The sequence below is a fragment of the Hordeum vulgare genome, chromosome 1H (genome assembly GCF_904849725.1).
Source record: "Hordeum vulgare subsp. vulgare chromosome 1H, MorexV3_pseudomolecules_assembly, whole genome shotgun sequence".
Classification (NCBI taxonomy): Eukaryota; Viridiplantae; Streptophyta; class Magnoliopsida; order Poales; family Poaceae; genus Hordeum; species Hordeum vulgare.
This window is the reverse complement of record NC_058518.1, coordinates 461,547,555-461,619,643: the sequence shown is the minus strand read 5'-3', so window position 1 is coordinate 461,619,643 and position 72,089 is coordinate 461,547,555. Positions and strand designations below refer to the sequence as shown.

Genomic DNA, 72,089 nt, shown 5'->3' with positions numbered 1-72,089 from the left:
CATCGCAGACTCAAAAGAGTCCCAGAACTTGGAAGTGAAGATACTTCCGCGATCCGAAGAAATTATCATAGGCATGCCGTGCAAAGATACTATCCTGGAAGTGTACAATTCTGCAAGCTGAGCTGCGGAAATGGATTCCTTGACTGGAAGAAAATGAGCCACTTTACTCAACTTGTCGATGACGACGAAGATGGCATCTTTACCCTTCTTGGACTTCGGAAACCCGGTGACGAAATCCATCTCAATATGATCGAACTTCCACTCGGGAATGGGCAAAGGATGCAAAAGACCTGCTGGACGTTGATGCTCTGCTTTCACCCTTCGACATAAATCACATTCATTTACGAACTGAGCAATCCCACAGTTTATGCGAGTCCACCAGAAGGTCTGTTTCAAGTCCTGATACATCTTGGAGCTTCCCGGATGTATAGAGAGCGGAGAGTTATGAGCTTCTTCCATGATTACCTTTCTGAGATCACCTTTCGGAACGACAAGACGATCCTCAAAGAACAACGTGTCTCTGGCATCAACACTGAAGCACTTATACTTGGGAAGACTCTTTGCCACGCCAATCTTGACTTTCTTCACAATTGCATCAAGAAGCTGTGCTGCTCGGACCTGATCTTCCAAGTTAGGAGATATATGAAGATTTGCTAGAAATCCCTGAGGTACTAACTGAAGGTTGAGCTTCCTGAAAGACTCACAAAGGTCAGGCTGGAGAGGTTTCAGAATGAGACTATTGCAGTACGCCTTCCTGCTCAAGGCATCTGCCACGACATTAGCTTTGCCTGGCGTGTACCCAACACTCGGATTAAAATCTTGGAGCATTTCCACCCAACGAGTTTGCCGAAGATTCAGGTTAGGTTGAGTGAAGATGTACTTGAGACTCTTGTGATCGGTTAACACTTCAACCTTTCGTTCCAACAAGAGGTGTCTCCAGTCATCAGAGCGTGTACCACAGCTGCTAGCTCAAGATCATGCACAGGATAATTCGTCTCCACTGACTTCAACTGCCTGGAGGTATAAGCAACCACTTTCTTCTCTTGCATTAGAACTGCACCAATACCCTGAAGAGAGGTGTCGTAGAACACCTGGTAAGGCTTGGAATCATCTGGAGGAACCAAGACTGGAGTAGAGGTGAGCTTCTCTTTGAGTGTGTCGAAGGCCAACTGACACTCTGGAGACTAAGAATACTTCACACCCTTCTGAAGAAGACTTGAGAGCGGCTTAGCAATCTTGGAGAAGTTCTCAACGAACCTTCCGCAATAGCTTGCGAGCCCGATAAAGCTTCGAAGCTGCTTCACATTCTGCGGAGGCTCCCATTCAACATTGGTCTGCACCTTCGACGGATCAACTTTGATGCCCTCGGCAGAGATAAAGTGCCCAAGATAGATGACTTCTTTCAACCAGAACTCACACTTGGAAAACTTTCCATACAATTTGTACCCCCTCAGCTTATCAAGCACCAATCTGAGATGTTCTTCATGTTCTTCCTCAGTTTCAGAAAAGACCAGAATGTCGTCGAGATAGAGCAAGACGAAGTCATTGTTGAACGGAGAGAATATGTAGTTCATCAATCGACAAAATATCGGAGGAGCATTTGCCAGACCAAAAGACATGACCGTATACTCATACGAGCCAAAACTAGTTCTGAAAGCAGTCTTCGGAATATCCTCTTCGCGAATGCGAATTTGTTGATAGCCCATTCTGAGATCGAGCTTGGAGAAAATCTTAGCCCCTTTCAACTGTTTGAACAACTCAGTTATGTTCGGAAGTGGATATTTGTTCCTGATTGACTTCTTGTTCAATGGACGGTAATCGACACACAACCGGTCTGTGCCATCCTTCTTCTTGACAAACAGAACTCCACAGCCCCATGGAGACGAGCTTGGTCTGATCAGACCCAAACGCTCCTACTCATCGAGTTGCCTCTTAAGTTCCTTCAACTCTTCTGGACCCAATTTGTACGGCCGTTTGCACACCGGCTCAATACCTGGTTCAAGCTCAATGACAAATTCAACTTCTCGATGCAGAGGCATACCCGGCAACTCTTCTGGAAACAAATCTTCATATTCGCAGACCACTGGGACTTGCGAAATAGGATTAATCTCACCCTTTTCATTCAACAGAACAAACGGATTGTATCATCGCGCGCCGCGAATATAATCACGTCCTCCGAAGAGTGAGTAAGCTTCACTTCTTTAGCTTCACAATCAATCGATGCCTAGTTCATGGCCAACCAGTCCATACCAAGGATCAAATCAATGTCGGAATTGCCCAAGACATACAGAGAAGCCAGAAAAGAATAACTTCCTATCTTGACATTGACATCAGGAACTCTAGAATTTGACCTCATCTGAGCACCCGGAGAAACAACACCCAAAGGTCTATGCAAACTTGTCGAGGGAAAATCATGCTTGATGAAAAATGACTTAGACATAAAGCAATGCGAAGCACCAGAATCAAACAAGACTTTAGCAGGAAAATCATTGACTAAAAGGTTACCCATGATCACATCAGAGGAGTTGTCTGCTTCAGCTGCATTCACCATGTTGACTCGAGCAGCCGTGGGGTTGAACTTTACAAGAGCATTGCTTGGAGGTTTGCCTGGAGGAGGAGGAGGCAGACGGAGCTAAGAAGTGCACTTGTTGGCATAATGACCCTTCTGCCCACACTTGTGACAAGTAACCTCTGCTGGCTGACACTACTGTGTCTGAGGAGGCCCTTGCTTCTGATGCTGGAATCTCTGCTCAAAGACTGGGTTGGGTGGGTGGAAGAACCACAGCCACCAGAATGCTTGAGCTCCTGCCAGTGCTGAGGAGGAGGAGGAGACACCCAATACTTCTATTGCTTCTGAACCACCTGAGTTGAGGAAGAGCTGGAATCTCTGAAACGCTTCTTAGAATTCTCCACCCTGAGCAAGGCTGCCTCTGCCCTGAGAGCAAAGTTGTAGAACTTATCGAACTCCTCAGGATCGTGCAAAGCGAGAGCTAACTGCAAATCTTCTTTCAAACCACCTCTGAACTGATAAATCTTGCTCTTCTGATCAGGGATATCCTGCAAGGCTTATCGGGCTAGCTCGTGGAACTCGACGTTGTACTTGTACACGGAGTTACCACCCTGCTTCAAGCGCCTGAACTTCTCACGCATTTCCTCCACGAAGCTGGACAGAATGTAGTGGGACCTGAAGTCACGGCAGAACTCATCCCAAGTGATCACTCTAGCGCCCCTGGAATCCTTCAACTGTTGCTACCAGATAGATGCTTGCCCCTTCAGCTGGAATGTAGCAAACTTGACGAAATCCTCAGGACGAACATTGCTGCATTCAAAATGCTTGTTCATCTCGTGGATCCAATCCTCAGCATCAAACGACTGGTCACAGGAAGTGAAAGTCTTCGGCTGATTCGACACGAACTGACTCGGATTAGCAAACTGATTGCCACCATGCTGGAAATTGCCTTTCTGCTGATTACCCCTCTCTTGCAACAACTGTAGCAGCATCTGAGTGTTTGCATTTGTAGCAGCCATCACCGCTTGCCAAGCCTCTGCAGGAGGAGGCGGCGGAGGAGGAGAATTCTCCGGAGGAGGAGGTGGTGGCGGCACATCCTCACGGCCTGGATTCTGACGAGTTGGTGGAGCCATCCTGAAGACGGACAACACATTAGCCCACAGAATAAATTGAAGATATAGCTGAATCAAAATGACAGGAATATCTGAACAGGAATATAGCAATTGTACTCGAACAAAATAGTAAGAATGCTTCCTCAAAGTGACGGTCGACAAAATTCTGATTAAGACCACTACAAACAAGTATGAGCTAGAACTGCTCGGAACAAACATATGATCGAGATTTCATTCGATATCTTCGTGGATAAGAACGCACGGGCTCGAATTTACAATAGCCATCCTATGCAAGGTAGTGCACACGACTTATGAAGTATCCCCGAGTCGTAGCGAGCTACAAAGACTCTTTAAGACACAACGAGAACCGTTGTAAGACGACCGTGAACAAACGTACCCACTGAACATCAAATCCCAACCTCACATCATACATCTGTAGGAAGATTGTCCTATAAGTTACTACTTGATATCCCACCTATGAATTCCCAAAATATCTGGTCATGCAATGTGGTACACGGATACAAGGAGTAATATCACACAACTCCTATACTAACTCGTCACCTGTATCACATCCGTCAACACATAACCAGAATCTCGGACCTTCATCTATAACAAACCCTCGTGATCACAACGATACAAAGGATGGCAGTACTCCCGAACAATCTGCACGAGTACTGGGGACATCGGGGTTATCTCGCCACTACTAGTATTGAAACAATAACGAACATCCTTCGTTCTTAGATACTCAGAAATCTGAATGGTGGCGATGTGCGCAAGAATCCCCTGGATCTCAACTTCCCGGAAGAAATCAAGGCAGACAGGAGGCACCAAGACAGAACTCCGTCACATCGAAATCATATAGATTTCAAAAATACCCGCGTGATCCTAAAAAACAAAGTGTGCGAGAAGAGGAGTAGAATCAAGATTTCCTAAGTCGGGAACCTCACCAGGGCATGGAAGAGGAGAAAAAAGAATCCTACTCTCCGATAAAACTAAGACTCAAAACATTTTACTAGACTCGACTCGGCCAAGTACAATCACACAAAGGCTCCTATGGTCGTAAGGCTCTGATTACCAACTTGTAACGACTAAGACGCGGTCCTTTCCGATTTAGGGAACGAGGCCCCGAATTGGAAAGAAGCTCATCTAAGCATTTCGCAAGCACGGTAACATAGCACATACATAATAATAGTAGAATGACAATAAGGGATTCAACTGCCATCTCATAAATATATCAGAGTTACATCATGCATCCAAACAAGGTAGTTCCGCTACGGACTACAAAACATGAGAAATGGCTATGCTACCCTACATGCTTGCCCACGATCACGACCACGCCTCAGTCTTCTGGATAGTTCACGTACAGGTGGTTGTTCTCCTCATCGTACTGCCACTCCAGCTGCATGTCGTCGGGATCACCTGTCTTGGGGGTACCTGAACCTGTTGGCGTTGTGAAGGAATCTGTGAGCCACGGGGACTCAGCAATCTATGACCTCGGTGCCAGAGCTAGTCAAGCTAATAGGTAAGGAAGGTGGAGTATTTAGGTTGCAGCATCCTAAGCATACATGGTGGCTAACTTACGTAGAACAAGTATTGAAGGTGGTCTATACTAGCGATCAATGATTAACTAATCACTAAGTGATCCTGAACACCTACTTACGTCAATCATAACCCCACCGTGTTCCCGATCGAAGAGAGGTCTTCGAAGGGGACATCCACGGTTACGCACACAATTGGCAATTTTATTAGAGTTATGTTTAATTATCTATAACCGGATGTTAACAAATATTCCAAGTTGCCACATAACCGCGGGCACGGCTTTCCGAAAGATTAAAACCCTGCAGGGGTGCTCCAACTAGTCCATCACAAACGGTCACGGGCCGCAAAGTAATCCTCTATCATGAATCTCGTGATATCGTCGGATTCCTTAGAGGAAAACCTTAACTCTAGGTAGAACAAAAGCTTCACCGGGATTCCTATACGCAAGATATATCGCTAAGGTAAGACAAGACTAGCAGGACCTCCCGACGTGTCGAAGACCCTGATAAGAGCCACGTATCTCAGTCTCAGGACACGTCGGATAAGTGAAGCGTACAGTGGCCAGAGAAATCTCTCGAGTTTCCCCGGGATGGCCCCTCACGGTGCTCTAGTTTGGACCAACACTCATGAGGAGCACCGGCCGGGTTTGTTGATTAAATTCCTCGGGTAGGCCATTCCCTATGCAGATTATTAAGTGATTAGCAAATTAACACCAATGTTGGGTCCTGTCGGACAAGTCTTAGCACTACGCGATTTATCGAGGGGGTCCCCATAACAACCCCGAACGTGTTAGGAGCGATCATTATGGAATCAAACACCGGTAGCCGGTAACTGTGGCGGCAATAACGAAACAAGACACCCAGCAAAAGGCTAGGCCTTCTGTTATTTACCAAGTATATAGGTGTATTAATTAAATAACAGATTTAACATAATGATATCAAGCTCATGTTATCACATGAGACAAAGCACCTACAACTAGCAACGCTAACATTAGAAGCTTAGCAAAGCCTACTTAGCCATTCAAGATTTGCTAGGAAGGGATAAGTGTTTGGGTTTCATGGCAATATCAGGAGGCAATTATTTCAGTGGTAGGCAGCGAGCATTATGACGAAGAACGTGAATCTAGCATAACAAGTCTAGAGATGGAATCAAGGTCATATCATCTTGCATGTGATGTCCTCAGCTTGGAACTGCTCTTGTTCGTCCTGCACGTACCCTCCCGGATCCACGTACTCGTTCTCCGATCCTGGTGCAACCCAACATAAACATAGCATCCAATGAACAACATCACCACAATATGCAACAAGCACATGATGCATGAGATGAAAATGAACATGCATCTCTATTCTACTCACTTGCACATGCATGAGAAGTAAATACAAGTTCTTGGACCGAACTGCACTCTAAGCTATCCTGACATGCATGACGATGACATGAACAGCTGCGTCATGTGAAAAAGATGCAAAAAACATATAAAGAACGTAATGATCGGAGCTACGGATCAACGGGAAACAACGAAACAAGAAATGACGTCCTACGTATCAAAATCATCACAACACACACCAATGGCATACTTCTAGTATTTCCAGGCTGCCAAGACATAAAACAAACCAACATGGATGGGGTGGTGCAGGGAACATCACCACACCATCATCTATGCACTCACAAGCATCAAAATATCAAAACTTTACAATCTCCCATAAACAGCATCATAGCAGTTTGAGGGCTACATGGAAAGCACCTACAACCACCCAAACATGCCAAATAAGATATGTGGCAGAAGCTATCCAAGATTACTACAAGCACAAGCAAAAAGATAATGCGAAGGAGTTTCGCACAGAAAGTTACACAGCTGCTAACTTGGCCAAAAATATCAGTTTTCACGGACTTGGTGAAAATTCCAGATTCTCACTAGTTGTTTATGCTCTGAAGCATTTTGACAGCACCCAAAACAATATCTACAGGACTCAAAATGGAATGAAAATTTACAGAGAGCTAGACAAACACAAAAGCTACAATTTTCTAGTTGATAGCAAAGGCTAATTCCCAACACATGGACCTCTACAAGCATAACAACATGAGAAGAAAATAAAAGCAGATTCTCAGGCTTAGTGAAAATCACAAATTTTCACTAAACTGGAATTTCAGCCACATGCCTACTTTGCCTAGGCAGAGCTTGCACATATGAGTTCCTAAGCATGAAACAAAAGCAACAGGTGGTAGAGGGGGTCACCCTCTAATGCCACAACAAGGAATCAACCTCTTGGGCTCATCACATCTCATGGAACCAAGCTCCAAACATTAAACAAATCTGAAATATGACATTTCCAGAAAGTGTTCCAAAGGCAAAACTGACTTCATCAATGGATTCATGGGATGATTCTACCCCCAAAAACATATATAATAACAATGCACTTGCATAGAACAATTGGGCACAAACTAGAAAAGAAAACCTACAAGGAATCACATGGAGTGAATAGTGCATCATCACATGTGTTATTCACTAGAACAACACCTACACAGGCACTTGCACACTCTCACAAGTCCAATGGTGTCATGAGGGTTTAGACCTCATGTATGTGTGCCATAGCACATCACCATTCCCACACACATACAACAAGCACAAGCCTAAAAGTCACCTACACATGCTAAATGGAATTCGCTACTAACTTGCACTCACATAAGCACTTCTACACCTACACATATAATCTTGCACATGTGCTAACAAGGCACAAGAAAGCCTTGGCATATGTGAAACACACACACACAAGCACACACAACAACCATAGGCACAAGCACATCACGTATGCACAAGGCTACCACCTCATCACTTCACTACACCACTTATAAACTAGCAAACATATGTATACATGCACCCAATCCTATACATGCATTCCTAAGCATATATATCTACACATGCACTCCTAGTGCAAACACACACACAACATATGATCTAGAACAACATATGCATATATGCTCCAAATCCCACACATGCATCCATCTCAAACTAGCAACAAATGCTAAGAACACCTACTGTTGAGAGCAAGAAAAATAATTACTACAAGGGATGTAGCCTAGCACAGCAAGGGTGCAAGTAAGAAATGCAAAACAGGAAGAAAAAGCAACAAAAATATAAAAGGTTTTGGGGGGGATCGAACCCCAGAGCCCCTGATCCACCAACAGACAAGCCACCACTCTGCTAACAAACACTAGCTCGACAAAGAAGGGGATCTCTACAAGGTAAGTCTATCCTACTGCGCTACTGCTACTGATCCGAGAGAAAACACAAATTAAAAAGGGGGCAAATCTGGTACCCGAACCCACGCCCTCACCATGACAGACACACGGACCTACCACTACGCTATGCACAGGATATCGACAGAGAAGAGAGATCTATCCAGTTAACCCACCAATACAACATGATGCTCTGCTCTGAACACAGAGATGTCGACGGTGACGAACACCGACGCACGCCTTCTACTGCTACTGCTGCTTGAGGGGGAGTACAACTACGCTGCTACTCGAGCCTGATGGACGCCCCTGCTCGCTATGCACCTACCGAGCACCTGCACAACAACTACACATGCGCATCACACGAACTGCCCTGCTCATCTCTGAACAGAGAGGCCGGCCTCGATCTATTGCGTGTCTATCAAGGGGAAGGGAGTAGGAGGCAAGCTCTCACCCAGGGGAAGGAGAGGAGGACTGATCCGCTCGAAGGAGAAGCTTGGAGACTATTGAAGATGCCGTGAAGAAGACCGGAGGTGCTCTGTCGCTGAACCGAAAAAGAGGAAGGAGATCGCCGGGAACGAGTTGTAGACGTGGAGCTGGCCGTCGTTGTGGTCGCTTCCGGACCTCAGCGACGACGGGAATGGAGCGCGGGGTCCTGCCCCGAGCCCCTGGACATGGTGGCCGGCGTCGGAGATGACGGCAGCATGGGATCTACGTCAGTGCTCTTCTCTCACTCTCTCTGCTAGATACTACAGAGGGCTTACCTGATGGGGAAGGAGAGATGGAGGGAGATGGAGGGAGGAGTGGCGGCGCAAAGAGGGAAGCGCGGAACCCTAGGGGGAAGGGGGCACGGACACCGAGGTTATAAGAGGGCCTATGATGGGATGGACGGTGTTACCTCTCTCGCTCTCTCTCTCTCTCTCTCTCGGAGCACTGACGGAAAGCACGCGCTGAGAGGGACGCCGTCTGAAGAAGAAGAGGGACGCGCGCCTGGGATGCCGAAGGAAAAGAGAGGAGGGGTGATGGGCCTGCTAGTGGGAGGAAGCCCACTAGTGGCGCCAGATAAGAAAGAATAATTCCTCGGGGCTTTCTATTTACAACCAACAATAGAAAAACAAATAAAAGCACAGGCTAAACTATAGATGCTAAAAATAAAACATGCACACCCCTGGTCATAAGAAATTATGACCTAATAGAATAAAATGAAAAGGGGATTTTAGGAGCAAGTAAATATTTACAAAACAGAATATGTTTGATCTGTTTTGTGAATATTTGCACCTTTAAAACTTATTTTCAAATCAGCAAAACACCTCCTCACAAACACCACAAATCAACGCTAACACATGGGCATTTTTAAAACAAGGATGGGACTAGTGAAATTGTCCTTGAGATAAATAAAGAGGAAAAGGGTTTTCAAGCCTAAGCAAACCACATAGTTCCTACTAGCAATTGCACCACTCCATCACCCACATACACTATCATCACATGGCATATTCACCACACCACATACACACATGGATTCACAAAGGCACAAACACAAGACAAGGATGAAATGAAAGTGATGCATGCATGCAAAGGAACACAAGCAAGGTGACACATGAAATCATATCACATAGGATAGCTCTCATATCAATGACAAGGTGGATCCACATAGAGAAGGTTCCAAATAGGAAAAGATACACACTTGGGGCATTACACCTTTATAGCGTTGGGTGCAAGCTCTTTTGTGTTTGCGCAGGTACTCTGGACTTGACGAGATTCTCCTACTGGATTGATACATTGGTTCTCAAACTGAGGGAAATACTTACTGCTCTTGTGCTGCATCACCCTTTCCTCTTCAAGGGAAAAAATCAACGCAAGCAAGTCTCTGTCAACGTGTCAAATTCTGGCACTGTTGTTTGAGAAGTAGCAGAAGGATTTCTGGCGCCGTTGCCGGGGAGGATCAAGTCAAGAACTCATCCAAGTAACTGTCGCAAATTCATCTCTTGCATTTACTTTTTTGCCTCTCGTTTTCCTCTCCCCCACTTCTGAAAAACAAAAATTTACAAAAAAATATTTTCCTTTTTCTTTTGCCTTTTTCGTTTGCCTTTTTCATTCGCCCTTTTCTCTCGCTTGCGCTTTGTTCGTTTGTGTGCTTGCTTGCTTGTCGAAGTCACCATGACTGAAAACACCAAACTTTGTGACTTCTCGAATACTAATAATAATGATTTTATTAGTACTCCGATTGCTCCCGCCACTAGTGCGGAGTCTTACGAAATCAATGCCGATTTGCTGAATCTTGTTATGAAAGAGTAATTTCCCGGCATTCCTAGTGAAGCTGTCGCATCCCATCTTAATACCTTCATAGAGCTTTGCGATATGCAAAAGAAGAAAGATGTGGATAATGATGTGATTAAATTGAAGCTTTTTTTCTTTCTCGTTGCGAGATCGAGCAAAAACTTGGTTTTCATCTTTGCCCAAAAATAGTATCGATTCTTGGGATAAGTGCAAAGATGCTTATATATCCAAGTATTTTCCGCTGGCTAAGGTTATCTCTCTCTGTAATGATATCATGAATTTTAAGCAACTTGATCATGAACATGTTGCACAATCTTGGGAGAGAATGAAATTGATGATTAGAAATTGTCCCGCTCATGGATTGAGTCTTTGGATGATTATACAAATCTTCTACGTTGGCTTGAATTTCGCTTCTAGAAATATCTTGGACTCGCCTTGATACGTCTCCAACGTATCTATAATTTTTTATGGTTTCATGCTCTTATCTTGTCAAACTTTGGATGTTTTGTATGCCTTTTATATATTTTTTGGGACTAACTTATTAACTCAGTGCCAAGTGCTAGTTCCTGTTTTTTCCATGTTTTTTACCCCTTTTAGAGGAGGATTTTAAACGGTTTCCAAACGGAACGAAACTGCCAAAAAGATTCTTTCTGAAACAGAAAAAGATCGGGAAGCGTGAGAATCAGGCCAGGAGGTCACCAGGGACCCCACAAGCCCCCTAGCCGTGGCCAGGGGGCCGTGCCTCCCAGGCTTGTGGGCTCCCTCGGCCTCCTCTACCCTAGGTCTTTCGCCTATAAATTCCCTAAAATCCCAGAAAAAATCAGGAGATCATCAAAAAGTACTTTTCCGCTGCCGCAAGCTTCTGTCTCCGCAAGATCCTATCTGGGGCACGTTCTGGTGCCCTCCGGGAGGGGGGGATTCGGATACGGAGGGCTTCTTCATCAACACCATGACCTCTCCGATGATGCGTGAGTAGTTCACCATAGACCTACGGGTCCATAGCTAGTAGCTAGATGGCTTCTTCTCTCTCTTGGATCTTCAATACAAAGTTCTCCATGATCTTCATGGAGATCTATCCGATGTAATCTTCTTTTGCGGTGTGTTTGTCGAGATCCGATGAATTGTGGATTTATGATCAGATTATCTATGAATCCTAATTGAGTTTCTTCTGATCTCTCTTATGCATGATTTCATATCCTTGTAATTCTCTTCGAGTTCTGGGTTTTGTTTGGCCAACTAGATCTATGATTCTTGCAATGGGAGAAGTGCTTGGTTTTGGGTTCATACCGTGCGGTGACCTCACCCAGTGACAGAAGGGGTTACGAGGCAAGCATCATGTTGTTGCCATCAAGGGTAAAAAGATGGGGTTTTCATCATTGGTTTGAGATTATTCATACGTCTCCATCGTATCTACTTTTCCAAACTCTTTTGCCCTTGTTTTGGACCAAATAACAGCAGTAGTAGCAACAGTAGCAAGCAACAGTAGTAGCAACAGTAGCAAGCGAGAGTAGTAGCAATAGTAGCAGCAGAGCAAGACAAGTAACAGCAGTAGCAACAGTAGTAACAGCAGCAGCAGAGCAAGACAAGTAACAGCAGTAGGAACACTAGTAGCAGCAGTAGCAGAGCAAGACAAGTAACAGCAGTAGGACAAACTCGTAGGCAATGGGTCGGTGATTTGTTTGGATGATATTCATCATGCAACAGCTATAAGACGGAGAGATATGTGGCTAGCTCCCGTTCGTCAATGTGATGTAGGCATGCATTCTGTGTGTCGTCATACGTGCTTAGGGAAAAGAACTTGCATGACATCTATTGTCCATCCCTCCCATGGCAGTGGGGTCCAAAAGGAAACTACGGGATATTAAGGTTCTCCTTTTAATAAAGAACCGGACCAACGCATTAGCACTTGGTGAACACATGAACTCCTCAAACTATGGTCATCACCGGGAGTGGTTCCGGTTATTGTCACTCCGGGGTTGCCGGATCATAAAACATAGTAGGTAACTACAACTTGCAAGATCGGATCTAAGACACACATATATTGGTGACAACATAATAATTTCAGATCTGAAATCATGGCACTCGGGCCCTAGTGACTACCATTTCTGTAGCGACCCGACTCAAGACGAGTCAAGCCTCTGTGTTTCTGTGCCATCCCTGGATCAGTATGCTGGCACACACAGTACATCAATGTATATATCAAAGTGCAATCACATGTAAATAGCGTAAAACTGATATATACCTTAAATATCTCAGCGGAAGCAGTCAAGGGAGTGGAGTCCCAATAAACACCAACGGCAAGTTGAGTGTAGACCGTAACCCTGAATCGTACTCTTACTCGTCGAAGAAAAATATCTGCAACATAAGACGTTGCAGCCGTGTAGGTCAACATATTGAATATGCCGGCAAGTCACATAAGAGAGGGGTGAAAAGTAATCATCTATACTATATGCATATATGGCAGGTGGGGCTATAAGTTTTTAGCGAAAAGCAAGTTTTCTCCTACATCAAGAGAGGGCTAAAAGCAAAATATTACTACATTGTTGGTTGTTAACGAGATGGTTCCACCAACCAATTCTCGTACCCATGTTGTCAATAATACCCACATCAATATTATTATTTGTGTTGAGAATTTCAGATAACTTCAGTTCCTTTGGCTCAAGTTGTCCATGACCGTGGACACGGCTAATCGATTAGTATTGAGTACTCTGCAGAGTTTTGCACACGTTCCCCACAAGATTTGATCGCCTCCGTGTATGTCCTCGCACTTCAGGGTGTTTGAAGACCGGATGATCAAAACATGGTCTTTCAACGGGTCCCTCTGAATCCCTGTCGGTGCCCATCCAATCCTACCGTTCTTCTACATCTGCTAGCACCGCCTGACCAGAGTCGCCGTGTTGTCCAACCAAGCCAGAGCCCATAATGACTTGTGGCTGTACAGGTAAGCCTTGAGTCTTGAAGTCTCTGTCCGTCTCTTCGAGCCTGGGTGAAGCTTTCCGCAGGATGTCATGGCCTCTCCAGCATCCCGGGCATCCACTGGGTTCTCCAGGGAGCCGATCAACCATCTTTCACCCAGAGTTGCATTGCGTCCGAGGTCTTGGAAATCTTGTCTTAACCGTTCTTGATTATTTAATCAACCTCGTATCACTCATGTTATGCACTCAACCGAAATCCCGTCTACTCAAGCATAGCAATATGAAATTTGTCGTCCCGGGGCCAAGTATCAGGGTTGTTGTGTGCCTACCACATGATACTACAATCTATACTACAATTTCCAAGTACCTAAGCAGCATGCAATTGGGCATAGGATGGTAGAACTACGATGCATAAAACATAGGTGATAGTATGATCAAAGTGACTTGCCTGGTATTACTTGATGAAGATACTCGCTCTCAAAATCCTGATAATTCTACTCGCCACACTCCGAGCAATCTATCGTAAACGAATAGCATTCAATAAACATTCATGCCAAAAAGAAAGAACCAAAAGAACATAAGAACAAAACATGTCTTTGTGCAAAATAACAACATACTAAGGTTTAATAAAAAAAATAGGTTCTAAGTGTGTTGTAAAGTGAAGGTGCATGAATGAGATCAAAAGAGTTAATGGACGAGGAACCATTGCTATATAAGCTCGACTTTCATACACTATGGGAGATGATCAAAAATATTGGGACAACAACATGAATGTTGTTTGACAAGTAGTATAAGGCATAAGAATTTATTTGTAGAAAGAATTTCTTGAAATGGAGCACTACAACGCAAGTTATAGCGAATTGAAGTATGAATTGAATTTGCATTCCAAAGGTCAAGAGAAGTTGAACTGAAGTACGATGGTTACGTACAGAAATATATGACATGATTGTTTAGGGGTAAGAGGAATCAATTGAAAAGGTGGTACGATTTGCAAGATAAGATCAAATGAATGTTCGAATACAAATTTGAATCGCTCAAATTTGTAAGGTTCAAAGGTCGAAACTAATGATGCTACTAGATATAGGAGATCAATATGAGCGTGTAGAAAAAAGAATTACTAGATTTGAAATAGCGGATCAAAAGATACAAATACTTCAATATAACATTTAATCGGCTTAGAACGATGTGAATACTTTTGGGCACTAATAGATAAATCTGATTTGATCAAAATTATAAGTTGAAAAGTTAAAACTAATGATACAAACGGGAAGATTACTTTGATACGAATCCGACGCAATTGGATTCATCTAAAACGGAGCTACGGATAAAAAGATATGATCAAAAGAAGTTTGAATATGAATATGAACAAATTTCGAAATTTGTAAATTTCAAAAAGTTGATATGATAGGTTCACAGGATAGGTGGGATCAAGATGAAACTCTAGGCGTTGGTTTCATCTAATTCGGATAAACGAGTAAAAAGTTATGGCTATTTGAAAAATCAGGGCCAAGCTGTTTTACGGAAGAAAAGTGCTATGTCTAAAAGAATTCTAGTACTAATGTGTAAACACGAAGACTAATTACTCTACCGTATACTAGTGTAGGAATACTAGTCTAGAAATAATAAACTATGGGAGTATAAAAAAATACGAAGAGAAATACCTTTAGAATGCAGAGTAAGAATTAATTCCAACGAGGAGACGACTTCGAGAAATCCCGCCAAAGAGAAAACAATATTTTTATTTAATAAATCTAGTTAAACCAAAAGATTGATTTAACCCGAAATAGATGATTTTTGGATGCTCCTATGGGTCTATATTTATAGGTGGAAGGGAGGTCTAATGGTCCATAGGTAGGCGATGTGGGACTAAACATATACGTAATGTAGGGAAACTAAAAAAAGAAGTAAAAAGGTGCCTCATGGGCCAAAGGAATCGGCCGGCCGCGCACACAGCGCACGCACACGTGCTGGCTGGATCATGAGCTTTTTTTTCAAATTTGTTTTTTTTTTTTGCGAACGAACAAATTTTTTTTAAAGAAAAACGTATAAATGAAAAAGAGAGAACATTTTATATAGACATATTATATATCAAAATTTTCAGAATAAAATTTTCTAAAACATTAACATATTTTCAAAACCAAATAAAATAATTTTTTTAAAAAAAATATTTTTTTCCAATAACTTTAAAATGAAAAGGAATTTGAATTTCAAATAAATTGCAAATTACTTAAAATTTGAATCAAGACATTGTCTCTGATTTTGGAGTGTCATTTTCCTCCTCTTATTTGATTTTTTTTATCAAAGGGTTTTGAAAATATTCAAACTCAAAATTGAAAAGGGATTCAAAATAGAAAATTTTGGGAAAGTCATTTTATTCCCTCTCATTTTTTGAGAAATTTCAAATTCCACTCAAGTTTCAATCACTCAAACAAACAAACAATCAATCTAATAATTATATTAACATTCCAAAATTTATAATTTTGGGATGTTACAAACTACCACACTTAAAATGAATCTCGTCCTCGAGATTCGAAGAGGCTAGAAAGAAAAGGTTATGGTTTGGGGGGTCTTCTAACAAATCTAGTCTCCTGCAAAGTGGGGTGCTACCACACTTAAAATGAGAGTTACTAGTCGCTCAATTTTTTAACAATTCTCTGGGGTCTTGGCATCTCGCTCGTCACATTCTTCATGGTAACTTCTTTGGTGAAGTTCTTCCATTATATTCATAATGTTTCCATCAAAATCGAGGGTTCTTCTATTGATATAAGATTCTTCCGTCACTGGGTCTTCTTAACTGACAAGTCTCGTGACCATTCTAAATAACCTATCGATGATTCTCATGGTGGTCTACCATTTGTGGTTATCCTGCAGAGAGAAGGGTCTTGGCTTCATCCTCACCGTAAAATTTCCTACGCGTGACAACAAGTGCCATGTACATGGGCTTTCATTATACCATTCTAAGGCTCAAACAAAAGCTTCAAAGGACGTCGTCTCTCACTATGGGTAAGTCTCTTAGATTTACCATTCCGAATAGCAAGAGAATGACAATAGTAAGTCGTCATGGTGGCCAAGCCATGTCGCACTGAAATCATTACCTTGTATAAGGCTTAGTGAATCTCATATTCTAACACTTGGACATCCTCACAAGCGTTGCAGAGTTTCTCTTGTCCACGAACGAAGTTCGCATAAACCATTGGTTCTGCAAGCTGAACAAAACATCTATCGTTTCTTCACCATAGAGTAACATCCCAAAATTATAAATTTTGGAATGTTAATATAATTATTAGATTGATTGTTTGTTTGTTTGTTTGAGTGATTGAAACTTGAGTGGAATTTGAAACTTTTCAAAAACTTTTGAATGAGAGGGAATAAAATGACTTTCCCCATCTCCGGTGAATTCAAATTCAATCTTTTAAAAGCAAAGAGAGAAGATGACATGACTTCTTCAACTATAAATAATTTGAACGGAGATATTTGCATTTGAATTCTTTTGCATTTCCATTTGTTTTCTTCGTGCAAGAAATGCCGGGAAATACATTCTAGAGAGGAGGAACATGACCCTCAAACCCACGGGCATTTTGAAAGTTATTTGAACCCTAAAACTTAGAGGGTCTTTTGAAAATTATTTGCAAAAGAAAATAAACCTTTTAGGCAATTTTGTGAAAATAATTTTTTCTGAAGTTTTTATTTTTGCCGTGGAAAAATGCCCATCATCTATATTTTATTTTTCTGATGATTTTAGTATATAGAAACTCTTTATTTCGAATTGATTTGATTTCCTTTTTATCGTTTTAGTTTCCTAGTTTTAAAAATAGGAAGGAAATCACTTTTATTAGGAAATACATGCTGGCCCATTAAGACTTTCCTATTTTTGGCCCAACAGGAGATCTTCTCCTACCTCCCCTCTCCTTCACGTCACAGGAAGTTTTCCTTCCATGGAGAGGAGATCCCCACCTCCGGTATTCGCGAAGCTCTTCCCTTCCCAGCGCCTCCCGTCGCCTCTATAAGAACCCCGTGCACCTCCTTGTTCCATTCCTGTTGAAAACTTCCCCTCTCCTCGCCTCTAACTCGCGCCCCACCTCGCCGGAGTCGTCATCGGAAACTCACCAGAGAACTCGGAGTGCTTCCCACCTCGCCCTACTGGCACCCCTGCCGAGCCCTCCCCACCCCTTCGGCCACCCCTCCTCCACCACTTCGCCCCCCCCTCCACCGCCGCCCCACCCCACCCCGCCTCCCTCCACCTCGCCCCCTCCCTAGAACCAGCGACCAGGAGGCCAGCGGCTCCTCCACCTCGCCCCCCCTGCAGCCCTCACTTCCCCTCGCCTCCCTCCCCTCCCAGGAGCGCCCCACCCCTTCGCCCCCCTGCCACCCCACTCCTCCCGTCGGCCCCTCCCCCACCCCACCGGCACCCCACCCCTACCTCGGCCACCATTGCCAGCCACGGGGGCAACCTCCCAGCCACGGTAACTCCCTCCTCTTCTCTGTTTTTTTTTTATTTTGTTTTGTTAGCCCTTAGATCCATATCCTACGGGTTAGATTAGTTCTTAGAATACCCCTTTGGTCTTTAGATAAAACCGATCGGTTTTTCTTTCACTTAAGTTTAGCCGAAGTGAATTAGTTAAATAGCGGCCGTTTGTTAGTTATCCCCGCAGCACTCACCCCCTTAGCCAATTAGAAAATGCCACGTGGACCCCTGTCCACAAATCAGTTTTTTCCCTTTTTCTGTTTTAATTCCAAAACAGAGAAAGTTTCAATTTTCTTTTGATCATAACTTTTGATCCCGAAGTCCAATGATAGTGATTCTTTTTCCAGTAGCTCACAAATTTCCTGTAGTTTTTAAAAACATATAATTTGTCTATGCAAAGTAGTAGCAACATCAATCTCAGAACATAGTGGATACTAGGGATCAATCCCCATCAAAACTAACTCGATTACATGATAGATCTCATCCTACTCATCACCGCCCAGTGAGCCTACGAATAGATTACTCACGAACGACGAAGAGCTTCATGGAATTCGAGAGGGAAGAAGGTTGATGATGACGATGGCGACGATTTCCCCTCTCCGGAGCCCAAGACGGGCTCCAGATCTGCCCTCCAGATGAAGAACGGGTGGTGGCGGCGCCTCCGTATCGAAAACGCGACGAAAACTTCTCTTTTTTATTTTTTCTGGGACGAAAGGGATCTTATAGACCTGAGATTGGGGGCGGCAGAGCCGTGTGGGCCCCACAGGCCTGCCCACCGCCACCAGGGGGTGGTGGCGGAGCCAGGGCTTGTGGCCCACTGGCCCACCCCCTGAGGTGGAACTTGGCGCAGATATTTTTCTTATTTTCCAAAACTGCTCCCCGTAAATTTTTAGGACGTTTGGAGAACTTTGATTTCTGCACAAAAATAACAGCAAGGCAATTCTGCTGAAAACAGTGTCAGTCCAGGTTAGTTCCATTCAAATCATGCAAATTAGAGTCCAAAACAAGGGCAAAAGATTTAACGCAATCAAACTGGAAATTCATACCTGACTCCTTACCATCTTCAAGCTCCCAATCTTCAGAGTTACGTTTGATTCTTTCCAATAAATTCCACTTGTGATCAATATCCTTCTTCATAAAAGAACCGGTACAAGAAGTGTCAAGCATGGTACAATCTTCATGAGAAAGCCGAGCATAAAAGTTTTGAGTGATAATTTCTCTCGAGAGCTCATGATTGGGGCATGAATATAGCATTGACTTAAGCCTCCCCCAAGCTTGAGCTATGCTTTCCCTGTAACGAGGCCAAAAGTTATAAATATAATTCCGATCATGATGTACTAAATGCATAGGATAAAACTTTTGATGAAATTCCAATTTCAACCGATTGTAGTCCCATGATCCAGTATCATCGCATAGCCTATACCATGTCAACGCCTTATCCTTCAAAGATAAAGGAAAGACTTTCTTCTTTACCTCATCCTCGGGCAAACCTGCATGCTTAAATAAACCACAAACTTCATCTACATAGATTACATGCAACTCTGGATGTGAAGATCCATCTCCTATAAAAGGATTAGCCAGCAGTTTCTCAAGCATACCCGAAGGAATTTCATAAAAGATATTTTCAGTAGGTACCTCAGGTTGAGGAACAACTCCTCGTGCTTCCGTTCGTGGTGAAGATACCCCGAACAAACTCCTCAAAGGAACAGTTTCCATAGTGACAAGTGACAATAAATTTCAGCACAGTATATAAATGTTTCCTTACCAAAGGCGCTTCCCTCCCCGGCAACGGCGCCACAAAAGAGTCTTGATGACCCACAAGTATAGGGTATCAATCGTAGTCCTTTCGATAAGTAAGAGTGTCGAACCCAACAAGGAGGAGAAGGCTCTGATAAACGGTTTTTAGCCAGGTAATAACTGCAAGCACTGAAAGTAGCGGTAACAAGTGATGGTGTAGTGAGGTGAAACGTAGCAAGCGAAAAGTGACAAGTAACAAGTAGTAGCAACGGTGCAGCAAGTGGCCCAATCCCTTTTGTAGCAAGGGACAAGCCTGAACAAAGTCTTATAAGAGGAAAAAGGCTCCCGAGGACACACGGGAATTTCTGTCATGCTAGTTTCATCACGTTCATATGATTCGCGTTCGTTACTTTGATAGTTTGATATGTGGGTTGACCGGCGCTTGGGTACTGGCCTTACTTGGACAAGCATCCCACTTATGATTAACCCCTCTCGCAAGCATCCGCAACTACGAAAGAAGAATTAAGACAACGTCTAACCATAGAATTAAACTAGTGGATCCAAATCAGCCCCTTGCGAAGCAACCCATAGACTGGGGTTTAAGCTTCTGTCACTCCAACAACCCATCATCTACTTACTACTCCCCAATGCCTTCCTCTAGGCCCAAATATGGTGAAGTGTTATGTAGTCGACATTCACATAACACCACTAGAGGAAAAACAACATACAACATATCAAAATACCGAACGAATACCAAATTCACATGACTATTATTAGCATGACTTATCCCATGTCCTCAGGAACAAAAGGAACTACTCACAAAGCATAATCATAATCATGATCAGAGGTGTAATGAATAGCATCAAGGATCTGAACATAAACTCTTCCACCAAGTAATCCAACTAGCATCAACTACAAAGAGTAATCAACACTACTAGCAACCTTACAAGTACCAATCGGAGTCGCGAGACGGAGATTGGTTACAAGAGATGAACTAGGGTTTGGAGAGGAGATGGTGTTGATGAAGATGTTGATGGAGATGCCTCCCCTCCGACGAGAGGAGTGTTGTCGATGATGATGGCGACGATTTCCCCCTCCGGTAGGGAAGTTTCCCCGGCAGGATCGTCCAGCCAGAGCTCTAGATTGGATCTGCTCAAGTTTCGCCTCGTGGCGGCGGAGAATCCACGAAAAATCTTGATGGCAATCTTTGGCAATGGCTAGACGAATGCTATTCTCGATTGCTCAACAATTAGAAATTGTCTTGCAATGACCCTTACGAAGCAACGCATAAACTAGGGTTTAAGCTTCTGTCACTCTAGCAACCCATCATCTACTTACTACTTACCAATGCCTTCCTCTAGGCCCAAACAATGGTGAAGTGTTATGTAGTCGACGTTCACATAACACCACTAGAGGAAAAACAACATACAACACATCAAAATATCGAACGAATACCAAATTCACATGACTAATATTAGCATGACTTATCCCATGTCCTCAGGAACAAAAGTAACTACTCACAAAGCATAATCGTATTCATGACCAGAGAGGTAATGAGTAGCATCAAGGATCTGAACATAAACTCTTCCACCAAGTAATCCAACTAGCATCAACTACAAAGAGTAATTAACACTACTAGCAACCTTACAAGTACCAATCGGAGTCGCGAGATGGAGATTGGTTACAAGAGATGAACTAGGGTTTGGAGATGAGATGGTGTTGATGAAGATGTTGATGGTGATGAGTCCCCTCTGACGAGAGGAGCGTTGGTGATGACGATGGCGACGATTTCCCCCTCCGGGAGGGAAGTTTCCCCGGCAGGATCGTCCTACCAGAGCTCTAGATTGGATCTGCTCAAGTTCCACCTCGTGGTGGCGAAGAATCCACGAAAAAGCTTGATGGCAATCTGTGGCAATGGCTAGACGAATGGTATTCTCGATTTCTCAACAATTAGAAATTGTCTTGCAATGACCCACCGGCGCGTGGGATCGAGGCAGTTTTCGACGGTAGAGTATTCAACCCAAATTTGTTGATTCGCCAATAGGAAGTGAGAGGATACTCTCAAGTATTAGCAGCTGAATGTGTCAGATTCAACCACACATGAAAGATGAATATCTGCAAGCAAAGTATCAACGGCAAAGTAGTATGATAGCAACGGTGTCAGAAACGATCTGTTGACGGCAGACTATTCCTAACTGTCGTATCAATGGCGCCAGAAGTTGCCCGTTGAAGGAAATTGTCTTTTCCCGTCAATGCCAAGCGGGTCAGAATTGTAGCAGGTAGCAGCAGTGTAACGAGTAGCAGCAGTGGCAAGGAACAGCAGTAGTCACAGCAGTAACAAGTAGCAGAGCAAAACAAGTAATAACAGCAGTGGGACAAACTCGTAGGCAATGGTTCGGTGATTTGTTTGGATGATATTCATCATGCAACAGTCATAACACGGAGAGATATGTGGCTAGCTCCCGTTCGTCAATGTGATGTAGGCATGCATTCCGTGTGTCGTCATACGTGCTTAGGGAAAAGAACTTGCATGACATCTATTGTCCATCCCTTCCGTGGCAGCGGGGTCCAAAAGGAAACTACGGGATATTAAGGTTCTCCTTTTAATAAAGAACCGGACCAACGCATTAGCACTTGGTGAACATATGAACTCCTCAAACAATGGTCATCACCGGGAGTGGTTCCGGTTATTGTCACTGCGGGGTTGTCGGGTCATAACACATAGTAGGTAACTACAACTTGGAAGATCGGATCTAAAACACACATATATTGGTGACAACATAATAATTTCAGATCTGAAATCATGGCACTCGGGCCCTAGTGACAAGCATTAAGCATGGCAAAGTAGTAGCAACATCAATCTCAGAACATAGTGGATACTAGGGATCAATCCCCATCAAAACTAACTTGATTACATGATAGATCTCATCCTACTCATCACCGCCCAGCGAGCCTATGAATAGATTGCTCACGAACGATGAAGAGCTTCATGGAATTGGAGAGGGAAGAAGGTTGGTGATGACGATGGCGACGATTTCCCCTCTCCGGAGCCCAAAACGGACTCCAGATCTGCCCTCGAGATGAAGAACAGGATGTGGCGGTGCCTCCGTATCGCAAACGCGACGAAATCTTCTCTCTTGATTTTTTCTGGGACGAAAGTGAATTTATAGAGCTGAGTTTGGGGGCGGCAGAGCCACATGGGCCCCACAAGCTTGCTAGCCGCCACCAAGGGGTGGCGGCTACAGGGCTTGTGGACCACTGGCCCATCTCCTCCGGTGGATCTTTGTGCAGGTATTTTTCATATTTTCCGGAAATATTCTCCATAAATTTTCAGGACGTTCTGAGAACTTTCATTTCTGCACAGAAACAACACCAAGGCAATTCTGCTGAAAACAGCGTCAGTCCAGGTTAGTTCCATTCAAATCATGCAAATTAGAGTCCAAAACAAGGGCAAAAGAGTTTGGAAAAGTAGATACGATGGAGACGTATCAACTCCCCCAAGCTTAAAACCTTGCTTTTCCTCAAGCAACTCAGTTGACAAACTGAGAGAGAAATAAAAACTTTGACAAACTCGGTTTGATCTTGTTGTTGCAACTATGTCTAACTCATAACCAGAATTTTCAGCAAGATCACAAGTTAACCACATAAGCAAGTGACTCAAAGATCTCACGGTAAACTAATATCAATGGCATAATCAGCTAACGAGCAAATAATAATGAGTTTCAAATACCAACAATTCAATCAAAACAAGCATGAAGCAATATGAATAGGTGGTATCTCGCTAGCTCTTTCTGAGACCGCAAAACATAAATGCAGAGCACTTTCAAAGATCAAGGGCTGACTAAACATTGTAATTCATAGCAACGAAGATCCAGTCATAGTCATACTCAATATCAATAAAAAGCAAAGCATAAAAATGATAGAGGTGCTCTCTAATTGGTGCTTATAAAAGAAGAGGATGACTCAACAGGAAAATAAATAGACAGACCCTTCGCAGAGGGAAGCATTGATGTGCACAGGTGCCAGAGCTCAAGCTTTGAAAACAGAGATAATAATTTTGGGTAGCATGCTTTCATTGTCAACGCAATGACCAATAGTTCTCAATATCTTCCATGCTACTCATGCTATAGGCGGTTCCCAAACAGAAAAGTAAAGTTTTAACTCCCCCACCACCAATCAATCACACTCCATGGCTAGTCGAATCCTCGGGTACCGTCTATACTAACATCAATCCGGGGGGAGTCTTGTTTTACAGTTATGTTTTTGATTTAAGCGTGGAACTGGGCATTCCAATTATCGGCCCCTTTCTCGTGAATGACAGTGAATAAACACATGTCGAGGATAACACTCCTAGCATGGATGATACCAATAGCCCCATGTCACCACATGAGCGGTTCGGGCATGCAAAACAGATTATTTCTTGAAAGTTTAGAGAGTGGCACATGCAAATTTACTTGGAACGGCAGGTAGATACCGCAAATAGGTAGCTATGGTGGACTCTCATGGAAAAACTTTTGGGTTTATGGAAGTGGATGCACAAGCAGTATTCCACTTAGTACAAGTGAAGGCTAGCAAAAGACTGGGAAGCGACCAACTAGAGAGCGACAACAGTCATCAAGATGCAATGAGTTTGACTAACATTGAATGCAAGCATGAACAAGATATAAATCACCATGAACACGAACATCCTAGAGGCTATGTTGATTTTGTTTCAACTGCATGCATGAACATGCGCCAAGTAAAGCCACTTGAATCATTCAAAGGAGAATACCATCCTATCATACTACATCATAGTCATCTCAAAATCTATGTTGGCATTCAAGACAAACCATTATAAGCTCCTAGCTAATTAAGCATGGCATCGGAAACTATGATCTCTAAGTTGTCATTGCAAACATGGTTCTCTCACAACAAAGCTGAATCAGGCATGACAAGCTAGTCATATTTACAAAAACAAAATAGATAGTGTTCATACCAGCTTTTCCAGTCTCAGTCACTTCATCATGTATCATCATTATTGCCTTTCACTTGCACGATCGAACGATGTGAACAATAATAAGAGCGCTCATGCATTGGAGTAAGCTGAATCTGCAGGAAAACACAAAGGAGAAGACAAAGTAATATAGCTCTTTGAAAGCTAAACAGGTATGCATGCAAGAACCACTAAACATTGTAACCAATATCTTCTACCTTGACCCAAAGAAAAAGAAAACTATTTACACGGGAAAGCTCCCAACAAGCAAAAGAACAAAGAAAAATCTTTTTGGGTTTTCTCAAAAGGACACAAAACAAGAAAACAAAAATAAACTAGCATGGATAATATAGTGGCAAAGTGTAAACACCGTCTAACAAAGTGAAAGCATAAGCAGGAATGTAAGGTCGGTGAGAACACGTACTCCCCCAAGCTTAGGCTTTTGGCCTAGCTTGGTCTACTCCCAAGGATGGTCCTGGCGAAACCCAAAATCATAATGGGTGTTATACGGGAGTGCTGCAGCCACTGCCTGAATAGATGCCTCACGAAGTCGAGCAGCCGTCGCCTCCCTCTCATACTCCTCTGCCTCTCCTATGGTTATGTAGTATCTTCGTTTTACCTGAAAGTCAAAGAAAGCAGGAGCAGGAAGGGTAATATGGAAAACACGTTGCCGGTTAAATATCAAGTGGTATAGGAGGGATCCATGATCCCTCTCAAGGAACTGGTAGCGTGTTAGAGCGACACGATCAAGGTAGGTTGTCCAGAGAGGAGGTTCTTCTGAACGGATGGATACTCCAAGAAAATTTGCTAAGCGTGTAGCATAAATTCCACCAAATAAATCCCCCTCAATGGCATTATTATTCAGCCTCCTTGCTATTATAGCTCCCATATTGAAGCTCATGTCACCTGTTACTGCGCTCTTAAGGATACTAAGGTCGGAAGCGCATAGGTGACAATGTGCACCCTTGCCGTTAATGCACCTACCTATGAAGAGGGAAAAGTAGCGTAAGGCAGGGAAATGGATGCTTCCTATGGTGGCTTGCTTGATATCTATGGTTTATCCAACAGTTATACTGGAGACAAAGTCTCTCACCGAAGGCTTAGAAGGATCATTAATACTACCCCCATCGGGTATCTTGCAAATCCTATTGAAATCCTCCAAATCCATGGCGTAGGATTTATCATACAGATCAAACAGTATGGATGAGTCACGGCCAACAGGAAATTTAAATCTACGCACGAAAGAGGCAGTGAGCATAGCATACTGTTCACATTTATCTGAGAGGAATTCTTCTAACCCGGCATTGCGGACAAGTGTATCAAACTCATCCTTGAAACCTTCTTCGATCATGAACTCATCGGAAGGCCATTCACATGGTTGTACCGGTGCATCCCTTAGTTGATAAGGTTCGGCTCCCGAAAAGAAAGACGGGGACCCTTCTTACTTGAGGAACCACCATGAAATTTCCTCCTGAACATAATTTCCTTTTGCTAAAAATTTTGAAGTTCAAGAGAAAAGTGAATGAAGACCAACCACACCTTGTAGCAACTACTCCTACTAGTGTCTAGAGACCGTATCACGCGCTTAAACTACTTGGGACCAGCTAAATCAACATTTCTAGCTCAAGAGGAGGGTCACCAAGGTAGCAAGAATACGCGAAGGATAAAGCACTAGAGCAAAAACTAATTGGACCAATGGAGGAGTCACTTACCAAGGAGTAATTTCCCCAAAACAGTTCGGAGAATGGTGCTTTGAGCAAGGAGATCGAAAATCACAGCCAAATGAGCAAGAACACGGGTTTGAGCTGTGAAACAATTTTTTCTGGAGGTGGAAGAAGAGGATGGGAGCTGGAATGAGTGGAGGGGGTCCCTGTGGGCCCCACAAGCTTGCTAGCCGCCACCAGGGGGTGGCGGCTGCAGGGCTTGTGGCCCACTGGTCTGGCCCCAGGCCAGCTCTCAGGCCCAGTATTTTTCAAATATTCCAGAAAAAATCATACTAGATTTTCAGGACCACCGGAGAACTTTTATTTTCGGGGTATTTTTCTTCGGGACGCTAAAACAGAAAACAGGAAAAGCTAAACTAAATCTATCATTTTTCTTCTAAGCAACAGAAAATGAAAGCTCAAAACAGAGGTATGTGACTCTTTGATTGATCCATTTCATGGTCATCGAAAGAAATCCGTCAATGGGGTTGATCAAGTCCTCATGACAAAGCCTTCTCGAATCGCAAGAGAGAACGGAGAATTTTCTAATAGCCACTAAGTTACCTCAATGGGTATATTTATCTCCCCAACAAGCAAATCATACTTCATCTTGACATGAGGAATAGGGCATTCAAAGATCCCAATAAGAATCGATGAAGTCTTTTCGATAGCATTGATGCAATGTACTTGATATCGTTTCTTCGGAAAGTGCACTGTGTGCTCATTACCGTTGACATGGAAAGTGACATTGCCTTTGTTGCAATCTATAACAGCCCCTTTCGTGTTTAAAAAGGGTCTTCCGAGGATGACAGCCATGGCATCGTCCTCGGGAATATCCAAGATAACAAAGTATGTTAAGATAGTGGTGTTAGCAACCACAACAGGCACATCCTCGCAAATGCCGATAGAGAAAGCAGTTGATTTTTCGGCCATTTGCAGAGAAATTTCAGTGGGTGTCAACTTATCCAGTTCAAGTCTACGATAAAGAGAGAGCGACATAACACTAACACCGGCTCCAAGGTCACATAAGGCAGTTCTTACGTAGTTTCCTTTAATGGAACAAGGTATAGTGGGCACTCCGGGATCACCAAGTTTCTTAGGAGTTCCACCTTTGAAAGTGTAATTGGCAAGCATGGTGGAGATCTCAAGATCTGATATCTTCTGTTTATTAGTCACGATATCTTTCATGTACTTGGCATACGGAGACATTTTGAGCATATCAGTTAACCGCATCTGCAGAAAGATGGGTCTTATCATCTCAACGAAGCGCTCAAAATCCTCATCATCCTTTTTCTTGGATGTCTTAGGAGGAAAGGGCATAGATCTCTGAACCCATGGCTCCATTTCTTTACCATGCTTCCTAGCAGTGAAGTCATTCTTATCGTATCTCTTAGGTTGTGGGTTATCAGGATTAACCGTAGGTTCAATCTCCACATCCTCATCATTGCTAGGTTGAGCATTATTATGAACATCACTGCCCATATTGTCACCAGGTTCATGTTCATCACGAGATTGTGTTTCTGCATCAGACGCAGAAATATCATTAGGTTCTTCAGGTGTGACAGTATTTGGTGAACTGGCATGTAGGTTTCTATCATCCTTCTTCTTCTCCTTAGGATGACTGGGTGTATCAACATTAATTCCTTGAGAATCTTGATCAATTCTCTTAGGATGACCTTCAGGATACAAAGGTTCCTGAGTCGTTTTGCCTCCTCTAGTAATGACTCTGACAGAGTTGTCATTTAATTCACTGAGCAAGTCATTCTAAGCTTTAAGTACTTGTTCTACCTGAGTAGTAATCATACAGGCATGTTTACTCAGAAGCTTCAGATCATTGACATTTCTGTCTACACAAGCACTTAAATGGCTAAGCATACGAGTACTTTGTTCCAAATGTCTGCTAACATAATCATTGAAACTCTGTTGTTTGGCAACAAAGTTGTCAAATTCATCAAAGCATAGGTTAGCAGGTTTGTCAAAAGGAATATCACTCTCATCAAACCTACGCAGAGAATTCACTTCTACTACTTGTATCGGGTTATCGAGACCATGGATCTCTTCGATAGGTGGTAGCTTTTTGACATCTTCAGATCTAATGCCTTTCTCTTGCATAGATTTCTTGGCTTCTTGCATATCTTCGGGACTGAGGAATAGAATACCTCTTTTCTTAGAAGTTGGCTTAGGAGGTGGTTCGGGAATAGTCCAAGCATTATCGTTGATCAAGATGTTATTCAGAAGGATCTCAGCTTGTTCGATAGTTCGTTCCCTAAAAACACAACCAGCACAACTATCTAGGTGGTCTCTAGAGGCATAGGTAAGTCCGCTATAGAAGATATCAAGTATCTCGTTCTTCTTAAGAGGGTGATCAGGCAAAGCATTTTGTAGCTGGACGAGCTTCCCCCAAGCTTGTGGGAGACTCTCTTCTTGGAGTTGAGCAAAGTTGTATATTTCCTGCAAGACAGCTTGCTTCTTATGGGCAGGGAAATATTTCTCACATAAGTAATAGACCATATCCTGGGGACTACTCACACATCCAGGAGCAAGAGAGGTGAGCCAGGCTTTAGCGTCATCCTTTAAAGAGAAAGGAAACAGCTTAAGGATGTAGTAGTGGCGGATTTTCTCCTCACTAGTGAAAAGGGTGGCTATATCATGTAGTTTGGTAAGATGGGCTATGACCGTCTCAGACTCATAACGGTGGAAAGGATCAGATTCGACTAGAGAGATTATCTCAGGATCGACAGAGAATTCATAATCCTTATCGGTGATAAAGATAGGTGAAGTGGCAAACTTCGGGTCATATTTCATCCTAGCTTTCAGAGATTTTTCCTTCCACTTGAGAAGTAATTTCTCAGCGTCATAGGCATCCTTACACGCAAGAAAATCCTCAGCTATCTCTCCCTCCATAACGTAACCCTCAGGTATATCAGGAAATTCATATCTAGGAGAGCTAGATCTAGCAGGAGCAAAAGCAGGTTCTATCTCAATAGTATCGGCAGTTTCAGAAGCATCACGAGCAATGGGAGTAACTCTAGCAATATGAGCATCAAGGAACACCCCTAGTGGAACATCAGGCAAAGCAGCATCATAAGCATCATCAAGCACAGGCGACATATCAAGATTTCTAGCAGGAGGTGATGTCGGATACTTACTCATAACTGAAGGTGAATCAAGTGCAGAGCTAGATGGCAGTTCCTTACCTCCCCTCGTAGTTGAGGGCAAGACTTTGGTTTTCGGATCCTTCAGATTCTTCATAGTGATTAGCAGATATAAATCCCAAGTAACTTAGAGAATATAGCAATCACTTCCTGGCAACGGCGCCAGAAAAATGCTGATGGCAATCTCTGGCAATGGCTAGACGAATGCTATTCTTGATTGCTCAACAATTAGAAATTGTCTTGCAATGACCCACCAGGTGTGGTTGAATTTGACACATTCAATTAGAAATCCTCTCACTTCCTATTGGCGAATCAATAAATTTGGGTATCAATAAATTAGAGGATACTCTCAAGTATTAGCAGCTGAATGTGTCAAATTCAACCACACCTGAAAGATTAATATCTGCAAGCAAAGTATCAATAGCAAAGTAGTATGATAGCAATGGTGTCAGAAACGATCTGTTGACGGCAGACTATTCCTAACTGTCGTATCAATGGCGCCAGAAGTTGCTCGTTGACGGAAATTGTCTTTACCGTCAATGCCGAGCGAATCAGAATTGTAGCAGGTAGCAGCAGTGTAACGAGTAGCAGCAGTGGCAAGGAACAGTAGTAGTGACAGCAGTAGCAATTAGCAGAGCAAAACAAGTAACAACAGCAGTGGGACAAACTCGTAGGCAATGGGTCGGTGATTTGTTTGGATGATATTCATCATGCAACAGTCATAACACGGAGAGATATGTGGCTAGCTCCCGTTCGTCAATGTGATGTAGGCATGCATTCCGTGTGTCGTCATACGTGCTTAGGGAAAAGAACTTGCATGACATCTATTGTCCATCCCTCCCGTGGCAGCGGGGTCCAAAAGGAAACTACGGGATATTAAGGTTCTCCTTTTAATAAAGAACCGGACCAACGCATTAGCACTTGGTGAACACATGAACTCCTCAAACTATGGTCATCACCGGGAGTGGTTCCGGTTATTGTCACTCCGGGGTTGCCGGGTCATAACACATAGTAGGTAACTACAACTTGCAAGATCGGATCTAAAACACACATATATTGGTGACAACATAATAATTTCAGATCTGAAATCATGGCACTCGCGCCCTAGTAACAAGCATTAAGCATGACAAAGTAGTAGCAACATCAATCTCAGAACATAGTGGATAGTATGGATCAATCCCCGTCAAAACTAACTCGATTACATGATAGATCTCATCCTACTCATCACCGCCCAGCGAGCCTACGAATAGATTACTCACGAACGATGAAGAGCTTCATGGAATTGGAGAGGGAAGAAGGTTGATGATGACGATGGCGACGATTCCCCTCTCCGGAGCCCAAAACGGACTCCAGATCTGCCCTCGAGATGAAGAACAGGATGTGGCGGCGCCTCCGTATCGCAAACGCGACGAAATCTTCTCTCTTGATTTTTTCTGGGACGAAAGTGAATTTATAGAGCTGAGTTTGGGGGCGGCAGAGCCACGTGGGCCCCACAAGCTTGCTAGCCGCCACCAGGGGGTGGCGGCTACAGGGCTTGTGGCCAACTAGCCCATCTCCTCCGGTGGATCTTTGCGCAGGTATTTTTCATATATCCAGAAATATTCTCCGTAAATTTTCAGGACGTTCTGAGAACTTCCATTTCTGCACAAAAACAACACCAAAGCAATTCTGCTGAAAATAGCGTCACTCCAGGTTAGTTCCATTCAAGTCATGCAAATTAGAGTCCAAAAGAAGGGCAAAAGAGTTTGGAAAAGTAGATACGATGGAGACGTATCAAAGCTCCACCTTGATTTTTTTTCCGGACGAAACCCTTCATATGGCAAAAGAGGGGGGCCAGTGGGCCACCAGGGTGCCCACAAGCCCTGTTGCCGCGGCAACCAGACTTGTGGGCCCCTGGTTGCTCCACTCTGACACTTCTTTCGCCCAGTATTTTTTATAAATTCCAAAAAAATCCATGTTGATTTTTAGGGCATTTGGAGTTGCGCAGAATAGAGGACTCAGACTTGCTCCTTTTTCAGTCCAGAATTCCAGCTACCGGTATTCTCCCTCTTCAAATAAACCTTGCAAAATAAGAGAGAAAAGACATAAGTAAGGTTCCACAAAGTATAATAACAGTCCATAAAGCGATAAATATCAACATGAAAGCATGATGCAAAATGGACGTATCACTTATGCACACGGAACTTGGTAGATTTCTGGAGTTGGCACTTTGAGCGCCATGGAAACTTCTCAGTTAAAACGGCATACAATATGTTGGTGGCAACCAAGTTGAGGCGAGAAGCATGGCTGCATGAGGAGGCGGGTTCTTCAAGTTCCAATATTGAGCAAAAATCATGGAAGCTTCTGTGGAAAACAGTCGTACCGGGGAAGGTGAGAATGTTCCTCTGGCGACTGTCGAAGCACTCGCTGCCGACAGAAGACGTGGGGGCCCATAGACACATGTCAACCATAGCCTCGTGCGGTCTCTGCGGAGTGCCGGACTCATGGAGACATTCGCTTTTGGACTGTACCATGTCGAGGTGCACTTGGGCTCTCGCCGACGATGCGCTACTTTATAAACTTTCAACCAACATTGAGCCGAGCTCAAAGACGTCACTATTCAATCTGATGGAAGTGTTGTCCCATGATCAGTATGTGCAGCTGTCAGTAACGCTTTGGGAGCTTTGGTCGGCCCGCCGCCAAGCTATCCACGAAGGAGTCTTCCAGAGTCCTCAGTCCATACATGCATTCATTCACAGATTCATCAGCGAGCTAAACATGATCAGGTATAATCAACCTACACATATGCACTCAGGTGGATCAAGGGCCACCCATCCTCTACGACCCAAAGCACCACCAGTTGGTTTTGCGAAAATCCACGTTGATGTCGCAGTTCTAAAAGGAAGAGGGGGCTCCGCAGCGGCTGTTTGTCGAGACAGCCAAGGCAATCTCCTGGGAAGCTCGTCATTGGTTATAGAGGGAGTTGATGATCCCTCTACTCTGGAGACCATAGCCTCCAGAGACTCACTCGCATTGGCACAAGACCTCCACATACAACATATGATCATAGCATCAGATGCCAAGCATGCATGTTGTTCAAGACATAAATACCAGATCCAGAGGCGGAAATGGAGCAATTATTAGTGAGATCAACTCATATTCCAGTTTGTTTCAATGTACATTTACTTTTGAAAGTCGTAGGGTGAATGTAGAAGCTCATAAACTAGCCAAGCACTCTTTGTCTTTAGGTCTGGGACGCCACGTTTGGCTTGACCAACCCATGATCTTGCTTGTATCCCACAATCTGTGGTATTCGATTAATAAAGCTTGGTAATCCTCGAAAAAAAAATACTAAGAGGACAAAGAATGCTTCTGCTTATCACTCCCTCCGTTGAATCAGATGTATATAAACATGTTTTAGTGTGTTTCTTCATTCATTTCAGTCCCTACATTGTTAATATTAAAATATCTAAAAGATTTTATATTTATGAAGGGAGGAAATATTATTTACTTATCTTTGTTATTTTAAAGAAGTCATTAGGGACAAACATGGTAATCAGCAGCGGATATTACATGGTGAGATGGAGATTGGACGGAGGAGAGATCACTTGATGCTCGTTGTCGGCACCAAATTCAGCCGGGCGCCTAGGAGAACGTGTTCTGGACTTCTGGTGACATCAGTATACGACAACAGCAACTCGCTCGTCACAAATCATTGGCAGAGATTTTAGATTCTAGACGAACTCAAATGGTAATGGCCATGGAACATGAAAAGCACGTACGTAGTACATAAGTACACTCTACTTTATTTATCTTTGAATTGATGAAAACAGAACGTGACCTTTCTTCCACGATGAATGGCAATAAGATGGATCCAGTAGACACCAAATTCAGATTGCATGAACGCGTCTACACGAGAAGGTTGAGCAGAGGAGGGTCTGATGCGGCGGAGCACCCGTCTCGATCGTCGCCGCGATGATCCTCCAGCGGGGGCGGGCAGTTCAAGTCCAGCGCCTCATCCTCCTGCCGGTGCCGGTGCTCATCCTGCACGGGCGGCGCCTGTGCCTCGGCTTGCTCGTGCCGGTGCTCATCCTGCACGGGCGGCGCCTGTGCCTCGGCTTGCTCGTGCCGGCGCATGAGGCCGCCCAGCGCCTCCTCCTCCTCGACGGGCGCCCGTGCGTCGGCCAGCTTGTGCCGGCGCATGACACCACCCAGCGCCTCCTCCTCCTCCTCCTCCACGCGCGCATGAGGCTCGGCCTGCTTGTGGCCGCCCAGCGCGTCGTGCTCCTCCTCCACGCGCGCCTGTGCATCGGCCTGCTTGTGCCGGCGCATGTGCCCGCCGAGCGCCTGGCCCATGGCGAACTCGAGCCCGCACACGGCGCACTCGTGGTGCGGCCGAGGCTTGCGAGGGGCGGGCCGCTGCTGGCGCGCCTGCAGCCGCGTGTGTCCCGTCCGGTGCCCGCCCAGCGCCTGGAACGTCGGGAACCGCCTGCTGCACGTCCTGCACGCGAACGCGCCCCCGTCGCCGTCGCCCCCGCCGCCGCCTCCGGGTGGCCGCCTGCGAGAGCCCGTCGCGGCACGATCGTCCGCGCCGGGGGTGGCGGGCGGCGTGGGCTGCTGCGCGTCGGCCCCGGCGGCGGCCACGTCCCACCGCGGCACCTTCATGGTGTCCCGCGGGAAAGGTTTCCCCCGGACGATCCTTTTAACGACGCCGTGCGTGCGTGCGTGCGTGCCCGGCCCGCACCAGCACCAGCAGCTGCACACGCGTTGCTTTCCGATTAGCTAGGATGGAGCACGTAGAGAGCAGGGCACGTAGTACTCCTCTAGCTAGCTAGGAAACGAAAAGCGATCTGGGCGGGCGAAGTCGGCTGGGATCCGAACGACTGGGCGCCGCGCATGTAGGGGATGGGATGGGATCTTTGGTGCCCGGCCGATCGACGTCGTCGGTTCGATCCTGACTCGTGAGAGTGGTGGAGACTGTGGCCCGGGCGAGCGATCGACAAGGCGTCGCTGTCGCGCCACAGCGCAGCGTGCGCGCGTGTCGCCCGGTCCTTCGCCCGCGTTCGTGTAGGGCTGGTGGTCTGGTGACGACGCCAGATATTAGGAAGCGTGCGCTGGGACTGGGAGTGACTTTTCGCTGCCTTTTCCCATGGGTTCGCCGAGACGGAGGAGCTAGCGTGGCATGGTGCTTTGGCCATGGTTAACGAACAAACCGAAGCTGGCGTGGCTGTCGCGGCGAGGGGTGTCGGACGGTGGTCGTTGGCGGCAAAATCGTGGTTGTTGCTTGCTCGCTCGCTCGCTCGTGGAGAAGTCATGGGAGAGACGATGACGCTTGTGTATGTGTGGTTATATGTTGTGTGTCAGGTCGGCCGATTGTACCTTCGACGCATGCTACTATCATGGGAGTAGCATGTTCCATGACATGTTGTGTGGGCGGTTGAATTAATTATAAGCTGGACTTGCATAATTAAACAGCCAGTTCTCTTCTTGATTGTTTTGAATTAATTGTCTTAGATTTGTTTAAATACAAATGTATCTAAAAGCATCTACAGCCTTACGTTCCAAAAACGTTCGGACGGACAGCCCGGTCTCTGATCGGTTGCCAAAAAGCAACTCAGACTCGTTCCTCAAAAAGACCTCGAACGTCCGGGCTAACCGGCACCTCTTTATGATATGGACGTGTTCACCACGTCGGACTGACGATGGCGTCACACATGGAATCGCTCGGAAATCCGGCGTTCCGACGTACGTCTCCTTTGATGGGGTGTGAACGTCACATGAGCTGCTCCGGCTCGTCGCTCGGGGCCAAATTCGCCCATTTAAGCCGGCCGGCTTCCCCCAATCCTACCCACATCCAACTCCTCCCTCTCTACGCTGCCAGCCCGTGTCCATCCACCACCTCTCTCTCGTTCCTCCATTCGTCCCACGCCGTCCGGCTTCGCCATGGCCCGACATAAGAAGACAACCGACGGTATGCTCACGTCGGAGCGCCGCTTCCAAATCAAGGAGCAGATCCAGGTGAGACACGCCGCCTGAATCGGAGTCGGTCTGCCACCGGAATCGAGGAACCGAAGGAGTAGCCAGATGAGGAGGATCAACATTCGGTTTCGATGGAGGAGGGGGAGGAGCGGCCAGAGGAGGGGATGAGGAGTTGGATCCTGCTTCGGTCAACAACATGGAGGAGGTGGAAGCGGAGTTTGCAGTCGTCCAATCGACCGAGATGGCGAAGCAAGAGGCCATCCTAAAGTCCATCCAGGATGAGGCCTGTGTGGAAGCCAATTGGCAGCTCATTCGACACAAGCGGGCGACGACTAACGCGCTTTTCGCTGAATTTGACGCGGAGGCGGAGCACCAGAGTTGCGGCTGCTTCCCATACCCGGAGCCAAGCACGAAGATAATAGATATCTCCCACGAGAATTAGGGTAATATAGGTTAGAGCATCTATAGCGGACTTAGCAAATATGACCCTTTATACGCCCGCGGGTGCGTCCAGTCAATGACCGGGCGTGTCTGTTTTGAGCCCTTACTTTTTCATCTGCACTGCCGCACTTTTCATATTTTTTTCTCATATGTCCTATCACTTGCGCGTGATTGATGGAGAAAAAGAGAAAGAAAAAAAAAAGAATGAATAAGGAAAAAGAAAAGGTGGTCAGAGGTGGGGTCAGGTCCTACATGGCGGACTAACGGGGCGTGCCTGGGCGTGTCCGCGAGCCCTCATATCGTCCTCATATTTGAGATGGATATGCGGGATGTCGGTCGGCCCGGACGTTTGAGACGGGTATGAGGGGTCCGATTGGGTCGCATTTTTGTGATCGAACGGCCTGTCCGGACGTTTGAGACCGATATTAGTGCTTTGATTGTAGATGCTCTTAGTTGATCTATGTAGTACATTGAATTCGTCGATTGCGTGCTTTTGTATGAATCTAAGGTTTATTAGGCATCCGGATGCACAGGAGCAAATTTGAGGCATCTACGAGGTCAAATTTTGATTTGCTTAGATACTCTAACACTACCTATTTAAACAAATCTAAGACAAGTAATTGACTGAGGCGTTGGATTTGCTGTCCGCATATATGTACTCCCTTCATTCCTTTATGTTAGATATATTATTTTTGACACGGTGATCAAGGCATATAATTATACACATGTTAAAAAAAATAACCTTGCCTACATAATTAATTAGCAGCAACTAAATCATTTAGGCTAGAAAAGTAAAAGATACACGCAATCCGGAGAGATACTTTTCTTTCTCTCTTTACAAGAAGATGCATGCAATTAGGGGAGAGATATTTTTATTTTTTAAGGATAGCAATGTAATTATGAGGAATTAGATGAAATGCACCTTACATTGTGAAATTTTATCAAAAAAACAAATACTCCCTCCGTTTAGAAATACTTGTTCTAAAGATGAATGTACTAGACTTATTTTAGTTATAGATACATTCATTATATCCAATTTTTAGGACAAGTATTTCCGGACGGAGGTAGTACATCTTAGTAAAGAAACGGAGGGAGTATTGTTTAAGACAAGTAACATGGGGTGGAGGTAGTAGTACATCGATTGAGTTCAAAAAAGCAACGGAACAAAGGTAGCTTTAACCAAGGATCTTCATCTGCTGCGTGATCGCAACGGTAGCTTTAACCAAGGATCTTCTTCATCTGCTGCGTGATCGCAACGGGCTACCTTCAGGCTGGAGGCTAAACGAGACACGAGCGGACAATAGACAAGATACAAGTGCACAAGCTTTCATAAGGGAATTTCGGCAAACGTTGGTATTGTTGCTTTCAGCGGAACATTTACTACTTTGAAGCTAGAAGGGGGCGACGGCTTATTAACCTCCGTAAGAATTGTATTGATACAGCAAGTATAGTAAAACAACACGAAAGTCAACTGAACCAAGTAAAATTGAGACAATCACATTTCACAACCTTGTCTACACAAATTTTGAAGACTTGTAAAACTGAACAATCATATAACGTCAACGAAAACGCGTAATTTTACACCCACAGATCCGGACATTTCCCCTCCTTCCTTTTCCTTTGCTTATGAAATGAACACATTGATTAATGCCATCTTCATCTCCGAGATCATAACACGTCACATTAGCAGAGATTTGGCAAAGTGCTCTCTTGCTGTTGTTAGGGCCTGAACTATAGTCTGCACACAGAAAACATTAACTTACAAGTTCAGTTAAAGCAAACATTAACTTACAAGTACAACATAGCAACCAGTTTCATAAGTAGAAAGAGATTATGTCTGCAACCTACCTGCTCGGCGATTGACGTGGCACCCTCTGCTCCATGAGCTAGTACCTTTTCAGCTATCACACTTCCTTCTGTTTCTAGGACAATCCTGGGAAACCATTCAAGAAAATAAGGTACAGTTTAAGCAAAGGAATAAATCTTGGAACACTAGTCATATATGGAAGCCTGGCAAAAACCTGTGAATCAACGGTATTTAATATATCAATAAAACTTCGAAATGAGAAGTTTGTAATTCTAGATCCAGTCATCTTCTCATTTATCAAATCTTTGCAACCAAGGGCCATATTTGAGGTATAAAAAAACATGCTTCATTAACTAATGGTGTGTGCCTTTTCTTTTGTGCTGGTACCAATAAAATTCATTTTTCATGCCACCATTCCCAAAGACCGATTTTATCATGAGCAGGTAGATGAGCAAGGTCAAGTGTTATAAAGAAGATGAAGAAATATAATTGTATGATAAAAGGTAGTGAGATTAGGACTTACCCTCCATCAACAATTTCATCAAGGCATAATAGGATTAGATCCAGATTTTCAAGAGCTGTTCTTTTGTCAACATTATTTCTGAAACCAATGAGATGGGAAACAAATTCGTATGCAATCAGATGTTGAAGTAACAATATGTGACAACTAAATGGGTTGAAAGTGTGACTATATTGAGCACCTAAGAATAATGTCAATGGCATCAGCGAATCCCTGAAGAACTGATGCTAAAATAAGTTCATTCTCCTCATCTCCTCCAGAAACAAAAAAATGGAGGTCTTGGACGAACTTATACACAACAATGTGACCATCAAACATTACAATCTCAGCTGTAAATGAGGAAAGCAATAAATTAAACTTAGTAACTTGAATAAGGTGAATAGTCTTGAAGTAAGAATCACACACAGATCAACAGAAAGTTTCAGACAGACACGTCTCATGTTAAAGTAGAACAATCAACTCAAGTTAAGTGCAATACTACACGAAAACATCTTCCAACTGGTGAGTATGGTGGAAGAAAGTGCAAACCACAATTTCAGCCAAAGCTAACAAATGTATTCTAAATTACTTTTCACAATCCCTCATGAAGGATACTAGTTTTTCTACAAGTATATGACAGAATATGTGACTGAACTTATTTTCATTTTTGTTAGACAAACTTATTTTGTGGCCTCATGAAAATGCTTGTGCGTTGCCTACTTTGCATCGCAAAGCCTTGCCAAAAATTTGGCAACTATCGTATTTTACACTGAATTTTCCGCCCCAATAAATGGTAGCAGAACGAATGCTTGACATGTTTTGCACACATTTCCAGTATTTTGGTAAAGCAAATACTGGCTGCAATTAGAGTCCATCCAGTGTGCAAGTTCCGTGCATCCATAGAGGCACAGGGTTGCTAACCCACCAACTCAGATTTGAGCATCACTGAAGCATCAATTATTGTCGGATGTTAATATGCAATAAAGCTCAACTTGATGCATACTATTTTAAGGATATATGACCTAAGAGGATGCTACATTAGGTGTTAATTTTAGAGAGATAGAAAATATATGAAGGCAAAACCTTATAAAAGAGAAGGATGAGGTATTGAGGACACAACAGAACAACATAGATAATCATATTATTGGTCGTATATAAACAAATTAACCTTTTTTCATCCGAATAATCATAATTTACAAGGAAGTGATTAGAACCAAAGGAAGATCAATAGGAGGTATGGTTATGCACACATTACTCACAGCCTTACAAGCACATTGGCGTATTTCAATTTAGTAACTAACTAACTAGTGTAGAAGAAACTATAGTTTGATTATAAGGAGCTTTCCCCGAGAGCACCCTCTTTTAGGAGCATATGAAAAGCAGACAATTCTGTCAGCTACAAATCGAAGCAAGATATCAAATGCGTGAATTTGTCGTTTGAGAAGGACGGCAATATGGACTACCACAGGACCGGCGATCATCACACATGTTCACATACAAAATCAGCTTCCATGTTCTTAAAAATAGAATAAGGCAGAGTATAAGTTACCCTCCGCGCCAGAACTTGCTTTCTGGGTCTTGACAAAGACCGACTTCTCGAAGGCCAGCTTCGCCGAGAGCACCGGCCAATCATCCGTGTAGTACTTGACGGCGACGCGCTTCCCCTCGGAGTCCAGCAGCAGAATGTTCTTCACCGAAGGGCAGGTCTCCTGCGCGAACATAAGCCAAGGGTCAAACGAACAGCAACAGCAAGCGCAAACTGGCTCAGGCCACCATACAGCAGATCCCGATTTGCACCCGCCTGAAAACACAGCCTACCAGCCCAGGCTGACAAGAAACATCCGATAGAGGATGAACTGTGCCTCAAGAACTGAATCGTCGTGAAAGTTATCATACGATGCGGCGGACCGACCGCGACGGATCGGGGCAACTCAGGAAATCTAGTGTACGGCGAGCCGCTGAGCGAACGGGGGAGAAGAGGAGCGTCGGGGGGAGGCACGTTTGCTTACCATTGGGGGGAAGCCGAGCGGATTCGCCGGGGGAGCGGAGGAGCGGGACGGTGGACGAGATCTCCGGCGGTTGCGCAGCGCAGGCCGACGAAGGAAACGGGACCGGGGGGGACAACGCACCGCACCGCACGACGAGTGAGGTAAACGAAACGAGCACGAGGTGGACTACACGCTCCTTGTTGGGCCTTTACAGCTCCGGCCCGAAGCGTTGGCGTGTTTAGGGCCGGGCCGTTGTCAAGGTTAGGCCACAGCTTTGCCAAACTTTTTGGCAATATTTCTGTTTCTAAAAAAAATGTGTCTGCAAACAAACGAATTCCTTTTTTTGGGATAAAATAATGTAATTCATGGTGCTCATTTTCTTAGTTAGGTTAATCTGAAATCTGAGTTGGATCGCTTGAGGAATAAAGTTTAAATAGTCGACCGAGACAGGTGAGAATTAAAGATAAATAAAAATTGATGGAGCTCCACCACCGGAAGGAGATAATGTGAAGACAAAGGGCACGTAGTCGGTGGCTTTCAGTGGGCAACAAAAATATCTTGTTTCTCCACGAGCGTGCAAACAAGAGAAGAAGAACAAATCTCATTAAGAGTTTGGCGACAACAAATGTCGTTCTGATTGATGACGTGGCTCAAATGGAGGCAATTGTAACATTTTTCTACAAAACCCTGTTCTGCTCTAAAGGGGTTGCAGATCTGCAACGGGTGCTTGACAATGTCCCCATCAAGGACTGTTTCAAATGTTCCCCCTGAAATCCCCGGGACCATATGGCTTTCTAGCACAATTCTTTCAACATTATAGGGATGTTTGGGGGTGTTACACCAGCCGTAGTACTACACATAGTTCGGGGTTTGAAGAGTCTAGGGACAACAAATAATACAATTTTGGTTCTTATACTAAAGGTATCCAACCATTGCTCTTTATCACAGTTTCGTCTGATAAGCTTATGTAATGTACTTTATAAGATTCCTTCCAAGGTTGTTGTTAACCATTTGAAAAAAGTTTGACCGAACATCATATCAGAAGAGTAGTCCGCTTTTGTGCCAGGAAGGTTAATCAGAGATAACATAATTTCAACTTATGGGCGCTTACATTTTATGAAGCCGAACAAAACTAAGAGGATAGATTCTTTGCTCTGAAACTGGATAAAGGCCTATGATCGAGTGGAGTGGTCATACCTTAAGGGAATTATGGAGAAATAGGGTTTCCACAGCCAGTGGATCAAAGTAGAGATGGATATGGTGAGCACGGTATCTTTCTCGGTAATGTTCAATGGTAAATGACTTCATGATTTTAAACCTTCTAGAGGTACCCGTCAAGGATATCCTCTTTCACCCTACCTTCTCCTACTAGCAGCAGAGGGCCTTTCATGCCTATTAAAAGCAAATATTCGGTCATCTAACCTTGGTGGAATTAAAGTGGCGGAGACGCCCTGACAGTCAAGCACTTATTATTTGGTGATGACATACCGTTGTTTTTAAAGCGACTAGGTAAGGGGTGGAAGAAATATCACACCTTTTGGATATTTAATGTAAGGCTTCTGGTCAGAAGGTCAACCTGGACAAAATCTTCGGTTTTCTTGGGTAAGGGATGTTCTGAAGCAGTGATGAAGGAGGTAGAAGCATCACCTAATGATACCAATGAGTCTTTGACTAATAAATATATTGGCATGCCCTCAGAAGTGGGAAGATAAAAGAATGGAACGTTTAAGTACTTAAAAGACATAATTTGGAAAAAAGGTACAAGGTTGGCTTGAAAAGATTTTATCTTGTGGGGGAGGCTCTAATTAAGTCTGTAGTTCAAACCATTATAGTTTATTTGATGGCTTATTTTAAACTCTCAAGAGGTCTATGTGAGCACATAAATTCTATATTTCGCAAGTTTTGGTGGGGTAGCAAGTACGGTAATAGGAAGGTTGCCTAGGTTTCTTAGGAAGTGATGACTCACACAAAATTCAAGGGTGTTCTCTGTTTTCGTGATCTTAAATTATTCAATCTTGCATTGTTGGTCAGGCAAGCATGGAGGTTACTCATGGAGCCAAAAGCTGTGAGTGCTCATATTCTTAAGTGTCTACTATCCACACATGGGCATTCTGGATGCTTCCCTCAGGAATCACCCCCATAGATTTGGAGAGCAGTTTTAGAAGAGCGAGGTGTTCTTGCATAGGGACTCATTAGGAGAGTGGGAGATGGAGCATCAACAAATATATGGAGACATAATTGGCTTCCATGGGAGTGCTCTGTCAAACCTATCTCCGTTCCCCCCTGAATGGGCCTATTTTTGTTCAAGAACTTACTAATGAGACATAAGCTACTTAGAAGGTTGACTTGGTGCCCCAACAGTTTGTGCGAGTGGATGCCGAGCCTATCGTATCTGTCCCTTTGTGCACACGTCGAGTTAATGATTTTTTGTCTTGGAGTAAACAAAAGAATGGTGTCTTCAGTGTTCGATCTGCCTACAAGATGTTAGTTCGCACAATGTTTAACACAAGAGACTGGTTAGAGGAGACTTTGGGGTCCTCAAGTAAAGATAAATTGTAGAAGGATTGGGTTTCTCTTTGGCACACTCAAGTCCCAACAAACATATGACTCTTGTTGTGGCGATTACCCCAATAGTCATTGCCTATGTATGATGTTATTGCCCAAGAAAATATGAGGATGCACCAAATTGTAGCCTCTATGGTATAGTTTATTCATGGAGACACTCTCTCCTGGAGTGTTCGATGTCAAGATGCATTTCGGTGACAAACAATGAAGGCCTAGTTGAACATATGATATGCACAAATGAAGCAAGCACAAGCAATCGGTTGTTCGAGCTACTGAGTTCAATATAACATACTAACTTTATATAGGTAGTTGTCTTTCTATGGGCGATTTGGTCCTCGAGGAGGAACCAATCCATGAATCTGAATTCAAATCCCATCTATTGACCCATTTATCTATAAAGAGGTTTATCGAAGAGCTGAGCAACTTAGACACAAAGCTGCAAACACCGCAAATTTGAATCACCAAGAATACACGGGTACTGTGATTAGCACCATTGATAGACTTGATCACATTCAATGTTGATGGTGCAGCTTCGAGAAATGGTGGTGCGAGTTCAGTTTGAGTGTTTTCTGTAGTAAAACACGAGAGATCTTGGGCTCTTCAGCTATTGTTTTTTCACATATCGTTGATCCTTTGATTTTGGAGACTTTGTCGTGCATGGAAGTGCAAGCTTTGGCTAATGATATTCTTATTTGTTGGTTGATTGCTCCATATTTTACGCATTTTTAGAGCTCATTTATTACATGTTCTCTTTATTATATCATGTCTAAGTGAACCAAATAGTTATCTCTACTATTAAAGGGGATCTGCCGTCGTCGTGATGGTTCAACCTCGTGCGAGCCCCCTCCCCCCGCTAGCCTTCCACCGATTTTTTTCCAACCCTCCATAAACCTGGTGATTAAATAAAAAAATCAACCGGTTCAATAAAAAGACCCTCTAACGCAATTGTTTTCGTTAAGGAAATGCTAACCCCCTCCCCCACCCCCGCTTCCTCTCACCCCGCACGTCGCCATCCCGCAAACCGCTCCCGCACCCGCCTCCTCTTCACGCCGCGAGCCGCTCGGCGCTCTTGCACCCGCCGCTCAGCAAGGCCGTCCCTTAACATTGCCCTGCCCGGCCGCACCCGTCACCCAGGCCCATCGCCAGCCCCTTCGCCCCTGACGCCGCCCCTCCTTCACGCCGCCCCTTCACCCCCGACGTCCGCTGCCCCTTCACGCCTCTTTCCCCTCAGCCCCTCCAACCCGACGCCAGCAGGTGGGGAAGGAGTGAGACGGTCTTCCTCCATCCAGGCGAGCCTCGCGAGAGATTCCGGCGCAGGTGTGATCAATCTGAGGTGAGGCTGGCCAGTGAACCGACACTGGAGGGGATCGACCCGAGGTAACGCGCACGAGAATGCAGTGCACGACATGATCTTGCCCATAGCAGATGTGTGACGTCTCCTCTTCCCCGACGACGACGGTTCGCCTCCGCCCCCGACCTTGCCGCCTCCCCTCCTCCCGCTCGCCTACCATCCCCCAGCAACAAGAAGGAGTAGCAGGTGCCCCCGTCTCGAGCTCGCCGAGGGCACCGTCCTCCAGCCCAAGATTTCTACTACTCCTCCTCCTCATATTTGTCAACGGCTGTTCCAAGCAGTAAGGTAATCTCATCTCTCACATCCTCTCCTTTGTGATCTGCATTCCTGACGGATTGATTGGTTTATGTATGTATCTATGTTGATGTGTATGTCTGATTCGTGATTTGTGTTGCTACTTTGTCCCCTCTCTCTGTAAGTTAGGATTGCATATTTTGACATTGGTAATCGGGAATTTTTGACCTTATTTGTAGTACAGGAAGGCTCCAAGATAATGCCTCTCTTGGAAAATAGATCCAAAATTTGGTTCAAAATAAGATGGTTTGTAATTCCAACGAATACTAAATGTGCCTAATAGTAATCTGTTTTTCTAGGTGATTTAGACTAAAGGATTTGGAGATGTCTGATGTGGATGCTTCGCCGCAGCTACTTCCATTGCTAGATGAAATCGTTGGTGTTCATCGCTCCAAAATTTCGTTTTTTAAGAAGAAACTTATTTTTTCAGTGGCAAGATGGGCGCCTGAGGCGGCTCCTCTGTTTTGCTGTGCTCTGTTAGCAAGTCTTCGTGGCAGGTGCTAGCCCCCTGCGGCAAGGCCAACCATGGACGACGGGGACATCGACTTCTCCAACCCGGAGACGTACCTGTGCGAGGCCATGGGCAACGACCCGCCCGCTAGCTGTTCCATGGGAAGCTATTTTGACGACATCCTCAACAGCGACGCTGACCACCTCGCGTGCACGCACACCCACACATGCAACCCGCCCGTCCACGACCTCGCGCACCACACCCATACCCGCGTCCACTTCCACACCAAGATCCTCTCTGCCTCTAATGACGATGCTGAGTCACCGCCGGACGCCAAGAAGCAGCGCCCCTCAGGCAACCGCGCCGCCATCAGGAAGTACCACTAGAAGAAGAAGGCCCACACTGTTGGCTTTTGAACGTGCGTATGCAGCTGTACAGGCATGCCTACGCGATTCTTGCTTCGGCCGGCTACTTGACGGAACTTGCGTAACTAGCGACACGAATAAAACTGATCGATGGATTTGATGGCTAAAGGCCCGTGTCGAGCCTTTGCTTTGTATTGCTTTTCGTTTTTCTGGTGTTACAATCAACACCCCTAGGGTGTCTTTTATACACGTCCACAAGGGACTATGGAAATAGACTAGGACTAGGAATCCTAATACTACTAGGACTCGGTTTCGCTTTCTTTTCTAATCCTAAAGAAACAACATGATTAACTTCTACATTCACCTCCTTAATCTTGTTGCTTGACTTCACTTCTTGCACTCCGACTTTCCTCCTCATCTCGATGAACTTCTGTCGACCGAGGGACTTGGTGAAAATATCGGCAAGTTGGTCTTTCGTGTTCACATGTTGAACCTCAATCAACCCTTCTTCAATGCACTCCCGGATATGGTGGAACCGGGTATCTATGTGCTTGCTCCTTTCGTGATGAACCGGATTTTTGCACACAGATTGCAGCTTGGTTATCGATCTTCAGTGACACCTTCTGCACCTCCCGCTTTGCAAGAATAGCTAGGAGTCTTCTCAGCCACACTGCTTGACAAGTCGCCGTGCTTGCCGCTATGTATTCTGCCTCGCATGAAGACAGTGCCACCACCTTTTGTTTCTGAGAATTCCAGCTAATCGGATTCGGGCCAAGGTAGAAAACCATGCCCGTTGTGCTCTTTCGGTCATCAACATCACCTGCCATGTCACTATCTGAATATCCACGAAGGATCAATCCTTTCTTTCCCTATCTGTACGTGCAACCAAGATTAATGGTGCCTTTCACATAGCGCAAGATTTGATTGACCGCGCTCATGTGCTCGGTTGTCGGATTCTTCATGAAACGACTCACGATCCCGACTGAATAAGCCAAGTCAGGTCGGGTATGCACCAAATATCTTAGGCTGCCCACAACGCTTCGATACATTATGGTGTCCACCGGCGGATTTGAGCTACGCTTTCTCAACTTGTGACTTTGGTCCATTGGAACTTGTGTCTCGTAGCAATCTGACATGCCACACTTTTCCAATAACTTGACCGCATAAGCTGATTGACATAGGGAAATCTCTCCGGAGCTTTGCTTCACTTCGATGCCCAAGTAATAGCTGAGTAATCCCAGATCACTCATGCTGAACTTGTTCTTCATTTGCGCCTTGAAACGTTCAATTTCTTGTATGCTATCTCCGGTGATAATCAGATCGTCAACATAAACTCCAACTAGCAGGTTTGATCCTTTGGAGTTCTTTGTATAGACTGCGTGCTCGAGGGAACATCTCTTGAACCCGAGCGAGACCAAACTCCAGTCTAACTTTGAGTTCCAAGCTCTTGGCGCTTGCTTCAACCCGTAAAGTGCCTTCTTGAGCTTGTAAACTTTCCCTTCTTCGCCTTTCTTCTCGTAGCCGAGGGGTTGTTCCACGTACACTTCTTCTGTGAGATCGCCGTTGAGGAAAGCGGATTTAACATCCATATGATGAACCTTCGAATCCTCTTGTGCTGCCAAAGCTAGGATCACTCTCATCGTCTCGGTTCGAGCAACCGGTGCAAACACCTCATCATAGTCTACTCCTTGACGTTGTACGTAGCCCTTGGCAACGAGTCTTGCCTTGTACTTCACAATGGCACCCTCCGTGTCCTCCTTTAACTTGTAAACCCACTTCAAACCTATCGTCTTTTGGTTTGGAGGACGGGTTACCAAAGTCCACGTGCCATTGCTCTCAATTGCCTTCATCTCCTCATCCATGGCGTGCGTCCAGCTAGGACTTTTGCTCGCCTCTACGAAGTTCGCCAGCTCCTCAACTCCGAACAGACATAGTCCGGAGTACTCGAGCATAACTGGCTTTGTGTACTTGTAGACTTTCTTGAGCATCTTGTAGCAACGAGGCCCTGAGGAGTCCAATGTGGCTTGCGAAGGAGGTGACACAAATTGTGTCGATGTTGATGCACTTGAGGAAGATGGCTGAGTCTCGGGCGTGTCATCAACATCCGCGTCGTCGGCGTAGTCGTCGTGATCATGACCATCATCTTGATTGTCATCGTCACTATGCGCCTCGTTGTCGATGTTGTCGTTGAGATCTCCACCTGTGTCGTGCGCTTTGTTGTCGCTATCTCCTTGCGACCTATGCACGTCGTCGTCGGTGTCGGCACCATGATGATCACTACCATTGTGGCCACCTTGGTTCGGCGTCTTGCCAACCACCTGGACATCTTCTCCTGCATCATCGTCAGTTGGAAATTCAACTGCAAATATGTTACTGTTTGGAGCATCGTCGGCTGCGGCGCTCCAATTCCACACTTGGTTTTCTTCAAACACGACGTCGCGTGAAATTCGTAGATGCTTGGTTTGTGGATCGTAGAAACGGTATGCCTTGGTGCCAGAACTGCTCTCATATCCGATGAACACCATCTTGGTGTTACGATCGGCAAGCTTTGAGAGATGTGGCTCCGCCGTCTTCACATGTGCCACGCACCCGAACGTCCGTAGATGAGACACATTCGGCTTACGTCCGTAAATTGCTTCATACGGAGTCTTGTCGATCACCGCCTTCGTTGGAGCCCGGTTGAGAAGATAGACCGCCGTCGAGACAACTTCTCCCCAAAAAGTCCCCGACAGGTTCTTGCTCTTGAGTAAACTCCTTGCCATGTCAACGACGGTTCGATTGCGCCTTTCAACGACCCCATTCTGCTACGGCGTGTAAGGTGCCGTGAGGAACCTCTTTATGCCAATCTTCTCGCAGTAGTCGTTGAACTCATTCGATGTAAACTCTCCGCCGCGATCTGTCCGTAGAGCGCGAACCTTCAGCTTGTGTTCCATCTCTGTTGCAGCCTTCAACTTCTTGAACGCTTCAAACGCCTCATCTTTAGATCGTAGGAGAATGACCCACATATATCTCGAGTAGTCGTCTACCACAAGGAAGAAATACTTTTTTCCAGCGTGAGTTGCCAGGGTGATAGGGCCACATAGATCACCATGGAGCAGCTCGAGTGCATCACTTGCACGATAGGTAGACTGAGCAGGGAACGGCCTGCGGTGCTGTTTTCCAACCAAGCACCCGTCACATACTCGATCAACATGGTCGATAAATGGCATCCCGGATACCATCTCCATCTTTGACATCTTCTTCAAGGCGTAGAAGTTAACGTGTCCAAATCTAGCATGCCATAACCACGAATCATCATCACTCTTGGCGAGCCAACACTCCGGTTGAGATTGATCAAGGTTGAGGATATAGAGCCTATTCCGTGTGCGACTAACACGAGTTAGCACGTTTCGGAGGTTGTCGAAGATCGTCATCACTCCGTTCTCGATATCCACCTTGCATCCATTCTCGTCAAGCTTCCCGATAGAGATGATGTTGTTGCGAAGCCGTGGGATGTAGTACACTCCGGTGAGTATGCGATGTTCGCCTGTGAGACCCTCGAAGAGGACAGTTCCTTGCCCACAAATCTCCACATTTGAACCATCACCAAACTTGACCGAGCCTTCAACATTATATTCCAGCTCGAGAAATTTCTCCTTGCATCCCGTCATGTGGTTACTCGCACCCGTGTCGAGATACCACGACACATTGTGATCCCCGGATAACTTAGGTGTCACATTCTTCTCATGAAGTAGCACCTTCCGGGTTGGTTTCACAACCATCATTTCAGCGAGATCACAAACTTCGACCATCAGAAGACTTGGACCTTCGTCTTCCTGCTTTGCCAAATTTGCCTTGATCTCCCGCTTGTTAGGCTTCAGACAATCCTTTGCAAAGTGACCCATCTCGTTGCAGTTATAGCACTTAACCTCGGATAAATCCAAGTCCCGTGGCTTCCGCCCTTTAGATTGGTCCGCCTTACCACGACCTTGTGGCTTGCCTTTTCCTTTGCCTTTTCCGGTTTGTCCGTCACGCTTCACGTTGCTTGAGCCTTCGCCACCATCACGCCTTCCTTTGCTACCTGGGGCCTCCCAATCTGCGCGCGAGTACATGAGTTGGTCGCTACCTCCTCCTTTGCCTTTCCGACAGCCACGAGCATTCTCTTCCCATGTCCGCAAGCATCTGATTGCCTCCGTTATGGTCATGTCATCGATGTCGTAAAGCTGCTCGAGCGTGCCGATGATGTACGTGAATTTATCAGTCATCGAACTGAAAAATTTCTTCACAATCTCGGTCTCATCGAGCTTTGCACCAAGCGCGTGGATCTCTCCCACCAAAGTAGTAAGACACATGGCATAGTCGTTCACCAATTCAGTTTCCTCCATCTGCAACTTGTGAAATTGTCGCTTCAGCACTTGTGCCCGAGCCTTGGTGACGCAATCTTCTCTGATCCTCATCTCCTTGAGTGCGTTCGACGCCTCTCTTGCCGTCTCGAACTCTGTCAATGTCATTAGCACGGAATCCGGCACGGACTGGGCTATGGCGGCCATGGCACCTTCATCGGACTCGTCATCGACGTCGTCGTCCGTGATTGCCTGCCACACTCGGAGGGTTCTGAGAATAATCTTCATCTTCACCGCCCACACGCCGTAGTTGGCGTCGGTGAGCATCGGGTACTGGATGGGGATGTTGCGATGCGCCTGGACGTTGGCGCCGCTCGTTCCTCCACCACTGGTTGCTGACTTGACGCCCTTCTTCACCTTGTCGCCGTTCTTGTTCGCCTTGGCACCGCCCTTGCCGGACTTGACCGACTCAACGTCGCTGTCCGTCATCGTAGATCGTAGATCGTCGAGGCTCTGATACCAATTGTTGGCTTTTGAACATGCGTATGCAGCTGTACAGGCGTGCCTACGCGATTCTTGCTTCGGCCGGCTACTTGACGGAACTTGCGTAACTAGCGACATGAATAAAACTAATCGATGGATTTGATGGCTAAAGGCCCGTGTCGAGCCTTTGCTTTGTATTGCTTTTCGTTTTTCTGGTGTTACAATCAACACCCCTAGGGTGTCTTTTATACACGTCCACAAGGGACTATGGAAATAGACTAGGACTAGGAATCCTAATACTACTAGGACTCGGTTTCGCTTTCTTTCCTAATCCTAAAGAAACAACATGATTAACTTCTACACACACCACGCTGCTCGAGGAGGAGGTGGCTCACCTCAAGGCTATGAACGAGCAGCTTGTCAAGAAGCTCCAGGGCCACTCCGCGCTCGAGGCCAAGGTGGCCAGGCTCCGCTGCATGCTTGTTGATATCAAAGGAAGGATCGAAGGGGAGATTGGAATTTTCCCTTACCAGCGGTCGGTGAAAAGCAATGAGTTTGTCGACCAGGGGAGCTTTCTCGGTGGTGCACGGGTTATGAATTCCTACGATTTCAGATGCAACGATCAGTTGTACTGCAATACAGGAATGCAGCAGGACAGGACAATGGATGACGATGGTGTTATGAGTGTTGGTCGGGTTTTGGGGCAAGGTGCCGGTGACTCTATGGGTTGTGTAAAATCAGGATCTTTAAACCCCCCCCAGGCTGTCGTGGGGGCCAAATGTTGTAAACAGCGCGAGGTTAGTTATGCTTCTCTTTTGCCATTTCTCTACATCTGGAAACATCAATTTACTTGGTGTGAATTTCAGTATGTTCAAACTCTGAACAAGTGTGCAAATGGGCAGATTTTGATTTGGCTACTTGGTGTCTTGGTTGTTTTGGCTTAACTATAGGGTCCTCGCCTTTATGTTATCTACCTATATAGCCAGTGATATGTCTGTAGCTGGGTGTGTGATGCTTTTCTTAAGGCCCCCGATGGATTAGCAGTGCGGTTCATGTGCAGACTGTACTTGGCTGCTTGCTTAATTTTTCAGTTATCACAGACCGACTCGGACAAACAATAATTATGCATTTCCATTTATATTTCTGATCATAGTCATGTGTGGTGCCAGTTGATATTGAAAGTCTGAAACTTCAAGCACATAGTTTAGATTGTTTCATAGCAATAACCTGCACTTGTTTGTTTTTATAAAATCAGCACCAATGGTTTTTCGTTTAGGTTGCTAGAAATGTTCCAGCTACTCCCCCCGTTCACAAATATAAGGAACTTCTATAACTTTTTTCTGAGTCGGATGTATATAGACACATTTTAGTATGTTTTTTCACTCATCTCAGTCTGTATGTAGTCCATATTGAAATATCTGAAACGTCTTATATTTGTGAACAAAGGGAGTATGTTACTATTTCTCTCACAAACATTCCTGCTGCCACATGTGCACTATTTTCAGTATGTACTACATTTCCCAAAATCATAATTCCTATGATTCAAGGTTTTTGGATAAAGTACAAAAAGTTTCTGGTGTAGCAGCACCTCCAAGTTGTGTGTTATTACGAAGAGTTCTTTCTTCCAGGTGCTTAATATTAGCATCACTAGGATCCGCTATGGTCGATCTAGGAATCTCGTACTCCCCATCTAGCAGGCCATCGCGCTCCATCGACATTGATCTCGATCGGCAGCGCACCTCCCAACCACAACCTTGCTGATTCTGTAGCTTTCCTTGGTAAGAATAAAGCACACTCATCTTTGCATAATTTTCGAATAGTTGAGTTTGTAATGGACATGACCAAGTGTGGCCACACGGCTGACTAAATAGTATTTTTGCAATGTCGTTGACTGTTATTTATACTAAATTTTCATTTGTATTGGTCTGAATGAAAATGCCATGGTTGCATTTTTGTTTTATATGTGTTGTGGTTTCACTGTTTTTTAATTATACAAATATACATGGCTCAAGCATTGAGACATCAGAATATCAAATGCACAAATTGTTGAAAGAGCACATACATCCACTAAGACCGTTGTGGCTTTCCATATGCCACTGATTAATACATTAATTGCACTAGATACTCTGTCCTCTAATTGTATTAGTGATGCCATTTACATATATGTAACTGAGAGAAAATAGGACTTTGTAAGTATGTAACACTATTATTATTTTGACGTGTCTTGTAGAGAAGTTTTTTCAAGATTAGTATAGTAGTCTGTATCATGGAATGCCCATCATTGGTGGTCATAAAATGCTTACTTTAAGATTACTACAGTAGACTTCACTCTCCTTCCTTCTGGCTGAACTTGAAGTTGTAAAACTTTGGTACTCCCTCCGTAAAGAATTATAAAAGTGTTTTTGTGATCTAAACGCTCTTATATTTATTTACATAGGGAGTATCTGTCGTGGTTTTGTCACGGCAGATGTCCTCGTGAAAGGACTTAGTACTGGAGCCATCGCACCTTGGTGGCGACTCAAAGGGGTTAAGCGGGAGAGACACGACGATTTACCCAGGTTCGACCCCTCGTGAGGAGGTAAAAGCCTACGTCCTGCTTTGGTGTGTATTGATATGGTTTCGATTACAAGGAGGGCGTAACTCGCCGAACCTAGCACTCGATGATTTCTAACCCCTCCTTTCGTCCCCTGGGACTCGCCTTTATATACACGTCGAACCCCTAGGGTTTACAAGGATACTTTCCTTCCTACAAATCGTGACCCCTGTGGTCTCTAAGTCGCCATCTTCCGAAGCTTGGAGACCTTCCAGGAGTTATAAACCGTCATACGACCATGATTCGGCCAAGACAAGGCCCAAATAATTGTTTGGGTGAATCTCCCAATGAATAACCCGGCCCAACTAGGGCGGGTCATTCACATGTAATATCCCCAACATTAGGCCCCAAATTGACTTGAACTTCTTTTTCATGCCAATACTTCCACTCAGTTGCAGGCGATCCATTCCTCATTTTTCTTCATATGTCAGAAATTGTAAACCCGCCATCGGGCACCGAAAATTCTTTAAGTCGCCAAACCATTTCTGGTTGGCCTCTTCTTATCCCTCGATTTTCGGGAAGAATGTCACAACCCCAACGGATCTTAGCACATCATTATCCCGAAATCTCCGGCCCGCATTTATAGCGAATCTTTTTATTCCCCGGCGGTTCCCGCTCACGGCGCCTCGATTCCAGCACCCGCTCTGATAAATAGACGGGGGGGGGGGGGACAGGACTGGCGCTTCCCACCTACCAGTCTCGTCAACCTCCTCCCCATCATTGCAGCGAGAAAATCTCATCGCCTCCCGAGGAATCCGCCGCCGACCGTGCTTTCCGCCTTCACGCGAGGAGCTTCGGCGCCGCCTATAGGCCTTCGCCGTCGTCCAGCTTCGGGCCGCGGCCGATCCCTCCGCCGCCGTCGTCCACTACGTCATCGTTGACCATCTCGCCGTTCGCCACGAACTTTGCCGCCGCCGAAGACCTCTTCGCTCGACGGGACTCCCGTGCATCTTCAACAACCTCCATCACCGTCGGCCTCTTTCGCCCGAAAGCATCAGGTTAGGCCTCCGCCCATTTCAGGAATAGACTCAATCTTTGCTTGAAGCTCCAGCCACTGCCATGTTCTTGATGTTCCTTGCAAACAGACGTCGCCTACCCTGAACCGATTAGCATGAATGTCGATGAGATAGCCAATGCTTTGAATACCTTTACTTATCCGCCTTTACTTGTGAATCTTTAGAATAGTGTTTCATCAAGCGAAGGGCGTCATCTGGCAATAAATTGCTGCATCCAGTCATTTTTCTCAGGTTTTTTCATTTGCCTGGTAGATCCATCATTTACCTACTGTTTGCAAGAAACTGTCTGTAGTCTTCATACTCTGATACTTCGAACAAACGTCTTCACCATCTTTAGAACGCAGCCCTCGTGAATAGCCATACTCCGTAAGTCGCCATAGTAGCCCAACTCAGCCTTTTGATATGGCGGGTCAAGCCCTTCCCTTAGTCAAAGTACTCGGCGAGTTAAATGAACTGATTTCATCCCTTACAGTAGATGTTCGAGGCATGTAAGTTCATACTTTACTTCTTTGTAGCATGGGCGCCGTCTTCAAAAGTGTCTGGCTTCCTACCAAGGTTGATGACACCATATTAGTTGATTATGTGAAAACGGGCAGCTTGGACCCTCAGAATGTTATTGGCTGACGCACCGGGTTCGGAGAAGATCTCCCTAACCCCAAAGAAGGGGAAATAGTCGTTTTTGTTGAACACCTAGAGCGAGGTTTTAAGCCGCCCGGATCGAAGTTTCTTAGAGACGCCATGACTTTCATGAACGTCCGCCTCCAGGATTTGGGACCCAATTCCATAAGTAACCTATGCCAATTCCAAGTTTTCTGTGAAGATTATCTGCGGATTGAGCCCTCTGTTCCTTTTTTCTGGCACTTTTTTCATCTGAATCGCCAAACGGAATTCCACAACGGCCCCAGCCTAGAACTTGGCGGCGTCAATGTCCAACGCCGCAGGGATAGCCCGTTTCCCTCACTCGCCATGCCTAGCCATCCCAAAGGTTGGGGCGAATCTTGGTTCTACTGTCAAGAGACTTCTCTTGCAGGCGAAAACAAGCTTCTGGGCTACAGGCCAACTCGCCTTCCAACCAACTTCAAGCTTCCAGACAAGCTCACCGAGGAGGAAGAATTGGAATTCATCCCAATACTGTCCGAATTAAGATCCTTGACGAACAACGGCCTTACTGGGGTTGACCTAATCCGCTGCTGGGTCGAATGGCGTATCCTCCCTCTGAGCCGCCGGGACGGTCTGATGTGCGAATTTGATGGCACCCTGGATCATCATCAATGTTATTTCCATACGGCTTTAACAGAAAAGGACATTGTTGCAATTATCAAGAAGCTGACTGGCGAGCCTGCGGGAAAATGCGGCCAAATCGGCCTCAAGCCTTTCTGCAAAATTAACCCGACGCCTAAGGTGAACAAATCTAACCCGCCTTTGGTCTTTTACTCCTTATGGTTCATTTATATTGTGGTTTTGTAACATATGCTATTTCAGAAAGGCGATAAGTTCTGGTCCAGGAAACCCAAAAGGCCAGCCATGAAAAACGTTAAGCCGCCCTCAAAGAAAACCAAGGGTAAGGGCAAAGCTGCTACGGCTGAGCCATCCGAAGTCGATGAATCTCATGTCGGCGATGCACTTTCGGAGGTAAAAATTCATCCTCTTTTCACTTGCCATCCACTACTGTTAATCTTTGTATTTATATCTCTCCCTTTTCTTGTAATAGAACGAAGACAACGAAAGCCAGGAGGACTCTGTTGAGGTAATTTCTGTTTCCTCCGATTCATCTCCTTCCCCACCTAAGCCGACCAGGCGAGTTTGTGGGAAAGTTCCCTTCTCACACCCAAATGCTTGTTTGGACCCAAATTTCCTACTGAAGAAAGCACAACATACTTCAAATCGGAAGACGCAAAGTCATTCTGGTGATCTGGTGTCCGGCTTACCAGCAACAAACAAGAGGAAACCAAATGAGGTACTTTATAAATGACAATTCTTCATGTCTCTTTGGATGAGGCCTGTAACCCGCCTATACTGTTGACATATAATTCTTGCAGAACTCTCCTCCTACATCTGGCGACTCAGTGATGTCGACACTTCCACCAATGATTCGAGTTCCAGGGTAAGTCTTTTGATAATCTTGCTTTAAATCCTAAGGGTAATGATCTTTCAGTCCCATAATGTGCTTCTCCCTTTTTTTAGGGCACAGGCCAAGAAAAGGAAAACCAGCAGGTCAACCCCTGTCACAGCTTCAGAAACCATCAAAGAATCAGCACCGATTCAGGACAACCCGGGCCAAGGCGAGCCTGAAAATCAAATGGACCTTCTAGACTCGCCCAAGGAAGCAATGGATGCTCCTAAGTCGCCAAGTCCATTGATGACCACAGAAGACCCGGATGCTGTAGTTCTTACTGGTACCGGCTTCTCTAAGCCGGCGGCAACGGTTTTGTCAAGGCATGTGGCATCCTCCTCTCAAGCCATTCCCGAGTCTGGGCTCTCCAAAGCGAAGCTTTCCGAATATGAAAATCTGGAGTTTAAGGAACTCTGCTCTGGTTTTTCAAGTCGCCTGGAGGCGAGCTATGAAATGGATAAAAGCCTCCTGCGGATGTTAAAAAACAAATATGAGGTAAGTTTTGTTATACTATATTACTCCCATTAACCCCCAAGGGCCGGGTCATCAGTAAAAAGATGAGCCGGGTCTTGAAAAATTTAGAAAAACTTTGCGACCAGTAACCCCCAAGGGCCGGGTCATCAGTAAAAAGATGAGCCGGGTCTTGAAAAATTTAGAAAAACATTGCGACCAGTAACCCCCAAGGGTCGGGTCATCAGTAAAAAGATGAGCCGGGTCTTGAAAAATTTAGAAAAACTTTGCGACCAGTAACCCCCAAGGGCCGGGTCATCAGTAAAAAGATGAGCCGGGTCTTGAAAAATTTAAAAAAACTTTGCAACCAGTAACCCCCAAGGGCCGGGTCATCAGTAAAAAGATGAGCCGGGTCTTGATATTGTATAATTTCATCTGAAAAGAAAAAATTATACATTAGCCCCCAAGTGTCAGGGATATTGCTTGCAATAATTCTGAGACTTGCCCTTGTTTTGTACTTTCAACAGGAAACTCTTGCTCAGACCGAATCGGCGCTTGGCGATTTAAAGAAAAACTTATCTGGTCAACCAGACGCCCAAGCTAAGTCGGAGGAGAAATATCAATTGGCTTTGGCTGAGCTGGAGAAACTCAAAGCCGAGTTGAAAAGAGCTCAAGCTGACCAAGATGCCACCATAAAAAGAGCAGAGAAGGCTGAAGCAAGGCTGGCCACTGTACAACAGGAATTGTCCGGCTTGAAACGTCATATCTCCAACATGATGCAAGCCGTCTTCGGTAAGCTTACTTAAACTTTTGATCTCCTCTTTTTCTTTTTTAAATAATTCTTATCATAAGTCGCTGATCATCATGACTCCTTGCTCAGGTCCGAGAGCCGCCAACCTTCAAGAAGACTGCGTGCTGATGCTGAAGGCGATTTACACGCTCACAGAGCAACTGTACACCGGCAGTGTCTTGACTGTTAAAGCTGTGATGGGTGCCAAAGAACCTATAACTTCCATAAAGAAGGTGCTTGGCTGCTTATCCACACTTCCCCCTCAGATTGGCGAGCTAACTCGGTCAGCCGCCCGAAAGGGTGTTCTGACTGCCCTGAGTCGCTGCTTGGCGTATGCTCCAGAGATCAACCTGGAAGAGGTAGCAGCAGGCTTTCCTCAGCTTAAAGACGATGGATCAGAATTCGTTGAAGAGGACTATCAACGTGTCGTCAAGGACTCCCAGCTGGCAGCAACCCAACTTGCAGCAAGTCTTGATCTATCAAAGTATCAGGCGGCTTATGATAGCAAAAACAAGAAAGTCAACCCGCCAACCTTTGTGACGACCAGTCTAACTCCTCGGCGACCCAAGAACCCTTTTGACTTGGAAGGAGACCTGGCATCAATCCTGACTGATGAAGATGACTTCGTAGCTTTGGCTAAGTGCAACTGGGTACTGGGCGACTTGCAAATCGAAGTCGGCCAAAGCTCACAGCAGAATGATCCTAAGGCGCCAGCAGAATAAACCTTATTGATTTTGGCCTGAGAGCCATGTAATAGGTCTTTTTTCATAAGTCGGTACTGTTTTGGTGATACCCTTTGCAAGAATCTTTATGTCGCCCGTAAGGCGATTTTGAAATATTTGAGACTCCTTTAAGATGCTTAACTCGCCATGGATGAAGTAGTTCTGATCATTAACCTGACTTAGGCTTTGAGAACATCATATATGAAACCAAATAAGTGATAACAAATATTTCCCAGAGGGATCAGAAAGAAAGGTAAAAAACCCTCAAGGCTATGCCATTAAATAAAAGCAGCAATTTCGTCGGCTCATAAGGTCGCGACAGGATGAGGCGAGTCAGAAAACTCAAGCACGCACCCTAAATGCAGGTTTCGTCGGCTCATAAGGTCGCGACAGGATAAGGTGAGTCAGAAAGCTCGTACACACACCCTAAATGCAGGTTTCGTCGGCTCATAAGGTCGCGACAGGATGAGGCGAGTCAGAAAGCTCGTGCACACACCCTAAATGCAGGTTTCGTCGGCTCATAACGTCGTGACAGGATGAGGCGAGTCAGAAAGCTCGAGCACACACCCTAAATGCAGGTTTCGTCGGCTCATAAGGTCGCGACAGGATGAGGCGAGTCAGAAAGCTCGTGCACACACCCTAAATGCAGGTTTCGTCGGATCATAAGGTCGCGACAGGATGAGGCGAGTCAGAAAGCTCGTGCACACACCCTAAATGCAGGTTTCGTCAGCTCATAAGGTCGTGATAGGATGAGGCGAGTCAGAAAGCTCGTGCACACACCCTAAATGCAGGTTTCGTCGGCTCATAAGGTCGCGACAGGATGAGGCGAGTCAGAAAGCTCGTGCACACACCCTAAATGCAGGTTTCGTCGGCTCATAAGGTCGCGACAGGATGAGGAGAGTCAGAAAGCTCGTGCACACACCCTAAATGCAGGTTTCGTCGGCTCATAAGGTCGCGACAGGATGAGGCGAGTCAGAAAGCTCGTGCACACACCCTAAATGCATGATTCTGTCGGCTCATAAGGTCGCAACAAGATGACACAATTGCTTTTTAATGAAGAAGCCCCCAAGCTAGGGAGTATTTGTAACTTTATTACTTCATAATGAAACTGAAAAACTTACAAAATGTAGAGCTTAAGAGCTCAAGTGTAATAAGGCCGCAAATGGGCAACATTCCAGGGGCGAGTTGACTCAGCCTCCATGGTTGGCCGATTAGGCCGGAGATCCACCAAATAATAAGAGCCATTGCGGAGATTCTTGCTGACGACAAACGGCCCTTCCCAAGGTGGTGACAACTTGTGCATGCCTGCACGATCTTGTATCAACCGAAGAACCAAATCGCCTTCCTGAAAGGTCCGACTTTTAACCCGGCGGCTGTGATAACGGTGCAGATCCTGCTGGTAGATAGCTGAACGGGCTGCAGCCAGGTCACGCGCCTCCTCTAAGGCGTCCAAAGAGTCTTGACGCGCCAGCTCATTGTCTAGTTCCACATATGCGGCGACTCTAAGCGAGTCATGGCTTATGTTAGTAGGAAGAACAGCCTCTACTCCGTAGACCAGAAAGAAAGGGGTGAAACCCGTGGATCGGTTCGGGGTGGTCCGAATACTCCACAACACTGAAGGTAGTTCTTCAACCCAACATCCTGGGGTTTTTTCCAGGGGAACCATGAGTCGGGGCTTAATCCCTCGCAAAACTTCCTGATTCGCCCGCTCTGCCTGCCCATTAGATTGTGGGTGAGCGACTGCAGAAATGTCAAGTCGGATATGCTCTTGACGACAAAACTCCTGCATCGCCCCTTGGGACAAGTTAGTACCATTATCAGTAATGATACTGTGCGGATATCCAAACCGGAAAATCAACTTCTTCAAGAATTTGACCGCTGTTTCCGCATAGCAAGCTCCAATAGGTTCCGCCTCAACCCACTTGGTGAATTTATCAACCGCCACCAGCAGGTGGGTCTTCTTATTAGAGGAAATTTTAAAAGGGCCGACCATGTCCAGCCCCCAGACTGCAAAAGGCCAAGTGATGGGGATCATTCTTAATTCTTGAGCCGGCACATGAGCCTGCCGCCCATAACGCTGGCACCCTTCGCACCGACGAACTATGTCTTCTGCATCTGCATGGGCCGTCAGCCAAAAGAAACCATGACGGAAAGCCTTTGATACCAAAGAACGTGACCCGGCGTGATGCCCACAATCTCCGGAATGGATGTCATTTAAGATTATGCATCCTTCTTCAGAGGAAACACATCGCTGAAAAAACTCCAGAGGCGCTCCGTTTATATAACTCGCCATTGATGATGACCATGGATTTGCTGCGCCGAACGATTTGACGAGCCAAGACTTCGTCTACCGGTAACTCGCCCCGAGCGAGATAAGCCAGATAAGGAAGAACCCAATCCGGAGTGACATGAAGAGTCGCCACGAGCTGAGACTCGGGATCTGGTATTGCCAATTCCTCCTCCGATGGTAGAATCACGGATGGTTTATGTAAGATATCCAGAAAAACATTAGGAGGAACCGGCTTTCTCTGGGAGCCAAGTCGTGAGAGGGTGTCAGCTGCCTCGTTGAGGCGTCGATCAATATGGTCCACCTGATAACCATGAAAATGACCCGCCACATCAGACACGGCTCGCCTATAAGCCGCCATCATGGGGTCCCGAGAATCCCAGGTACCCGAAACTTGTTGTGCCACCAAATCGGAGTCACCAAAACATCTAACTCGTGTTAGGTTCATCTCCTTGGCGAGTCGCAAGCCGTGAAGCAAAGCTTCGTATTCCGCCGCATTGTTAGTGCACGGAAACATGAGTCGGAGAACGTAACAGAACTTATCTTCTTGAGGGGATACCAACACCACACCAGCCCCCGAGCCTTCCAGCTGCCTAGATCCATCAAAGTAAATAGTCCAGTAAGTGAGATCAGGCCGGTCTTCCGGAGCCTGTAGCTCTGTCCAGTCGTTGACGAAATCAACTAATGCCTGGGACTTGATGGCTGTGCGGGGAGTATATTGTATGTGATGAGGCCCAAGTTCTATTGCCCACTTGGCGATTCGCCCTGTTGCCTCCCGATTCTGGATGATGTCCCCAAGGGGGGCAGAGCTAACCACTGTGATAGGGTGTTCTTGGAAATAATGCTTAAGTTTTCGACTCGCCATAAACACCCCATATACCAACTTCTGCCAATGTGGGTACCGCTGCTTGGAAAGAGTTAGCACCTCGCTGATAAAATATACTGGGCGTTGCACTGGGTATTCCTTCCCTTCTTCCTTTCTCTCAACGACCACTGCCACACTTACTGCTTTGGAATTTGCCGCGATATACAGAAGCATGGGCTCCTTTTCAGTTGGGGCTGCCAGGACCGGCGGGTTAACCAATTGGCGTTTCAGGGCCTCGAGCGCCTCGTCTGCCTCATTTGTGCAAACAAATCGATCGGATTTCCTCAATAATTGATAAAGAGGGATCGCCTTCTCCCCCAGGCGACTCACAAAACGACTTAAGGCCGCAATGCGACCCGCCAGTCGTTGAACTTGATTAACGTTCGCCGGCTTTCCGAGGGATGTAACCGCTTCGATCTTGTCCGGGTTAGCTTCGATGTCGCGCTCCGATACCAGGAAACCCAGCAATATCCCTGCAGGCACACCAAAAACACACTTGGTAGGATTTAGTTTCATCTGATATACCCGTAGATTATCGAACGTTTCCTTGAGATCCTCCAGTAGCGTCTCCCCCTGGCGGGTCTTGATCACAATATCGTCGACATAGGCATGGACGTTGCGACCAATTTGGTTACGGAGGCAATTCTGGATGCAACGTTGATAAGTCGCCCCCGCACTCTTGAGTCCAAAGGGCATGGACACATAACAAAAGGCCCCAAAGGGGGTTATGAAGGCCGTCTTCTCCTGATCTTCCACGACCATCTTGATTTGGTGATATCCTGAATAGGCGTCCAGAAAGCACAATCGTTCGCATCCCGCCACCGAGTCAATGATTTGGTCGATGCGGGGAAGAGCGAAGGGGTCTTTTGGACAAGCTCTGTTGAGGTCTGTGTAGTCAATACACATACGAAAAGTACCATTCTTCTTGAGTACCAAAACCGGGTTAGCCAGCCATTTGGGGTGAAAAACTTCCACGATGAACCCAGCGGCTAGCAGACGGGCGACTTCTTCCCCAATCGCTTTGCGCCGCTCCTCATTAAATCTGCGAAGGTACTGCTGGATGGGTTTGCACTTTGGGTCAACATTAAGATGATGCTCAGCGAATTCTCTCGGCACACCAGGCATGTCAGAAGGTTTCCATGCAAAGATGTCCCGATTCTCAGGGATGAATTCGATGAGCGCGCTTTCCTATTTGGGGTCCAGACCTGTCCCAATGGTGAACTGCTTGGATGAATCGCCAGGCACGAAATCGACTGTCTTAGTGTCATCCGTCGGTTTGAACTTGAGGGGCGACTCAGAGTCTGTAGTCGGTTTCTTCAGAGGTGACATATCCGCCGGGTCAACATTGGCCCGATGGTGTTTGAGCTCTTCCGCAGCGCAGGCGACTTCCGCATAAGCCGCGTCCCCTTCTTCACATTCCTTTGCGATCCTTCTATCTCCATCAACCGTGATGGGTCCTTTGGGACCAGGCATTTTGAGCTTGAGGTAGACATAGCACGGACGAGCCATGAAGCGGGCGTAAGCCGGCCGCCCAAACATCGCATGGTAGGGGCTTTAAGTGTCAAAGTATAGGATATTGATGCTGCTGCCACCATCCATTAGTACTTTTGATAGGGTGTAACCCCCAACTTGGGGAGCCACAACCAACGCCAGATCGCCCGGGTTATCAACTCTCGGCGGGTCGTCCTCCCTCCTCCACGTTATGGTCTGTTCAGACCAATGGAGGTATCTGGGAACCGCCGGTTCGGATACACTGTACGCCCGGTGACTCACCTTCTTATCACGCCTGCAAGCATTAGTGGTGAAAACATGATACTGCCCATTACTTAGCTATTTGGGGTTGCTGCGGAAGCCCCCATTATCGTCCTGACCCTGCGGAGCCCCCTGTGGGGGTGGCTGCTGGAAAGCTCCTGGCGGGTTATACCGCCGCTGGTGGTGCACCGGGTATTGGCCGCCGCCTGGCTGCGGGCCTCCCTGAGCCCCCTGTTCGGGAAAGCCGCTGAAGGGGTTCTGTCTTTGGTTGGGTGCGGCGAATTGCTCTTGGCGCTGGTCCAGGTCATCGCTTTCACTCTTCTTGATCGCCTCCGCCCGAAACTCTCACATCACGAAGCAATTTTCCCAAGAGTGAGTCGTCGGGCCGTCTGTCGTGGCGTGGTGCGGGCAAGGGCCTTTGAGTAGCTCTTCGTAGTTACGCGGCCTCTTCCCGCTGAACCCCCGATTCTTCTCCTTGCTGTTGTTGGCATTGGTATTGGCGACTAAGTCCGAGGGCTCCTCCTGTGGTCTCCGCTTGCCATTGGTCCCTTGATTGTGACGGTTACGCCCCTGGAACCGGGTATGATTTTTGGATGACTCGCCCTTCTTAGGCGAATTAGCCTTACCATCCTCGCCAGGATCTTTGGTATTATCGCCTCAGCATATCTAGTGAGGGTGTCCATCAGCTCGCCCATGTCTTGGACCTTTCGTTTGAGTCGCCCCAATTTTTGCACCAAGGGTTCGTAATGGCAATTGTGCTCGAGGATGAGCACAGCTTGAGCCGCCGTAATACCATCTGACGAATGAATAATTTCTGCAACCCGCCGTGACCAATGGTGGGCCGACTCATCCGGGCGCTGAACACAGTGTTGTAGATCGACGATCGTCATCGGACGTTTGCAAGTTCCTCGGAAGTTTTTGATGAAACGCTCTTTTAACTCGGCCCAGGACTGGATGGAATTGGGAGGCAAGTTTTTCAACCAAGTGCGTGCTGACCCCTCGAGCATCATCGTGAAGTATCTGGCGCAAACCGCCTCGTTTACGTCGAGCATGTCCTTGGCGATTTCATAACTCTCGATCCACGACGCCGGCTCGAGGTCCGGTGTATAATTAGGCACTTTCCTTGGTCCCTTGAAGTCTTTGGGCATCTTTTCATTCCGAAGGGCCGGGGACAAGCATGGTAGCCCAACTCGCCCTCCGCCCCCGACGAGGGGGGGCGGGGCGTCTTGGATGTTCGGGAGGTCCCGGCCCGACGGGTTCCGTTCAGGTGGGTTGTCCTGTGGGACGTGTCGCGGCCCGCTGTTTACGGCGGGCTGGTCCTCTGGCCTGCTCCTGGTATAACTTGCCTGAGGGGTGGAATGCAACCTCTCGAGGCTATGTGAGAACTGGGCGTTTTGAACCACCGCCGTCTTCAACATCTCGATGGCGTTCCTTGCTTCTATCTCGGCTAGGGTGTTGCCGTGAATCGGAAGAGATTCCAGATGGTGAGTTGCGGCAAGCATGTTATCTACCGGGTTGGAAAAGTGGCCTTGAGACGTCCGGAACCGGGGAATGTGATCCTCAACCGGCTGAGCCGGCGGGTTAGGTGGGCGGCCCGGTCCTCCTGCCGGGGCGGCTCCCGTCCCAGGGGTTCGTGGAGTATCGAACATGCTGGTCGGATTGAGGTCATGGGGCAGGCGACCCTAGTGTCTCCGCTGATGAGCGGCGTCGGACGCGCGCTGCTGTCTCTCGAGCCACCAGTTGTCAGTGTTTAAACGCATCCTTTCAGCCGTAATTTGAGCTTGCTGAGTCTCGATCCTGGCGGACTCCATCTCGGTGTCCTGATGAGCCTTTGCCACCGCCTCTCTGAGTTTCGCCAGCTCTGTGTTTATCTTCTCTTGGTTCTCTGGTGTGAGGGGAGTCACCATTAGCCTTGTGATCTCCGCTGCTAAATCCACCAGGACTGCGGCCGGGCTCCTGGACGTCTCGCCGGTTCCATCGCCTCCAGTAGGGTTTTGTGTGGGTTGAGTCGCCCCAGCCATGTAGATGGCGATCTGGCGGCAGGTTCGGTCAAGGATTTCTGGGTCCACGGCCAGCGACAAGCCCCCGAGACAATCCTCATGAAGAGATCGGATTGAATCTGAGTCGCCCATGGATGATTCGTCATCAGAGTTGACCGGTGTAGTTTCCTGAGTCGCCGAGCGCTCTGGCTCCTCCGATCCCTGTGTGAACCCCACAAAGACCGGGCAAGTCAGGTTTTGCGTTATGACTTTGCGGACGTACCTGGCCGGCTCGACGATGTCGGTGGAGGTGTCCGGCTCAGGCACGGATGATCCGATCATGCCGATGAAGATGTTGATCTTGCCGAAGGGGACCCTGTACCCAGATTCAATCCAATCCGCTTCAGGTCCTCATTACCGGTTGTCGATGTAGGTTATCCCGCGGCGGCTCCGAGTCACGAGCGCCATCGCGTAACTCCCAAACCTTGGTAGGGCTCCCTTTAAGAACTCAACTCCACCGTGCGGCAGCCTCACGGTGGGCGCCAACTGTCGTGGTTTTGTCACGGCAGATGTCCTCGTGAAAGGACTTAGTACTGGAGCCATCGCACCTTGGTGGCGACTCAAAGGGGTTAAGCAGGAGAGACACGGCGATTTACCCAGGTTCGGCCCCTCGTGAGGAGGTAAAAGCCTACGTCCTGCTTTGGTGTGTATTGATATGGTTTCGATTACAAGGAGGGCATAACTCGCCGAACCTAGCACTCGATGATTTCTAACCCCTCCTTTCGTCCCCTGGGACTCGCCTTTATATACAGGTCGAACCCCTAGGGTTTACAAGGATACTTTCCTTCCTACAAATCGTGACCCCTGTGGTCTCTAAGTCGCCATCTTCCGAAGCTTGGAGACCTTCCAGGAGTTATAAACCGTCATACGACCTTGATTCGGCCAAGACAAGGCCCAAATAATTGTTTGGGTGAATCGCCCAATGAATAACCCGGCCCAACTAGGGCGGGTCATTCACAGGTAATATCCCCAACAGTACCTGAATTTCATTGATTCATATGAGAATTTTGTTAATTGTATTGAGTTCCTATGATTTCTTACCCAACTCATATGTGGACTCATTGCTTAACTGGTTCTTTGGAGAAAAACAACAGTGTTGTTTCATATTATGGCTAGCATCACAGAGATGGTTCATGACATCAAAAAGTGCTACACGGCTTAAAATGAAACCGAATTTGTTTGCATTAATCCAAGGTGCAACTACACTGTAGCTTCTCAGGCATGTAATTATATCCTGTCATACACCCCTGCCCTGTGCTTAATCTGTCAACTGTCATCTAAAGACATGGGTTCACCAGGTATGAAGTTTGTCGCATAGGCGTTCCTTCTTCATTTTTCTATTTTATGGAACTGTCTCCTTTGAAAGACATGACATCCTTTTGAAAAATAAATGATAAGACTAGGGAGGTTGAGTTTGTGTTCTTTCTCCAGTAGCATAAGAAGTGATATGAAAAAATATTGACAATTGTATAGCATAGAGCCATAGACGAGATGGTGTTCGAAGATAGCTTCTCCTATTTCTCTAAATTATATTGCCGACTTTATTATGAGTGAACAAGGTCTTATTTACGGGAATATTTTAGGTCAAATTGTGAATTTGATTACCAAATGTTGGTTTACTACCTACCAGAACCAACATTGTTTAGGCATGCCCTTAACCATATATTTCAAACAAATCTGTGGCTGGATTGAGAGCTGGCAGCACTAAAGAATGAAATTACTGACATTACCAATCCATAAACTATAATTACTTTCCTTATCTCTACTATTAAAGGGGGATCCGTCGTTGTCGTGATGGTTCAACCATCCTCGCATCCCTCGATTGCACGCAGAAAAAAAATCCTCCTTCGATCATCCCACCCCGCACGCACGAGAAACCCAACCTGAAAAATGTGCCCACTCTCCCACCCATCGTCGCCCGAAACAAAGGAGAACAAACTGCCGCAAGACAAACATGTCCCGCTCCACCTCTCCCTAACCCCTCGCTCCCAATCTCGCCTTCCTCCTACCAAAAATCATCGCCACCAGTGCACGCCATCCCACGCCAACACCCATCTCCACACTACCTTGTGATCTACTCTCCATCTGTATCGTGGCCGATGGGGGATCCATGGATTGTGTACATATCCGAAGCACCGCCTGGCGTGTACGACCTGGGCGAGCTCTTCCTCCACCTCGTGGTGATGAACAAGCAAGGCTGGGAGGGACAGTGGGCTGCTGGAACAGGAGAGGGCAGGAGGCAGGATGGCCGACGGCCCTATTTCGTTCGGGTATGCTTCGTTCTGGTGATGTTGGAGCACGTGCACATGGGCGGCACCCCGCGGACGACCACCGCCTTGTGATTCAGCGCATCAATGGGCGGTTGGCCCATGGAGGGTTGGTGGCAGCGACGACGAACTTCTCTCGCAGCTTAGCAGCGGAACCGGACAAAGCGTAGTTCACGTACGCCCTATCTTGCAGCGGTTGTTGATTTTGTCGCACATGTCATGAATTTGGCTGGTGCAAACTAATTCACAATAATCTTGTGTTTCTACAGTTTTTTTCAAATTTGGTGGTGGAAATAATTCAAAGATTAATTGGAGAAATGTCGCAGAGTTGTTTAGAATCTTGAAAGGATCAAGAGTAGATGGTAGAAGGTAATGCACCATAAATATAGGTTAACTTTTGCATGACATCTCTGTGGTAATTAAGTAATGTGAATAATGGATATGAATTTGCAGGAGAAATCACACTAAGCATTGATGGTTTTCTGTGAAGTTATCCTACCATATCTTGAACCTTTGTTATCCAGATTAGTTATGTCTTTGCACAGTAGTCCTCCGAATTCTGCTGAGACTCGGTAGCCTCACAAATGGAAGAAATGATTGGAAATACCATGCCATGGCAGCCATAGAGCAAGAATTCAAGTTTTATGCTATTCAGTTGTGTCCAGTTATATACATTCACAAGTTTCTTATCATTCTATCAGTTATGTACTATTTTGGATAATTTTGGAATCAGATCAGAGGCTTGTTTCCAGGTGTCAGCATTTTTGTACTATTTTTATCAATTTGTATGATGCCATTATTCCAGTTTTAGTAATATTGTTAGACATAGTAGGATATTTATATTGTTTTTGTCATGCACATTTACCTTGATTTTCTTAGGCAAGGAAGAAGGTGGCTGGAGCATCATACAAAGGGGGTCGAATGAGAAAGGAGAGAAGATTGGGGTGGAGGAGATGGACACAATGGAGTGGATTATTGAGGCGGGGGATGGGAGCTTCCCGGAGGAGATGGTGGCCTATTGTGGTGGCTTGTTGTCACATTTTTTTTGTAGGCAAATTTAGCACACTGGACTAACTATCAGCGCTAGCTTATTTTCGTATGTAGTTTTATTATTTTTCTTTTATTGTTCCCTATTCTCCTTTTGCTAGGATGTAAGTCAGTGTGATTTTTACTAGCAATGAGAAGGCAACATATAATTTAAGAATTACTACTATGAAGGAGCAAGGAGAATGTGACTCTATAATTTGAGAACAAGGAGAGGTGGCCGTGTAAAAGAAGAAGCTGAAGAACACCAAGCTTACAACTGAATCTGTTAAGAGGAAGACGAAGAAGCAAAGTCGTAAGGTGGATTTCTCTTAGAACAATATTGACAAATAACTAGAGGTAAAGAATGCTATTGAAGAACGTATAAAATTAGCTACCTTCCTCGGGCATATATTCCATACGATTTGAAATACTTCCTTCTTTTTTGGTTTCTGAAATTTCTTATTGATAAGAAAATTTGGGAACATGAGTTGATCCTTGATTACTTTGAAAGGAAGATCTCTGTTGTAGCGTTATAGAGTTTGCAAATATTTGAGGAAAAAAGGTTGATGATATTGCTATCAGGAAGACACGTAATTGATAGCAAAAGTGAAATGGTGGTTCCGCGGTGAAAGAAGTGAAGGCTTGTAAGGGGTTGCAATAGACACACAATATATGTTTGATGAGAACAGTGTGTGTGTGTTATTTTAGTTTAGTTGGGGTGTTGTTCCATTCCTTCTTTCACTAACTATTGTAGGCTCAGTTCTTTTAATATGTTCCAATGGTAGGAGGAGGACTCTTGCATACCGTGGAAAATTCGACCTACTCGTGACCACAAAATATATTTATTGTGGTTTAGGGTTACTCTAACCCTTGTCTGATGGTAGAGAGCCTGGAGGCTGAGCCGATGGTCGATGGTTAAGCAAATGTGTTGTAGAGCCATGTCACAGAGGAGGCGATAGATGGAGATGAAGAACTTTGTAGCTGCCTTGCCATTCTATCATTTTTCGCGACACCTATTTTTGGTGTTCAGTAAAGTAATTTCCCTCCTATGTTTTCTTGTATGTTTTACGCATTATTATGTTTTAGTTTGCCGGGAGAAAATGGACATACAATCTTTTAGTTCGTGGATGGAAAATAGCGATATCAGATGAAAAGCACTTTGTCAAGGTATGTAATCGATTTTTATTGCTTCAGTTCGAGATTGACTGTTATAACTTGGTTCATTTGCATTGACAAATGTCATATTTGTTCACAAGAAATATGGCAAGCTATGAAGTCTAAGCGTAAATGAACTTTTATATTCATATTATAGTTTATTAATATTCTTTGCAGTATGTATGCAAAGTTGCAAAGTAATTCTTTCAAGTATGCGTATTTATTCATGAATTAAGAACATTTTTTGCAGAGTTACATATAATCTTGATTTGCCGTGAATAGGGGGTCCATCACTTTCTGATACTGATCCATCAAAGTAGATAGGATTGTACCGTGTCTCACATATGCATAAAAAATTGTAGATTCAGAAAATGGGAACAAAATGTATTTGCTGGTACGAGAATTAGAATTGAGATTATGTATAAAAAATTCTCATGGAATCTTTGTCCCATTGTATCATCTCAGGTGCTGCTTCTTTATATTAGGTTTTTGGGGGTTCATGACATGGTTTATGGTACCCCATTTAACATAAGAGTGCTTTTAGGTAGAACCTACGAAATTACCTGACATTTTTCCAGCAGGTAGAACCTAAGAAATTACCTGACATTTTTCTGGGAGAAATACAGTGACCTTCACGAAGAAGGGTTTCCCCCCGCTTTGTATTACAAATAAACTACTCAATACAGCCAACGATAGGTGCTGGGGCGGAAGCAACATAGTCACATCCAAAAGAAAAGAAAAAGATAAGACAAAAGAAATAAATGCTGACAACGACGGGTCGACAGAAACAAAGAAGCTTGGCGACCACTGCGTCCACCAAAGATCTCGTACCAAGCTTCAAGGCTCTGAAGCGTCGGTACCAATCAACACCTCAAGAAGTACCGCGACGATGACGACGCTGCTGCCAAGGGTTTCCCCTGGTACACAACAAGGCGATAAGAAGGGTAGCCCCCGACGTCCTCCAGGAAGGTCTGGCGGCACCCACAGGTGCCACCGCGTCGGTGTCGGCCAGGCCGACATGGGTTTCCTCCGATCCCAACCTTCACCTCGGATGCTCCGGAGCCTGCCACCAAACCGGGTACCATCTTGCCCCCAACGCGGTCTTGAAGCCTCCACGCCGTCTCACCACGACAATGCGAAGTGAGGCCTTCACAAACACTAATCTAGAATTTGAGTATGTGTCTTCCTTTTACTTGTGGCTGCATTATAACCATAAGCCATTGTTTCATTGCCACAAGTGGTGGTAATACATGCATCTCTATGCCAATCGATAAAATGCAAATGATCAGATTAGTCTGCAAGTTTCTATAATTGAACCCAACTTGTTGTATTTCAATTTTTTCCACAAGCTGTGAGCTGCAATGTTGATCATGTTAGTTGGCAGCCGTTTAGGATGGAAGTAACATATTTTATATTCCATCATAAATTCCAGTCTGGTGCTGCATTTTAGGTTCAGGTTGAGGCAAAAATATTGCCATTCTTTCATAGCGCAGCGAATAGCACAACCCTGACTCCTTCATAGCGCAGTTTATTTATCTTTTAGGTCATGTTCAGTTTTTTAACACGGTAGGATTATGGGTTTGAGGCTATCGTGAGTGTGAGCATTTGTAGTGGAGTTGCACAATTATTTATCTTCGGAAGTGGAAATATTAGTTATGTGGTCATGTACATTACTAATGATACCCATGTTTTAGAATGAATCACGAAGATAAATATGTTAGCCCAAAATTTGACCATGGGTCGCCTTGATTTTGTTTAACTTTTAGGTATGTAAGATGATATTTATCGCAACACACTCATGAACGGGTGTGGCGTACACATTGCGAATTACATGATGTTTTGTTTAATATCTCTATATGTCAGCAAACTAAATATTGTTTTGATCAATATCTTAATATCAAAGTTTGTTTTTTATGTCGTTGTTTGTTATCCCGTGGCAACGCACGGGCATCCAACTAGTCCATTATGCATGATCACTAGTATTTACACTTTTCTTAAGAGCATTGCACATTTAGTATCTTATTTAGTTCTTATAGGTTTTATTTGTTTTTTTGTGTCTACAGGTGTTTTGGAGCAACCTAGTACCAAGCACAATGAATGGATCAAGGATAGGTTCGATACGGAGTCACCCACACGCCTGACTTCGCCATTCCGGAGGTTGGAAAAGGTGATATTTTTTTCGAAGTGCTCCAAATCAAGATCCAAGAACAAGAATGGATCGACGTCGTTCATATGAGTCTAACGAGTACAAGAACGTCAAATTCCAAGTTCGTATGAAGAACCGACGACCGTTTTGTCGAAGGAGGACATATTGAATGACGGCCTTTCATGTGACCGCATGTGTTTGTTTGGTCGGACATTTGACATGCACACAGATCTGAAAGTTGCCCTTGCAAAAATGATTCTTCACTGATTTCTTCCTCGTTCAACCAACGAGATCCTTGGCTTCTAAAGAAAAGATTTGGAGAGGATTTGGCTCATCTAGAGCCCTTGGATGAAGCCCATCAAGAGAGGAGGCTAGAGACGAGTACTTGGATGAAGCCCATGAAGAGAGGAGGCTAGAGATGCTCCTTATATAAGGCATCCTCAACCCTAGCCGCCGTAACACATGTCATTCATCCCCAACACATCCCACTCCATTACTGCTCCATCACCACCATAGGGGAAGGAAAATTTTCAAGGGAAGAAGAGAGTGCTCCACCACCGCGATCACAAAAGAATGTCAGTCTCGCAGTCTGTGCATTTTTCCCTGTCGAACTGTCAATACATGACTTCATGCTCAATCTATCATCGCTGATGTGTAGGCCGCCTCTGCCTTGGCATCCACCTCTTTCTACATCACTTCGACCCCCTCCTACCCCGTCCTCTCCAGCTC

At 45.6% G+C, this 72,089-nt stretch overlaps 1 protein-coding gene and 1 pseudogene across 1 annotated transcript; one reads left to right on the top strand and one right to left on the bottom strand.

The window, feature by feature from the left end:
- Window positions 1-37,481: 37,481 nt before the first annotated feature.
- On the bottom strand, window positions 37,482-40,465 carry LOC123445372 (coatomer subunit zeta-1). Its single transcript, XM_045122348.1, has 6 exons — window positions 40,330-40,465; window positions 39,870-40,029; window positions 38,523-38,670; window positions 38,345-38,422; window positions 37,863-37,947; window positions 37,482-37,752 (listed from the first exon to the last, which is right to left on the bottom strand). The coding sequence occupies exons 1-6, from the start codon at window positions 40,330-40,332 to the stop codon at window positions 37,693-37,695; spliced, it is 534 nt and encodes a 177-aa protein (XP_044978283.1). The 5' UTR covers window positions 40,333-40,465; the 3' UTR covers window positions 37,482-37,692.
- A 4,578-nt stretch (window positions 40,466-45,043) lies between these two features.
- LOC123414910 lies at window positions 45,044-50,926 on the top strand (annotated as a pseudogene).
- The last annotated feature ends 21,163 nt before the right edge of the window (window positions 50,927-72,089 follow it).

Bases quoted from the DNA above. Each gene is read 5' to 3' on its own strand.
- LOC123445372 (XM_045122348.1), bottom strand. The intron at 38,671-39,869 runs GTAACTTATACT...CCTCATTTACAG, and splicing joins AGCAAGTTCTGGCGCGGAGG to CTGAGATTGTAATGTTTGAT. The intron at 37,948-38,344 runs GTAAGTCCTAAT...ATGGTTTCCCAG, and splicing joins GATGAAATTGTTGATGGAGG to GATTGTCCTAGAAACAGAAG.